The 72,089-nt window shown below is 35.5% G+C and overlaps 2 protein-coding genes and 1 non-coding gene across 3 annotated transcripts; 1 reads left to right on the top strand and 2 right to left on the bottom strand.

Annotated features, from left to right (window-relative positions):
• Positions 1–23,506: 23,506 nt before the first annotated feature.
• LOC112743735 (uncharacterized) lies at positions 23,507–27,308 on the bottom strand. The gene is made up of 2 exons (XM_025793057.2): positions 27,045–27,308; positions 23,507–23,955 (listed from the first exon to the last, which is right to left on the bottom strand). The coding sequence occupies exons 1-2, from the start codon at positions 27,153–27,155 to the stop codon at positions 23,728–23,730; spliced, it is 339 nt and encodes a 112-aa protein (XP_025648842.1). The 5' UTR covers positions 27,156–27,308; the 3' UTR covers positions 23,507–23,727.
• Positions 27,309–34,604: 7,296 nt separating this feature from the next.
• LOC112745483 (small nucleolar RNA R71) lies at positions 34,605–34,712 on the top strand. The gene has a single exon (XR_003173410.1). It is a non-coding gene; the product is annotated as a small nucleolar RNA R71 (small nucleolar RNA).
• A 35,417-nt stretch (positions 34,713–70,129) lies between these two features.
• On the bottom strand, positions 70,130–71,086 carry LOC112740527 (em-like protein GEA6). The gene is made up of 3 exons (XM_025789197.1): positions 70,969–71,086; positions 70,345–70,359; positions 70,130–70,284 (listed from the first exon to the last, which is right to left on the bottom strand). Exons 1-3 carry the CDS (start codon positions 71,084–71,086, stop codon positions 70,130–70,132), a joined length of 288 nt encoding a protein of 95 aa, XP_025644982.1.
• Between the last annotated feature and the right edge of the window lie 1,003 nt (positions 71,087–72,089).

Here is a 72,089-nt window from a genome sequence, read left to right on the forward strand (position 1 = left end):
AGATTTAGAACATTCAGCAGAGGAATCACACAGAAAAAGCTAGGCGTTCAAAACGCCCAGTGAAGAAGGAAAACTGGCGTTTAAACGCCCAAAAAGGTAGCATTTTGGGCGTTAAATGCCAGAATGGATGCCATTCTGGGCGTTTAACGCCAGAAGGACACTAGAGGGAAGATTTTGTTTTTAATTCAAATCTTTTTCAAATTTTCATAATTTTTCAAAATAAAATCTTTTTCAAATCATATCTTTTCAATCATATCTTTTCAAAATCAATTTCTTTCCATTTTTTTTAATTATTATTATTTTCGAAAATCCTTGCTACAATTAATGAGTTACTTCAAAATTTTCAAGTTGTTACTTGCTATTAAGAAAGGATCAAATTTTAAATTCTAGAATCATATCTTCTAATTTCTTGTTAGTCAAGTAATCAACTTTAATTTTTAAAAATTTCTCTTTTTAATTTGATTCTCAATCATATCTTCTCAATCATGTCTTTTCAATCACATCTTTTTCAAAATTAAGTTTCAATCATATCTTTTTGATTTCTAATTTCAAAATCTTTTTCAAAAATCACTTAATTTCTTTCCCAATCTTAGTTTTCAAAAATCATTTACCAAATTTTCAAAATTTCTTTTAATTATTTCAAAATCTTTTACTTTAATTTCGAAAATTCTTCCCCTCTTCCCACATCCTTCTATTTATGGACTAACACTCCTCCTCAATGTACAATTCGAACTATATCCCTCTTGATAAGTTCGAATTCTTTCTTCTCTACCTTCTCCTTCTATTCTTCTTTACCTCTGACACCTCAAGGAATCTCTATACTGTGACATAGAGGATTCCATATTTTCTTCTCCTCTCTTTTCATATGAGCAGGAGCAAGGACAAAGGCATTCTTGTTGAAGCTGATCCAGAACCTGAAAGGACCTTGAAGAGAAAGCTAAGAGAAGCTAAAGTACAACTCTCTGTAGAGGACCTAACAGAACTTTTCAAACAAGATGAAGCCATGGCAGCCGAAAACAACAACAATGCCAACAATGCAAGGAAGGTGCTTGGTGACTTTACTGCACCTACTCCTGACTTCTATGGGAGAAGCATCTCAATCCCTGCCATTGGAGCAAACAACTTTGAGCTTAAGCCTCAATTAGTTTCTCTGATGCAACAGAATTACAAATTTCATGGACTTCCATTGGAAGATCCTCATCAGTTCTTAGCTGAATTCTTGCAAATCTGTGACACTGTCAAGACCAATGGGGTTGATCCCGAGGTCTATGATGAGCGGATAATTTATACGCTTTTTGGCACTGTTTTTAGTATATTTTCAATGTAATTTAGTTAGTTTTTATTATATTTCTATTAGTTTTTAAATAAAAATCACAATTCTGGACTTTACTATGTGTTTGTGTATTTTTCTGTAATTTCAGGTATTTTCTGGCTGAAATTGAGGGAGTTGAGCAAAAATCTGATTCACGCTGAAAAAGGACAGCTGATGCTGTTGGATTCTGACCTCCCTGCACTCAAAATAGATTTTCTAGAGCTACAGAACTCCAAATGGCGCGCTCTCAATTGCGTTGGAAAGTAGACATCCAGGGCTTTCTGGCAATATATAATAGTCCATACTTTGCTCAAAGATAGACGACGTAAACTGGCGTTCAACGCCAGTTCCATGTTGTAGTCTGGCATCAAACGCTAGAAACAGGTTACAACCTGGCGTTCAACTCCAGAAACAGCCTAGGCACGTGAGAAGTTTAAGTCTCAGCCCCAGCACACACCAAGTGGGCCCCAGAAGTAGATTTCTGCACCATCTATCATAGTTTAGTCATTTTCTGTAAACCTAGGTTACTAGTTTAGTATTTAAACAACTTTTAGAGGTCTATTTCAGACCTCATGACATTTTTAGATTTGAACTTTGTACTCTTTGACGGCATGAGTCTCTGAACTCCATTGTTGGGGGTGAGGAGCTCTGCTGTGTTTCAATGAATTAATGCAACTATTTCTGTTTTCTATTCAAACACGCTTGTTTCTATCCAAGATGTTTATTCGCACTTCAATATGATGGATGTGATGATCCGTGACACTCATCATCATCCTCAACCTATGAACGCGTGCTTGACAACCACCTCTGTTCTATCTTCAATTGAATGAATATCTCTTGGATTCCTTAATCAGAATCTTCGTGGTATAAGCTAGAATCCATTGGCAGCATTCTTGAGAATCCGAAAAGTCTAAACCTTGTCTGTGGTATTCCGAGTAGGATTCAGGGATTGAATGACTGTGACGAGCTTCAAACTCACAAGGGATGGGCGTAGTGACAAACACAAAAGGATCAATGGATCCTATTCCAGAATGAGTGGGAACCGACAGATGATTAGTCGTGCGGTGACAGCGCACCTGGACCTTTTTCACTGAGAGGACGGATGGTAGCCATTGACAATGGTGATCCACCAACACACAGCTTGCCATAGGAGGAACTTTGCGTGCGTGAAGAAGAAGACAGGGAGAAAGCAGAGATTCAGAGACAAAGCATCTCCAAAACTCCAACATATTCTCCATTACTGCAGAACAAGTATTTAATCCATGCTCTTTTATTCTTCGCAATTCATACTGATAATTATAATTGATTTCCTGACTAAGATTTACAAGATAACCATAGATTGCTTCAAACCAATAATTTCCGTGGGATCGACCCTTACTCACGTAAGGTATTACTTGGACGACCCAGTGCACTTGCTGGTTAGTGGTACGAGTTGTGAAAAGTGTGATTCACAATTAGTGCACCAAGTTTTTGGCGCCGTTGCCGGGGATTGTTCGAGTTTGAACAACTGACGGTTCATCCTGTTGCTTAGATTAGGAAAATTTTGTCTTTTGGGTCAGAGTCTTTTATTGTTGTTCTTGTTAAAATTTTAGAATCCTTATTTTCTTTTTCAAAAAATTTTTTGAAACTTTATATTTTTTATTTTTATTTATTTTATTTTATTTTATTTTTATTTTTACTAATAATTGAGTTTTTCTGTTTAAATTTAGTTTCATATTTTAAGTTTGGTGTCAATTGCATATTTTATATTTTTCTTTAAATTTTCGAATTTGTGTTCTTTGTTTTTCTTGGATCTTCAAGTTGTTCTTGTTTGATCTTTAGTTTTTCTTGTTCTGTTTCTTTTCTTGTTTTTCTTGTGCTTTTTCAAAACATTAGCTTTCAAAAATTTTTTTTTCTTAATTATAAAAAAAAATTACTTCTTCAAAACAAGTGTTACATTTACAGCTCAATTGGCTAGAGCGTTGGTCTATGTTCTTGGTAATTGGGTATCTTCTTTTTAAAATCTTTTTCAAAAATAATTTTTCTTTGATTAAATTTTGTGCCAAAATTTAAGTTTGGTGTTTTCTTGTTGATCTTTCTATAATTTTCGAAAATTTTATTGTGATTTTCTAAAAATTTTAAGTTTGGTGTTCTTTCTTCATGTTCTTGTTGTTCTTGTGAGTCTTCAAAGTGTTCTTGAGTTTTCCTTGTGTCTTGATCTTAAAATTTTTAAGTTTGGTGTTCCTTGGAGTTTTCCCTCCAAAATTTTCGAAAACAAGGAGCATTAGATCTAAAAATTTTAAGTCTTGTGCTATCTTATTGTTTTTCTCTTTCTTCTTTAAATTCAAAAATATCTTTTCTCTCTATTTTAAAGCAAATTTTTGAAATTTACTTTTAAAATTCAGATTTTATTTCAAAATTTAAAATCTTTTTTAAAAATCATATTCAAAGTTTTTCAAATCTTCTTAATTAAGTAATTACTTTAGTTTTAAATTTTTAATTTTTGAAATTTATATTTAATTTCTAATTATTTTATTTTGTTTTATTTCGTTTTTATTTATCAATTCATTTTTTTTATAAATATATATATTCTATATATATTCTATTTGCAATTCACATCAATTTCCTTTTCTCCATCATGGACCTAAGTGGAAGTGAACAGTCCAGAAGGACTCTGGGGTCATATGCTAACCCCACTACTGCTTCATTTGGGAGCAGTATATGTATACCCTCCATTGGAGTCAGTAGCTTTGAGTTGAATCCTCAGCTCATTATCATGGTGCAGCAAAGTTGCCAGTATTCCGGTCTTCCACAGGAAGAACCTACAGAGTTTCTGGCACAGTTTTTATAACTTGCTGACACAGTCCCATGATAAGGAAGTAGATCAGGATGTCTACAGATTATTGCTGTTTCTATTTGCTGTAAAAGACCAAACTAAGAGGTGGTTAAATAACCAACCTAAGGCTAGCATAAAGACATGGAAACAGCTATCAGAAAAATTCCTGAATCAATACTTCCCTCCCAAACGGATGACACAGCTAAGGCTGGACATCCAAGGCTTTAAACAAGAAGATAATGAATCTCTTTATGATGCCTGGGAGAGATACAGAGAGATGCTAAGAAAATGCCCCTCTGAAATGTTTTCAGAATGAGTGCAGTTAGACATCTTCTATTATGGGCTTACAGAGAAAGCTCAGACTTCTCTAGACCACTCAGCTGGTGGGTCTATACACATGAGAAAGACAATTGAAGAAGCTCAAGAGCTCATTGATACAGTTTCCAGAAATCAGCATCTGTACCTAAGCAGTGAATCTTCCATGAAAGAAGAGGTTAAAACGTAACTGCTGAACTCAGTCCTGCAGAACAACTTACTGAATTCAATCAGCAAGTAGATTTTCTAACAAAATAGCTGGCCGAATTCAAGGAGATATTACAAGATACAAGAATGGCTAATACAAATATGGAAGTGCAGTTGAAGCAAACAGAGCAGCAGTTATCAAAACAAATAACAGAAGAGTGCCAAGCAATTCAATTAAGAAGTGGGAAAACATTAAAAACCTCACTTCAAAGCAGCAGGAAGCCAAGGAATGAACAAACTGCTATTCACAATCCCTCTGAGGACAATAAGAGCCCAGAGAGGAATAACTCTGGCGTTTAAACGCCAGAAACAAGCAAGGATTTGGCGACAAACGCCCAATGGAAGCTCAGTTTTGGCGTTCAAATGCCAGGAACAAGTAAGGAGTTGGCGTCCAACGCCACTCCAGCTTCTGACTCTGGCATTCAAATGCCAGTGAGGGATCAGACACACACAAGTGCTGATAACAACCCCTCTAAAAAGGCTTCTCCAACCACCTCTGTAGGAAGTAAACCTGCAGGAACTAAGGTTGAGGAATACAAAGCCAAGATGCCTTATCCTCAAAAACTCCGCAAAGAGGAGCAGGATAAGCAATTTGCTCACTTTACAGACTATCTCAGGAATTTTGAAATAAAGATTCCGTTTGCAGAGGCACTTGAGCAAATACCTTCTTATGCCAAGTTCATGAAAGAGATCTTGAGTCATAAAAAGGATTGGAGAGAAACTGAAAGAGTTCTCCTCACTGAAGAATGCAGTGCAGTCATTCTGAAAAGCTTTCCAGAAAAGCTTAAAGACCCTGGGAGCTTTCTGATACCATGCATATTAGAGGGTAATTGCACTAAGACAGCTTTATGTGATCTTGGAGCAAGCATCAATCTAATACCTGCATCCACTATCAGAAAGCTTGGTTTAACTGAAGAAGTCAAACCAACCCGGATATGTCTCCATTAAATACCCATCAGGCGTGATTGAAGACATGATTGTCAGGGTTGGGCCATTCGCCTTTCCCACTGACTTTGTGGTGCTGGAAATGGAAGAGCACAAGAGTGCTACTCTCATTCTAGGAAGACCTTTCCTAGCAACTGGACGAACTCTCATTGATGTCCAAAAGGGGGAAGTAACCCTGAGGGTCAATGAGGATGAGTTTAAGTTAAATGCTGTCAAAGCCATGCAGCATCCAGACACACCCAAAGACTGCATGAAAGTTGATCTTATTGACTCTTTGGTAGAGGAGATCAACATGGCTGAAAGTCTTGAATCAGAGCTGGAAGACATCTTTAATGATGTTCAGCCTGATTTGGAGGATTCAGAAGAATTGAAAGAACTTCTGAAACTTCCTCAGGAAGAGGAAACACCTCCTAAACCCGAGCTCAAACCATTACCACCATCCCTGAAATATACATTTCTGGGAGAAGGTGACACTTTTTCGGTGATCATAAGCTCTGCTTTAAATCCACTGGAAGAGGAAGCACTAATTCAGGTGCTAAGGACACACAAGACAGCTCTTGGGTGGTCCATAAGTGACCTTAAGGGCATAAGCCCAGCTAGAAGCATGCACAAGATCCTATTGGAGGATGATGCTAAGCCAGTGGTTCAACCACAAAGGCAGCTTAATCCAGCCATGAAGGAAGTGGTGTAGAAAGAGGTCACCAAGTTACTAGAGGCTGGGATTATTTATCCTATTTCTGATAGCCCCTGGGTGAGCCCTGTTCAAGTTATCCCCAAAAAGGGAGGTATGACAGTGGTTCATAATGAAAAGAATGAACTGGTTCCTACAAGAACAGTTACAAGGTGACGCATGTGTATTGACTACAGAAGGCTCAATACAGCCACCAGAAAGGATCATTTTCCTTTACCATTCATAGACCAGATGCTAGAGAGACTAGCAGGTCATGAATACTACTGCTTTTTGGATGGCTATTCAGGTTATAACCAAATTGCAGTAGATCCTCAGGACCAAGAGAAAACAGCTTTCACATGTCCTTCTGGAGTGTTTGCTTATAGAAGGATGCCTTTTGGTCTGTGTAATGCACCTGCAACCTTTCAGAGGTGCATGCTCTCTATCTTATCTGATATGGTAGAGAAGTTTCTGGAAGACTTCATGGATGACTTTTCAGTATTTGGAGACTCATTCAGCTCCTGCCTTAACCATTTAGCACTTGTTCTGAAAAGATGCCAAGAGACCAACCTAGTTTTAAACTGGGGAAAAATGTCACTTTATGGTGACTGAAGAAATTGTCCTTGGGCATAAAATTTCAAGCAAGGGAATAGAAGTGGATCAAGCTAAAGTAGAAGTAATTGAAAAATTACCACCACCTGCTAATGTTAAGGCAATCAGAAGCTTTCTAGGATATGCAGGATTCTACAGGAGGTTTATAAAGCATTTTTCAAAAATTGCAAAACCCCTGAGTAATCTGCTGGCCGCTGACACGCCATTTGTGTTTGACACAAAGTGCCTGCAAGCATTTGAGACTCTGAAAGCTAAGCTGGTCACAGCACCAGTTATTTCTGCACCAGACTGGACATTACCATTTGAACTAATGTGTGATGCCAGTGACCACGCCATTGGTGCAGTACTGGGGCAGAGGCATGACAAGCTTCTGCATGTCATTTATTATGCTAGCCGTGTTTTAAATGATGCCCAGAAAAATTACACAACCACAGAAAAAGAGTTGCTTGCAGTGGTTTATGCCATTGACAAGTTTAGATCATACTTAGTAGGATCAAAAGTGATTGTGTACACTGACCATGCTGCTCTTAAATATCTACTCACAAAGCAGGATTCAAAACCCAGGCTCATAAGATGGGTGTTGCTTCTGCAAGAGTTTAATATAGAAATAAGAGACAGAAAAGGGACAGAGAACCAAGTGGCTGATCATCTGTCCCGGATAGAGCCAATAGAAGTGGCGTTCCCCCCTTCTTTTGAGATCTCTGAAACCTTTCCGGATGAGCATTTGTTTTCCATTCAGGAAATACCATGGTTTGCAGACATTGCAAACTATAAAGCTGCAAGGTTCATACCCAAGGAGTACAGCAGGCAACAAAAGAAAAAATTAATTACTGATGCAAAGTATTACTTGTGGGATGAACCCTATCTCTTTAAGAGATGTGCAGACGGAATAATCCGTAGGTGTGTGCCTAGAGAAGAAGCATAGAAGATCTTATGGCATTGCCATGGATCACAATATGGAGGCCATTTCGGAGGTGAGCGAACAGCCACCAAGGTCCTCCAATATGGCTTCTACTGGCCTACCCTATATAGAGTTTTCCGAGAGTTTGTACGTAACTGTGACAGCTGCCAAAGAGCTGGTAATCTGCCTCATGGTTACGCCATGCCTCAACAAGGGATCTTGGAGATTGAGTTGTTTGATGTATGGGGAATTGACTTCATTGGACCTTTTCCACCATCATACTCAAACACTTATATTCTGGTGGCAGTCGATTATGTATCAAAATGGGTAGAGGCCATTGCCACACCCACTAATGACACTAAGACAGTGCTGAAGTTCCTCCAAAAACATATCTTCAGCAGGTTTGGTGTCCCTAGAGTACTAATCAGTGATGGGGGCACTCACTTCTGCAACAAACAGCTTTACTCTGCCATGGTCTGGTATGGGATTAGCCACAAGGTGGCCACTCCATATCATCCACAGACAAATGGGCAAGCTGAAGTTTCTAATAGAGAACTAAAAAGAATCCTGGAATGGACTGTAAGTACCTGTAGAAAGGATTGGGCAAGAGGCTTGGATGATGCTCTGTTGGCTTACAGAACAGCATTCAAAACTCCTATAGGGACCTCTCCATACTAGCTTGTATATGGTAAGGCCTGTCATCTGCCCGTGGAACTAGAACATAAGGCCTATTGGGCAACCAGATTCCTGAACTTTGATGCCAAATTAGCCGGAGAAAAAAGATTGCTCCAGCTAAATGAGCTAGAGGAATTTAGACTCACTGCTTTCGAAAATGCCAAGCTTTATAAGGAGAAATAAAAAAGATGGCATGACAGAAAGCTGTCATCAAGAGTCTTTGAACCAGGACAAAAGGTTCTGTTGTTCAACTCTAGGCTCAGGCTATTCCCTGGGAAACTGAAATCCCATTGGAGGGGACCATATGTGATTACAAGTGTATCACCATATGGTTATGTGGAGCTTCAAGACATTGATTCTGATAAGAAGTTCGTTGTTAATGGACAGAGAATCAAACACTATCTTGAAGGCAATGTTGAGCAAGAGTGTTCAAGGCTGAGGCTAGATTAAAAGCTCAGCAAGGTCCAGCTAAAGACAATAAAGAAGCGCTTGCTGAGAGGCAACCCAGCCATTGGGAAAACTTTTTCTGTTATTTTACCCTATTCTTGATTTTATTTGTTTATATAAAGTTCACTATTAATAAGATAAAGAGTCAATTGCATAGGTTCATAGGGTTACAGAAGGATTCAGCACACAAAATAGAGAAAAAAAGCTCATTGGCAAGAAAACACTAGTAAGAGGCACAACTGGGCGTTAAACACCCAAAAGAAGCATCTACTGGGCGTTAAACGCCAAAAAGAAGCAACTTCTGGGCGTTTAATGCCAGATTGACAGCATCCTGGGCGTTCAGAAAAACGCCCAGTGACAAAGGGGTTTCTGGCGTTTAACGCCAGCTAGAAGCAACAGCTGGGCGTTAAACGCCCAGACCAAGCACCAACTGGGCGTTAAACGCCCAAAACATGCAGCAATTGGGCGTTTAATGCCAGGAATGTGGGGAGTAGGCAATTTCATTTTCAATTCAAATTTTTTTCCATTTTTATGTTTCAATTCATAATTTCTTGCACAAACATGTCACAAACCCTAATTTCTAAAAACCCTAATTTCAAAAAAACCAAATGTATCTTAATTCATAAGCCCTTTTTCAAATCCTTTTCAAAACAAAGCTATCTCTTTTCACTCTAAAATCTTTTCAAATATCTTTCATATCTTTTCAATTTTAAATCATATCTTTTTCCTATTATACTTATCTTTTACAAATCATATCTTCTATCATATTTCCTTCTAAATTTTCGAACCCACCCTCCCTTTTTCCCTTTAAATCCTCATTTGGCCTCCTCCTCTCCTCCACAAGTTGTGCTTGGCTCTCCCTCTTTCCCTCTCCTTTTTTTTCTTTTACTTGAGGACAAGCAAACCTCTAAGTTTGGTGTGTTTATCCGTGATCACTAAGCCAATACCCACTAAGATCATGGCTCCCAAGGGAAAACAAATCGACTCAAGAGGCAAGAAGAAGAATATTCCAAAACCACTTTGGAATCAAGGGAAGTTCATAACCAAAGAACATTCAGACCATTTTTACAAAATAATGAGTCTAAGATCGGTGATCCCGGAAGTTAAATTCGATCTGAAAGAAGATGAATATCCGAAGATCCAAGAGCAAATTCGAAACAGGAGCTGGGAAGTCCTAGCTAATCCTGAAACAAAGGTGGGAAGAAACATGGTTCAGGAATTCTATGCTAATCTATGGCAGACGGACAGGCTGAGAATTACTGGAACCGCATTCTATGACTATAGAACTCTGGTCAGAGGGAAGGTTGTTCACGCCCACCCTGACAAAATAAGGGAAATCTTCAAGCTGCCTCAACTGCAAGATGACCCAGATTCCTTCAATAGGAGAATGATGAGATCAAACCTGGGATTGGACAAAATCCTAGAGGACATATGCCTCCCTGGAGCCAAGTGGACAACCAACACAAAGGGTGCCTCGAACCAACTCAAGAGAGGAGATCTCAAACTAGTTGCCAGAGGCTGGCTGGACTTCATTGGGCGCTCTATACTGCCCACCAGCAACCGCTCTGAGGTCACCATCAGAAGAGCAGTGATGATTCATTGCATTATGCTAGAAAAAGAAGTGGAAGTTCATCAGCTGATTGCTTGTGAGCTCTACAAAATTGCAAACAAGAACTCCAAAGATGCCAAATTGGCTTATCCAGGCTTAGTCTCTCTGCTATGTAAAGATGCTGGAATAAAAATAGGAGTAGATAAGTATATCTTAGTTGAACAACCAATCACCAAAAAGTCTATGGAAGGATTACAAGTGCAGGACGACCCCATCAAGAGAAAAGCAGAGGAGCTCCTCCCAGAAATCCCTCAAATTGAATACTGGGAGCGCCTAGAAGCATCTGTCACCAAGTTGCAAGAAGCTGTGGATCAACTGAAGGAAGAACAGCAAAATCAAAACAGCATGCTATGCAAACTGCTTAAAGAACAAGAAGAGCAGGGGCGTGACATAAAGGAACTGAAGTGCCAGAAGCTGTCTCTTGAAGTGCCAAGCACTCCACAGGCTAAAGAGGCATCTACCTCCCAAAATAAAGGTTGTTGAATCCTAACTCTAAGATAACCTTTTATCTATGTTAAGAGTATATGAGTATTAGAGTTAGAGTCATTTATTTTTATGTCTTTAATTTCCTGTCTTTTATTATTAAGTGTCTTCTTTTATGCCTAATTTATATTATTTTTATTAAATAATAAATAAAAATTAGAATCTATGCCTTAAAGTCATGAATATCCTATGAATCCATCACCGTTCTTAAATAAAAAAAAATTATTTTAATTACAAAAGAACAAGAAGTACATGGTTTCAAATTCATCCTTGAAACTAGTTTAATTATTTTGATGTGGTGACAATACTTTTTGTTTTCTGAATGAATGCTTGAACAATGCATATGTCTTTTGAAGTTGTTGTTTAAGAATGTTAAATATGTTGGCTCTTGAAAGAATGATGAACAGGAAGAATGTTATTTGATAATCTGAAAAATCATAAAAATGATTCTTGAAGCAAGAAAAAGCAGTGAATACAGAAAGCTTGCGAAAAAAAGAGAAAAAAAAAAGAGAAAAAGCAAGCAGAAAAAGCCAAAAGCTCTTAAAACCAAGAGGCAAGAGCAAAAAGCCAGTAACCCTTAAAACCAAAAGGCAAGGATAAATAAAAAGGATCCGAGGCTTTGAGCATCAGTGGATAGGAGGGCCTAAAGGAATAAAATCCTAGCCTAAGCGGCTAAACCAAGCTGTCCCTAACCATGTGCTTGTGGCGTGAAGGTGTCAAGTGAAAACTTGAGACTAAGCGGTTAAAGTCAAGGTCCAAAGCAAAAGAAGAGTGTGCTTAAGAACCCTGGACACCTCTAATTGGGGACTTTAGCAAAGCTGAGTCACAATCTGAAAGGGTTCACCCAGTTATGTGTCTGTGACATTTATGTATCCGGTGGTAATACTGGAAAACAAAGTGCTTAGGGCCACGGCCAAGACTCATAAAGTAGCTGTGTTCAAGAATCAACATACTGAACTAGGAGAATCAATAACACTATCTGAATTCTGAGTTCCTATAGATGCCAATCATTATGAACCTCAATGGATAAAGCGAGATGCCAAAACTATTCAAGGGGCAAAAAGCTACAAGTCCCGCTCATCTGATTGGAGCTAAGTTTCATTGATATTTTGGAATTTATAGTATATTCTCTTCTTTTTATCCTATTTGATTTTCAGTTGCTTGGGGACAAGCAACAATTTAAGTTTGGTGTTGTAATGAGCGGATAATTTATACGCTTTTTGGCACTGTTTTTAGTATGTTTTCAATGTAATTTAGTTAGTTTTTATTATATTTCTATTAGTTTTTAAATAAAAATAACAATTCTGGACTTTACTATGTGTTTGTGTGTTTTTCTGTAATTTCAGGTATTTTCTGGCTGAAATTGAAGGAGCTGAGCAAAAATCTGATTCAGGCTGAAAAAGGACTGCTGATGCTGTTGGATTTTGACTTCCCTGCACTCGAAATGGATTTTCTGGAGCTATAGAACTTCAAATTACGCGATCTCAATTGCGTTGGAAAGTAGACATCCAGGGCTTTCCAGCAATATATAATAGTTCATACTTTTCTCAAGGATAGACGACATAAACTGGCATTCAACGCCAGTTCCATGTTGCAGTCTGGCGTCAAACGCCAGAAATAGGTTACAAATGGGAGTTGAACGCCAGAAACAGGTTACAACCTGGCGTTCAACTCCAGAAACAGCCTAGGCACGTGAGAATTTTAAGTCTCAGTCCCAGCACATACCAAGTGGGCCCCAGAAGTGGATTTCTGCACCATCTATCATAGTTTAGTCATTTTCTGTAAACCTAGGTTACTAGTTTAGTATTTAAACAACTTTTAGAGGTCTATTTCGGACCTCATGACATTTTTAGATTTGAACTTTGTACTCTTTGATGGCATGAGTCTCTGAACTCCATTGTTGGGGGTGAGGAGCTCTGCTGTGTTTCGATGAATTAATGCAACTATTTCTGTTTTCTATTCAAACACGTTTGTTTCTATCCAAGATGTTTATTCGCACTTCAATATGATGGATGTGATGACCCGTGACACTCATCATCATCCTCAACCTATGAACGCGTGCTTGACAACCACCTCCGTTCTACCTTCAATTGAATGAATATCTCTTGGATTCCTTAATCAGAATCTTCGTGGTATAAGCTAGAATCCATTGGCATCATTCCTGAGAATCCGAAAAGTCTAAACCTTGTCTGTGGTATTCTGAGTAGGATTCAGGGATTGAATGACTATGACGAGCTTCAAACTCACAAGGGCTGGGCATAGTGGCAGACGCAAAAGGATCAATGGATCCTATTCCAGCATGAGTGGGAACCGACAGATGATTAGCCGTGCAGTGACAGGAACTCATTGAAATGGTTGCAAATAACCAATTCATGTATACTTCTGAAAGGAATCCTGTGAACAATGGGATAAATCAGAAGAAAGGAGTTCTTGAAATTGATACTCTGAATGCCATATTGGCTCAGAACAAAATATTGACTCAACAAGTCAATATGATTTCTCAAAGTCTGTCTGGAATGCAAGCAGCAACAGGCAGTACCAAAGAAGCTTCATCTGAAGAAGGAGCTTATGATCCTGAGAACCCAGCAATGGAAAAGGTGAATTACATGGGAGAACCCTATGGAAACACCTATAATCCTTCATGGAGAAATCATCCAAACCTCCCATGGAAGGATCAACAGAGGCCTCAACAAGGCTTCAACAACAATAATGGTGGAAGAAATAGGTTTAGCAATAGCAAGCCCTTTCCATCATCTTCTCAGCAACAGACAGAGAATTCTAAGCAGAGCCACTCTGACTTAGCAACTGTAGTCTCTGATCTAATTAAAACTACTTGAAGTTTCATGACTGAAACAAGGTCCTCCATTAGAAATTTGGAGGAACAAGTGGGTCAGCTGAGTAAGGAAATTACTGAACTCTCTCCTAGTACTCTCCCAAGTAATATAGAAGAGAATCCAAAAAGAGAGTGCAAGGCCATCAACATGACCCACACGGCCGAACTTGGAGAGGAGGAAGAGGCAGTGATCTCCACTGAGGAAGACCTCAATGGACGTCCACTGGTCTCCAAAGAGTTCCCTAATGAGGAACCATGGGAATCTGAGGCTCACACTGAGACCATAGAGATTCCATTGAATTTACTTTTGCCATTCATGAGCTCTGATGAGTATTCTTCCTCTGAAGGGGATGAAGATGTTACTGAAGAACAAGTTGCTAAGTACCTTGGAGAAATCATGAAGTTAAATGCCAAGCTATTTGGTAATGAGACTTGGGAGGATGAACCCCCTTGCTCACCAAAGAATTGGATAACTTGACTAGGCAGAAATTACCTCTAAAGAGACAAGATTCTGGAAAGTTCTCAATACCTTGTACCATAGGCACCATGACCTTTGAGAAGGCTCTATGTGACCTAGGGTCAAGCATAAATCTCATGCCTCTCTCTGTAATGGAGAAGCTAGGGATTATTGAGGTACAAGCTGCAAGAATCTCACTAGAGATGGCAGACAATTCAAGAAAACAGGCTTATAGACTTGTAGAGGATGTCTTGGTAAAGGTTGAAGACCACTATATCCCTGCTGATTTCATAGTCCTAGGCACTGGGAAGTGTATGGATGAATCCATCATCCTTGGCAGACCCTTCCTAGCCACAACAAAAGCTGTGATTGATGTTGACAGAGGAGAATTGGTCCTTCAAGTGAATGAGGACTCCCTTGTGTTTAAAGCTCAAGGATCTCCCTCTGTAACCATGGAGAAGAAGCATGAAAAGCTTCTCTCAATGCAGAGTCAAACAAAATTCCCACATTCAAACTCTAAGTTTGGTGTTGGGAGGCCACAACCAAACTCTAAGTTTGGTGTTAAGAGGCCATCATCATGCTCTGAGTATCTGTGAGGCTCCATGAGAGCCCACTGTCAAGCTACTGACATTAAAGAAGCGCTTGTTGGGAGGCAACTCAATTTTACTTATCTACGTTAAATTTCTATTTTCCATTGTTATTTCATATTTTCTGTAGGTTGATAATCATGTGAAGTCACAAAAACAATTGAAAAAGCAAAAACAAACTGAAAAACAGAATGAAAAACAGCACACCCTAGAGGAGAAGGCTACTAGCGTTTAAACGCCAATAAGGGCAGCAGAATGGGCATTAAACGCCCAGTCTGGCACCATTCTGGGCATTTAACACTAGAAATGGGCACCAGACTGGCGTTTAACGCTAGAAAAGGGCAAGAAGCTGGTGCTAAATGCCAGAAATAGGCAGCAACCTGGTGTTTAACGCCAGGATTGGTAGTAGAGGGCGTTTTGCATGCCTAATTGGTGCAGGGATGAGAAATTCTTGACACCTCAGGATCTGTGGACCCCACAGGATCCCCACCAACCTCAACTCACTCTCTCTCTTCTTCTCACCTTTTTATAATACTCTTCCCCAAATACCCTTCACCAATCAACTCAATACCTCTTCCCCAAAAACCCCTCACCTATCAAATCTTACCCTCTTCTCCATAAACCCTTCACCAATCTACATCCACTCATCATAAACCCCACCTACCTTACCATTTAAATTCAAAACACTTTCCCTCCCAAACCCACCCATACATGGCCGAACCCAAACCCAAACCCTCCCTCCACTCCAATATAAATCCATCTTCACTCCTTCATTTTCACACATCTTCAACACTAATTCACCCCCTTGGCTAAAACACTACCCGCCTCCATCTCCTCTATTTCTTCTTCCTCTACTCTCTTCTTTCTTTTTTTGCTCGAGGATGAGCAAACCTTCTAAGTTTGGTGCGATAAAAGCGTTGCTTTTTGTTTTTCTATAACCATTTATGGCACCTAAGGCCGGAGAAACCTCTAGAAAGAGGAAAGGGAAGGCAAAAGCTTCCACCTTCGAGTCATGGGAGATGGAGAGATTCATCTCAAAGGTGCATCAAGACCACTTCTATGAAGTCGTGGCCAAGAAGAAAGTGATCCCCGAGGTCCCTTTCAAGCTTAAAAAGGGTGAATATCCAGAGATCCGACATGAGATTCGAAGAAGAGGTTGGGAAATTCTCACCAACCCCATTCAACAAGTCGGAATCTTAATGGTTCAAGAGTTCTATGCCAATGCATGGATCACCAAGAACCATGATCAAAGTGTGAACCCAGACCTTAAAAATTGGCTTACAATGGCTCGGGGAAAATACTTAGATTTCAGTCCGGAAAATGTAAGGTTGGCATTCAACTTGCCAATGATGCAAGGAGATGCACACCCCTACATTAGAAGGGTCAACTTTGATCAAAGGTTGGACCAAGTCCTCATAGACATTTGTGAAGAGGGCGCTCAATGGAAGAGAGATTCAAGAGGGAAGCCGATTTAACTAAGAAGGCATGACCTCAAGCCCGTGGCTAGGGGATGGTTGGAGTTCATCCAACGTTCAATCATTCCCACGAGCAACCGGTCTAAAGTTACTATAGACCGGGCTATCATGATCCATAGCATCATGATTGGATAGGAAGTAGAAGTTCATGAGGTTATATCTCTAGAACTCTACAAGGTGGCAGACAAGTCCTCTACTTTGTCAAGGTTAGCCTTCCCTCATCTCATTTGTCACCTCTGCAATTCAGCTGGAATTGACATAGAGGAAGACAACCTCATTGATGAGGACAAGCCCATCACTAAGAAAAGGATGGAGCAAACAAGAGATCCCACTCATGGACAAGAGCATGAGGAATTTCCTCATCATGAAATCCCTGAGATACCTCAAGGGATGCATTTTCCTCCACAAAACTATTGGGAGCAAATCAACACCTCCCTAGGAGAATTAAGTTCCAACATGGGACAACTAAGGGTGGAGCACCAAGAGCATTCTATCCTCCTACATGAAATTAGAGAAGACCAAAGAGTTATGAGAGAGGAGCAACAAAGGCAAGGAAGAGATATTGAGGAGCTCAAGCACTCCATAAGATCTTCAAGAGGAAGAACAAGCCGCCATCATTAAGGTGGACCCGTTCTTTAATTTCCTTGTTCTTTATTTTCTGTTTTTTGAATTTTTATGCTTTATGTTTATTTATATTTGTGTCTTTATTACATGATCACTAGTGTCTAAGTGTCTATGCCTTAAAGCTATGAAAATGAGTCCATCACCTTTCTTAAATGAAAAATGTTTTTAATTGAAAAAGAAAAAGAAGTGCATGAATTTCGAATTTTAAAACAGTTTAGTTATTTTGATGTGGTGGCAATACTTTTTGTTCTTCTGAATGAATGCTTGAACAGTGCATATTTTTTGAATTTGTTGTTCATGAATGTTAAATTTGTTGGCTCTTGAAAGAATGATGGAAAAGGAAAAATGTTATTTGATAATCTGAAAAATCATAAAATTGATTCTTGAAGCAAGAAAAAGCAGTGAAAAGCTTGCAAAAAAAAAAGAGAGAAAGAAAGAAAAAGAAAAAGCAAGCAGAAAAAGCCAATAGCCCTTTAAACCAAAAGACAAGGGTAAAATAAAAAGGATCCAAGGCTTTGAGCATCAGTGGATAGGAGGGCCCACAGGAATATAATCCTGCCCTAAGCGGCTTAACCAAGCTGTCCCTAACCATGTGCTTGTGGCGTGAAGGTGTCAAGTGAAAACTTGAGACTGAGCGGTTAAAGTCGTAGTCCAAAGCAAAAAGAGTGTGCTTAAGAGCTTTGGACACCTCTAGTTGGGGACTCTAGTAAAGCTAAGTCACAATCTGAAAAGGTTCACCCAGTTATGTGTCTGTGGCATTTATGTATCCGGTGGTAATACTGGAAAACAAAATGCTTAGGGTCACGACCAAGACTCATAAAGTAGCTGTGTTCAAGAATAAACATACTTAACTAGGAGAATCAATAACGCTATCTGAATTCTGAGTTCTTATAGATGCCAATCATTCTGAATTTCAAAAGGATAAAGTGAGATGCCAAAACTGTTCAGAAGCAGAAAGCTAATAGCCCCGCTCATCTAATTAAAACTGATCTTCATAGATGTTTTTGGAATTCATTGTATATTCTATTCTTTTTATCCTATTTGACTTTCAGTTGCTTGGGGGACAAGCAACAATTTAAGTTTAGTGTTGTGATGAGCGGATAATTTATACACTTTTTGGCATTGTTTTTAGTATGTTTTTAGTATATTTTAGTTAGTTTTTATTATATTTTTATTAGTTTTTAAATAAAAATCACATTTCTGGACTTTACTATGAGTTTATGTGTTTTTCTGTGATTTCAGGTATTTTCTGGCTGAAATTGAGGGACCTGAGCAAAAATCTGATACAGAGGCTGAAAAAGGACTGCAGATGGTGTTGGATTCTGACCTCCCTGCACTCAAAGTGGATTTTCTGGAGCTACAGAAGCCCAATTGGCGCGCTCTTAATTGAGTTAGAAAGTAGACATCCTGGGCTTTTCAGAAATATATAATAGTCTATACTTTGCCCAAGATTTAATGGCCCAAACCGGCGTTCAAAGTCAGCATAGAAATTCTGGCGTCAAAACGCCAGAACTGGCATAAAAGCTGGAGTTAAACGCCCAAACTGGCATAAAAGCTGGCATTTAACTCCAAGAAAAGCCTCTACATGTGAAAGCTTCAATACTCAGCCCAAGCACACACCAAGTGGGCCCGGAAGTGGATTTCTGCATCATTTACTCATTTCTGTAAACCCTAGGTTACTAGTTCTCTATAAATAGGACCTTTTTGCTATTGTATTTACAGACTTTTGATCTTTGATTAGTCTTATGCTATCTTAGACCTTTATGAGGGCTGGCCATTCGGCCATGCCTAGACCTTGTTCTTATGTATTTTCAACGGTGGAGTTTCTACACACCATAGATTAAGGTGTGGAGCTTTGCTGTTCTTCATGAATTAATGCAAAGTACTACTGTTTTTCTATTCAATTCATGCCTACTTCTTCTCTAAGATATACACTCGTTCTTCAACTTGATGAATGTGATGATCCGTGACACTCATCATCATTCTCATCTATGAACGCGTGCTTGACAACCACTTCCATTCTACATGCAATCAAGCTTGAATGTGTATCTCTTGGGTTTCTAATCTAAGATTAAAACCTTTGTGGTATAGGCTAGAATTATTGGCAGCCATTCCTGAGGTCCGGAAAGTCTAAACCTTGTCTGTGGTATTCCGAGTAGGATCTGGGAAGGGATGACTGTGACGAGCTTCAAACTCGCGAGTGTTGGGCGTGTGACAGACGCAAAAGGATCAATGGATCCTATTCCAACATGATCGAGAACCGACAGATGATTAGCCGTGCGGTGACAGCGCATTTGGAACATTTTCACTGAGAGGACGGGAAGTAGCCATTGACAACGGTGATGCCCAACATAAAGCTTGCCATGGAAAGGAGTATGAATGATTGGAAGAATGCAATAGGAAAGTAGAGGTTCAGAAGGAACAAAGCATCTTCATACGCTTATCTGAAATTCTCACCAATGAATTACATAAGTATCTCTATCTTTATTTTATGTTTTATTCATCTTTTAACTATCAATCCTCCATAACCATTTGAATCTGCCTGACTGAGATTTATAAGATGACCATAGCTTGCTTCAAGCTGACAGTCTCCGTGGGATCGACCCTTACTTACGTAAGGTTTATTACTTGGACGACCCAGTGCACTTGCTGGTTAATTGTGCGGAGTTGTGACAAAGAGTTGAGATTACAATTGTGCGTACCAAGTTTTTGGCGCCATTGATGATCACAATTTTGTGCACCAATCTCTTTGAGACCAAGCTCTGATACCAATTGATGGTTTTCAGTGGCTAAGAGAATGGGGGTTGAATCTTTGCCCATTTTTCGCTTATTAAAACTTGTTGGTCTTTGAAACAACTTCTGGATACCTTTTTATTTTTTATTTTTTTTATTTTTTTTGTCTCGTATCCAGCCGCGAGACTTTTTCTTTTTATCTCGTAACCCGGCACGAGATATTTTTCAGTTTTATCTCCTATGCAGCAGAAACAGAAATGGAGTAGAAGAAAGAGAGATAATCACACCACGAAATATCCTGGTTCAGCTGCCAAGTGCAATGCAGCCTACATCCAGTCTCCATCACAACAATGATGGAATTTCACTATAATCTTCATGATTACATACACCAATTCTCCCTAGGAACTACCCTTCCTATCTGGGACAAGTCCAGAATCTAAACCCCAATCTTGAACTTGACTTGGTCACAACCAAGCTTTCAACTGCTAAGTGCTAACCCAACTTGCAAGGAGATTCCCACAGAATCATGAAACACAACACGGATGTATAAAGGACCTCTAAGGACATCTATGGCTTTTTCTTTTAATTTTGCACTCTCTGCCTTTTTTCGCTCTATGGATTTTTCTTACAAACCTTATTGTTTGCCTTTTTCCATGAAACTCAAGACAGACAAAATTAAACAGAAAATTACAAAATAGAAAACATTGAAGGAGAAAAACTTCTGTTAGCTTGGGTAGCTATAGGAACTCTGTGCTCACTCTTTTCCTTACTTCAAGTCTTGGCTGTTCTCCCTTATTTATAGAATGGGAAGCCTCCAAGATTGAAGTTCTTGAACCGAGTCAACTTCTTCTTCTTCATGCAAACCGGTTCAGCCAGAGAGAGAGGAGAGGAAACTGAATGTAAAACCCAACATGCAATTACCTCTGTGTCTTCCCTTTATACCAAGCTTCACCAATCTGAGCCATCCATCTTGACTTGCACTCCAAGAAGGATCCTTAGCCCTTGATGAGTTCTTGATGATGACAGCTTCTTCTGCTCAAACTTCTGCATCCTCCATCACGTAGCTACTGTAACTATCTCCTGTGGTGGTTGATCAAAAGCTGAGACAAGCCATCTCTTAAGGATCTTCTTTCTCTGACCAAGATCATCTTCTTCCATTTTTGGTATGGAGAGCATGAGATCTCTTCACCAAATCTTACCATTTGTGATGAAAATCTCAGTCACAACATACTTTTTGTTTTCTTTTTCTTTTTCTTGCCATCATTACAATGGTCTTTAGCTTGCTTCTAGCTTCTTCTTCATTACTCTGATAGCTTGCAAAAGCTTATATGCTTTTTCTGTGAAGTGACCGAATGAAGAAGAGGGATGAGAGAGAAGAGAGAGTAAAAGGAAAGCATTCAATGAATTTGATAAATTATAATGAATTAATTTACTTCCCTTTACTTTAGGTAGCGTGTATCATTAAGGCAGCAATCAAATCAATTGTCATTTCTCTCTCATGATTCCAATGCATTTAATGTTAATTGAATTAAATTTGGAATCCATCAAATGAGAAGAAGTGAGTGACCGAACTAAGCATGCAAAGTTTTCTTCCATCTCTAATTTCTTTGGTTTCGGATCAAGCAAGTTAGTTTCAAACCAAAAAATTGTTTTGGACTAATGATAATAGTTGAAATTTGGCTCAACTAGTAAAATAACAATTGAGCCACATCTTTTAATATTTTAATAATCAATGCTAAATTTTTTATTTTTATTGGACTTGTAATTCGGCCTAACATCAAATTCTGCATAACAAAATTATTAATTAATAAATATAATATGAAGATCAAATTAATAATTTTATAATTAATTGTATTAATAATGTTTGATCATCGTAAATTTAAATTAAAATTTTTTAAATTCATCAGAATCATCTCTCCCCCAAATTTCGATGAAGCCAATGATATCCTAGGTTTCCGATCCAATCAACCCAAGGATAATAATGTTTTTAGAATTTTTTTATTTATTATAATTTTAGTAATGATACGAAACGAAAAATAAAAATATATCATTTCGGATCATTAATTTAAATCGCAGGGTACATCGGTTGATGTGTCTACAACAAAAGGATGTTGTGGCACCGCAGGGCAGTTATGATAAGGCCACAATATAACAATTATATTAGGCTATGCATTACATCTCAGTAAACAAAAGATTAATTATTCACTTTTTTTTCCTTCAAATTTCATGCTCAACGATTACAATATGCATCACAACGATCACTTTATTTGCATTTGCAATGATTGCAACCATGCGTGCTCATTCGCATCTGCAATTTAAAACCGTAACTACTCCCGTTAAGAGAAAATAGAGAGAAGGCGGCAATAATAATCTCTTGAAATGATTTTTGTGAAAATTGTTTATATTTTTACATAAAAAAAATTAACTATGCATGCTATATATATTAAAAAAATTAATCACTAAATTAATTATTTTATATTGTTTAATTTATTTTTAATATATAATTAATTTAATAATTGAATTTTTTTATATTCATAGTATCTTTTGAAAATGTTGTTTCACGAGTCATCGTCGTTTTTTAAGCTGTGGTCATAAATTTAGACTAGACCAAATTAGATTTAGCGAAAAGATATAGAATAAAAATCTAACAAGGAAGTTGTCCGACACAAACATTTTGAGACAATTGAAAAATGTGCACATCACAATAAGAAGTCGCTAACAGTTATAAGAAAAAGAAGATGCAATCTTCAAGACACTAATGAGGACCGATGACTCACATTGAAAAGAGATAGTAGACTGCATTCGTTGACCTTCTGTATATTGGGAATACAATGCATTACCTTATGACCTCAATGTGATACATATGAGAAAAATATTTGTGATAATATAATATTCACCGAAAACTTAAAAGACAAATTTAAAATTTAAAAAGACTTGCAGTCCATGGGCATATAGGTTCTAAGTTGTGGCGATGCAAAGGTGGGAATATCCTTATGACATCTTTACCATATCAAAATTATATAAGGATGTATTTCTTAAAACTTTACAAATCGTGATATTTTCAAATAGTTAATTTTTTTTATGGTTTTTTTAATCCGATAAAGTTAAGGACTAATTAAATAGTTAATTTTTTATTTTGTTCATGGTATCTCCCAATTTAATAAAATTAAAGATTAATCTGTCGCGGATTGAAATTTTATTTAAGGGTCTGTCGCTACCTAATAAATTACTACATATACAAGATAAAATTTAAACTTCCAATGAGTGAGTTGACCATTCGACCAATCTAAATTGAGTTGTGAAATGGATGGTTTTATTCCATCAATACTGTACGTTGTTTGACTTATGATATATGTGGCTAAAAAAGTCACAATTGTCACAACATAATAGAATATTTGCTACCAACTTTATTATAGAATGCATTGCCTCTGGGACTTTATTGGTTTTAGAAGCAAATATTTTAATTTTATAACCTCTCTTATTAATAAAGATTCAAAAAATTAATATAATTCTAGAATAATAATGTAGTGTATTTTATAGTGGTTATAAAAACTTTGACGATACTTAAAAATTGTAATTAAAATTACACTTATATTTTTTTGTTTTACTATTTGATAATATTTTAAAATTTAAAAAGTATAAAAAATAAAAAGTGATCAAATTAAAAAATACTATCAAATAGCATAGCTAAAATATATATATAACCTTTAATTTTAACTATACTTTTAAATGTTATCAAAATTTCATAATCACCTCAAAATTTCATCTAATAATATATATGTAAGTTTTTCATCTCAAGAACTTGATTTCTTAGAGCATAACTTGCAAATAGAACAATTGTATTTAATTTATTTACAGCAGTACAAACACTCATTAAAATTAAAGTAGCCCATAATGATTTATTATTAGAGCTCAATGACTCATCAATAATATCTCATATATAGCATGTGAGATAATCAGAATAAATATATATATGATGATGAAACAGAAAGCTAAGCATGCATGATTAGTATTATTATTATTATTATTAGATTTTGGAGTTTGTACGAAATGCAGTTGTATCAAAGACTTTGAGGAAAAATCTTGTTGTTGGGATAGAGAGGTGGGTCTCCAAAATGGTGCCAATGGTGGCAATAAGCTTCCTCTTCACTTCTGAATTGATGCCACCCATTGATACTATCTCAGCATATGCAGCTGCTTTCTTGTTTCCCTCAAATGATATTGGCACTGACGACTTCAAAATTACCATCACAAACTGCAATAATGTTAACTTTTTCAATTAATATACTACTTACTTGGGTTCATGATGAGATTTGTGTGTGTGTGTGTGCATGTTTACACGTGGATATGGATTTATTTTATTGTTTCTATTGGATAAGGCAAAATGTAAATATTTTACTCTATAATATTTTTTAGACGAATTTTATGGTATTTTTTATTTTAGTGTCTAAATTACTTAAATTATTTTTTAAAATAAAAAATTAGACACCATTTGTAAAACACCAAAGCAATTACTTCTTTTTTATCTTGATTAGATTTCATTTAGAATATAAATTTTAGAAAAAATTTTAAATATATTACAGACTTAAATGTTCTAGTGATTTTAATAATTAATATCAATTATATATATTATAATTGAAATTAATTATTAAAATAAACTATTAAATACCTGATTTTATGGTGCATTTAAAATGTTTCCTAAATGTTATGTCGACGAGTTAAAAATATATATATAAAAAGGTCTTTTCTTTTAATCTCTATGTCATCAATTCAACAAAATTATATGTTTACTAAAAGTTGAAGGGACATATGAATAACTAAATATATTACTAAAAGTTGAAGGAACAAAATTATATGTCAATTTTACATACATAATATTCTAAACACCCAAAAATAATGAGCCACAAATATTACTATGATCAAATAACACTACCATATATAAAAGAAAAAAGATTCAGAAAAAAAAAAAAAAAACACTAATTACAAGTGGTGTTGGGGTAGTGGTACTACACAAAGGATGGTGGAAGATAGCTAGCTATTCAAGATGAGACTATTCCTATTCCAACTACTTGAAGTGCAATTTGCAGTGCATGTAGTGTAACAGTATTTTCCACTATCCACCCCTTTTTCACATGTGAGCTATAAGGAATAGGTTTCAGAATGTTCCATTGCATTATTATATATTAACACACAAATTATTACCCGGAGCAAAATTCATTGAACCTTTAATATGATTATCAAATATAATATTTTAGTATTATAATATTTTGTCCTCTCTTCAAGAGATAAGCCATGACTGTTTTACTTTTATACGAAGAAAGAACTCAACATCGTCGCTCCGTACATTAATAATCAATATGATGATGACGACTTAGCTTGAAGTGCATATCTTTATAATTAAGGAAGAGTATAAGGTATCGACATATTATCTATCAACTTATTGTTAATAAAATTAATTATTATATTTTAAATACATTTATAAAAAAATACATCTAAAAAATATATTTATAAAGACATTTTTGTTAAACGTAACTATAAAAAAAATATTTTTGTTAAACATATCCATAAAAACGCTTTTATTAAATACAGTTATAAATAAGAATTGGCAGAAATTGATAAAAATGCTATTAGCAGGATTGATTAATTAATGAAAAAGTATAGGATATCAATATATTAGCTGTCAACTTATTACCAACAATAATTAATTATTATATTTTAAACACATGTATAAAGAGAATATGTCTATAAAGACATTTTTATTAGATATAGCCATAAAAAAATATTTTTATTAGATACATCCACAAAGACATTTCAATTAAATACTCTTATAAATCAGAATTGACAGAAATGCTGTTGATAACGTAACGAGATTGTTAATTAATTAGCCCTAGTGGTATTTTCTTAATTAATTACTATTTATTGGGACCTGATTTGCATACAAAGGGCAAATTAAACTTTTCTAATCTGCGACTGCGAGGATGGTGCAAAGAATTTTATCTATTATTTGGATCGAGAAAAATGTGATAATGATAATTTGACATATATTTGTAAAAAAATAATTAATAAAAAATATAAACATGTGAATAAGGATTAATGAGGCTTTTATGGTGATTGGTGAATATAAAAGTGTATGAAATATCTTTTATAAAAAGTAATATTTCACTATTTGGGGTGAAAAAGTCTAATATAACTTATAAGTCGATCTAAATTAGTTATTTAAAAAATATATTAAGATATAATTTTCACCCTTACCAGATTAAAATTTTTACAATATTTTTGTGATCTCCTGCTATATATGGCTATTGACTAAATTCTTATTTTTACAACAAATCTAACTCATATTTTTTAAGGAAAAATACAATGAATTATGTCATACATATATTGTACCAATTCTTGTTATTTCTGTTTTTCAACACATGATGATTTCTTTATTTTTATATAAATTTATTTCTTTATAAATAATAACTAAACCAATATAAGGAAAACCATCAACTCCTTAATTGGATCCTCATCAGAAATAATATGTATATCGGTATACGTAATTTTAAACTCTAAACATACACTATCTCGTAAATCTTTATTTTCCTGTCTAAACTTGGGCCTAGTTCTATTTAAGTAATCATATCTTATAATTTTCTTATATAAAGGGCATTGTTGAGTATATACTATATTAATTACCATGGCCTGGTACCTTATCTTTCTGGAAATAGCTAAATGATTGAACCACTAACTTGGCTGCTTCAATTTCAAATTTACAATAACACTCTTAAAGATATATTCATTTATATATTTTTAATTTTTATTATTTTAAATTTTTTTTTAAAAAGTAATTTTATGATATAATTTTAAAATCTATCCAATTTAAAATCGTTAGATCACTTACTTACAAATGTTCATATTTTAGATAATTATTTTTATATGTAAAAAAAAAATATGTTATAAGTCTCACATTTTTTAAGAATAAATTTTTTAAAAATACTATAAATATATAAGACATTTCTTACTCAAACAACTAATTTTTAGAGTTAAATTAGACTTTCGTAATCTTAATTCTACATACCTAAATATATTGGTCTACAACTTTACTAAACTTTATAAGCTAAAAAAAAAGAAAAGAAAAAAAAAAGTAATACGAATCGCTTCTATATTGTTGAGAAGTAGTATCATGCAATGAAGTGAAAAAATAAGAATCCTTAAACCCTAATAAAAAACACTCCATGATCCATGATTGTTTTAATCCACACACAAATTAAATCTCACATCAATCACAATAAGCTTTAGTTGAAAAACACTGAAAAAGAAAGAGAGAAAGAATAAAGGGAAAATAAAGAGCAGAGATGATACCTTTTCAGGTTTGCCGATTATTGTGGAGACAGCAGTGGTTGCTTCAGAAAAGATGGGATTAGTGTCAATTCCATCCAAGTTAAGGTTGGTGGTTATGTAAAGGCAAGGCATCTTCTTCAATTCTATGCTTTTCTAATTTTTCTATTCTATGGTTTTCCAACTTAATTAATTGGATATATATAGATACAAAATATGGAAGCATGTATTTAAAGACAGAGAGAGAGAGATATACAGAGATTGTTTCACTTTTATGACCAACTCACAGTGGAGACACTCCCTTACCTTTATTTTCGTTTCCATTGCAACCGCACCATTATTTATATTTATATTATTTTATTAAAAAAAAATTATTTCAACAACTACAAGTAATTTGACCATTAATAGCAGGAAGTAAATTATCTAAATTGTCCTTTTAAGACTTATTGTTAGTATTTAATAGCTAAAGACAATTCGATAATTCGTCTCTCAATTATTAGTTGTCAAATTGTTTTTAGTTGGTAAAATAATATTTTCCTATTTTATATGTACTTCCACATATAGCTCGTTTTAAATGCTTCCCGGCAACCATGAGGTATTAATCCACCAATATTGGAATGATGGAGGGATAGACAAATTCAAATTCTTTGTTAATAGTTGCCTCAAGTTGAATTCTGAGAACTGAATTTTTTATTTTTTTTAAATTTAGTTTTGAAAGAGGGAGTTGCAATTTATGCAATCGAATTGTAATAATAAAATTTATAGTATTGTATATACACGGGTAGAATTTAAATATGTTATGTGCTACAAAATATCAGTATTAAGTATTTGTATATAAAAATATGTATTATTTAATTTATTTTTAATGTGTATTTTATATACGTAGATGGTGACCAATTTTTTATATACACTTGATATAGATGGATAGATTTACTTTGGCTCAATTTGCTCTTTCAACCAATCTCTCGTACATTATGCAAACTTTAATTTGTACATTCTTCGGAGTTTATTTTTTGGAATAAAATTGACGAGATCTGTAAGGAGTTCATCTGGCATGGAGTGCACAATAATTAGAAAATTCACTTTGTATGCTGGGAGAAGTTTTTATCTGAATGTCAAAAAGAGAGGGAGGTTCTAGCTTTCGATCTTGCTGTGATATGAATACAATGGATTAAGATTTTTTTTTAAAGTAAGAGAGTTAGTAAAATGATCAAATGGAGAATTAAACATTCTTAAATTAAGATAGTTAAACTCATATATAATGAGAGCTACAAAATTAATGATAATAAAATTATTTAATTCATTTTTCACTTTAAAAAATGTAAATCCAAATACAATTATCTTATGAATTTAGCTTGGAATCTTAATTATTAGTCACGATAGAGACAACAGACAAGTTGTGGGTTAAAATATGTTGACATCATAACTCATAATTACAAGTGCAATGAAGAATATTCAGAGAAGACAAGCCTCCTCCGATGCGTGGCAAGATATTTGTCAGGGGTGTCAAGGACATATAACCCAAAACTAGTGAGAAAAGTTAGTTAGATATAGCTGTTAAGTTTCTGTTTTGGGTATGTAATATGTTTAGTGAGTCACAAGTTTAGTTATGCAGAGTCTTGGTTTTCTTGAGTGCCTCATACTTGTTTATAAAGCTTGGTCAGTGTGTAATCGGATGATAATATATTTTTTTTCATTGTTCAGGTCTTAATACATCAAAAGAATAAGTATTGGTCTTATAATTTGGAGTCAAAATTAAAATTGTCTTTTATCTTATTTTTAATTTAAAATTATCCTCAACATTTCATTTGGTATTAAAATCATCTTTTTGACAATTTTATCTTTATCTCACTAATTCTATCTCACTAACTAATCCTAACTTCATCTCCATCACTAACTGTCGCACACACAATTTTATCCTTAATCTCTTTTTATGTAATTTGATGCCGTGATAAAATTTCTTTAAGTGTTTTAGACTTAAGGTGCATCAACTACCTCAAAGGATTGAAAAGAAATGAGCGAAGAAGCGAATTCGGAAATCAATTTAGAAAGGTAGCTGGTGCACGAAATTTTGGTGCACGAAATTGTGATGTCACATTCATAATTTGTCACAACTTCGATACAACTAACCAGCAAGTGCACTGGGTCGTCCAAGTAATACCTTACGTGAGTAAGGGTCGAATCCCACGGAGATTGTTGGCATGAAGCAAGCTATGGTCACCTTGTAAATCTCAGTCAGGCAGATATAAAGTGATAATGGTGTTTTCGAATATTATATAATAAAATAGAGATAGAGATACTTATGTAAATCATTGGTAGGAATTTCAGATAAGTGAATGGAGATGCTTTTCGTTCCTCTGAACCTCTGCTTTCCTGCTATCTTCATCCAATCAGTCTCACTCCTTTCCATGGCTGGCTTTATGCAAGGGCATCACCGTTGTCAGTGGCTACATCCCCTCCTCTCAGTGAAAGATATGCTCACATGCTCTGTCACAGCACGGCCAATCATCTGTCGGTTCTCGATCATGCTGGAATAGGATTCACCCTCCTTTTGCGTCTGTCACTAACGCCCAGCACTCGCGAGTTTGAAGCGCGTCACAGTCATTCAGTCATTGAATCCTACTCGGAATACCACAGACAAGGTTTAGACTTTCCGGATTCTCTCGAATGCCGCCATCATTCTAGCTTACGCCACGAAGATTCTGGTTAGGAGATCTAAGAGATATTCATTCTAGCTTATTTCATGTAGAACGGAAGTGTTTGTCAGTCACGCGTTCATAGGGGAGAAGGATGATGAGCGTCACACATAATCATCACCTTCATCATGTTCTTGAGTGCGAATGGATATCTTAGAAGCGAAATAAGAAGAATTGAATAGAAAACAGTAGTACTTGCATTAATCTTTGAGGAACAGCAGAGCTCCACACCTTAATCTATGGAGTGTAGAAACTCTACCGTATGAAAATACATAAGTGAAGGTCCAGGCATGGCCGTGTGGCCAGCCCCCTAAAACGTGATCAAAGGATCATAAGGTAATCCAAAGATGCCTAATACAATAGTAAGAGGTTCTATTTATAATAAACTAGCTACTAGGGTTTACATGAGTAAGTATTTGATGTATAAATCCACTTCCGGGGCCCACTTGGTGTGTGTTTGGGCTGAGCTTAAGTGTTGCACGTGCAGAGGCCATTTGTGGAGTTGAACGCCAGTTTTTGTGCCAGTTTGGGCATTCAACTCTGGTTTTGGATCCTTTTCTGGCGCTGGACGCCAGATTTGGGTAGAAAGCTGGCGTTGAATGCCAGTTTACGTTGTCTATTCTTGGCCAAAGTATGGACTATTATATATTTCTGGAAAGCCCTGGATGTCTACTTTCCAACACAATTGGAAGGGCGCCATTTCGAGTTCTGTAGCTCCAGAAAATCCACTTTGAGTGCAGGGAGGTCAGAATCCAACAGCATCAGCAGTCCTTTTTCAACCTCTGAATCTGATTTCTGCTCAAGTCCCTCAATTTCAGCCAGAAAATACCTGAAATCACAGAAAAACACACAAACTCATAGTAAAGTCCAGAAATGTGAATTTAACACAAAATCTATTAAAAACATCCCTAAAAGTAACTAGATCCTACTAAAAACATACTAAAAACAATGTCAAAAAGCGTATAAATTATCCGCTCATCACAACACCAAACTTAAATTGTTGCTTGTCCCCAAGCAACTGAAAATCAAAATAGGATAAAAAGAATAGAATATACTATAAATTCCAAACTATCAATGAAACAGAGCTTCAATCATATGAGCGGGACTCATAGCTTTTTGCCTCTTGAATAGTTTTGGCATCTCACTTTATCCATTGAGGTTCAGAATGATTGGCATCTATAGGAACTTCAGATTTCGAATAGTGTTATTGACTCTCTTAGTTCAGTATGATGATTCTTGAACACAGCTTCTTTATGAGTCTTGGCCGTGGCCCTAAGAATTTTGTTTTCCAGTATTACCACCGGATACATAAATGCCACAGACGCATAATTGGGTGAACCTTTTCAGATTATGACTCAGCTTTGCTAAAGTCCCCAATTAGAGGTGTCCAAGGTTCTTAAGCACACTCTTTTTTTTTTGCTTTGGACCTTGACTTTAACCGCTCAGTCTCAAGTTTTCACTTGACACCTACACGCCACAAGCACATGGTTAGGGACAGCTTGGTTTAGCCGCTTAGACCAGGATTTTATTCCTTTAGGCCCTCCTATCCACTGATGCTCAAAGCCTTGGGATCCTTTTTAATTGCCCTTGCCTTTTGGTTTTAAGGGTTATTGGCTTTTTGCTCTTGCCTCTTGGTTTTAAGAGCTTTGGCTTTTTCTGCTTGCTTTTTCTTTTTCTTTCTATTTTTTTTTTTGCCTAATTTTTTTTTTTCTGCAAGCTTTGTTCTTTGCTGCTTTTTCTTGCTTCAAGAATCATTTTTATGATTTTTCAGATTATCAAATAACATGTCTCCTAGTCATCATTCTTTCAAGAGCCAACATATTTAACATTCTTAAACAACAACTTCAAAAGACATATGCACTGTTCAAGCATACATTCAGAAAACAAGAAGCATTGTCACCACATCAATATAATTAAACTAAGTTCAAGGATAAATTCGAAACTCATGTACTTCTTGTTCTTTTGAATTAAAACATTTTTCATTTAAGAGAGGTGATGGATTCATAGGACATTTATAACTTTAAGACAAAGTTACTAACTACTAATGATCATGTAATGAAGACACAAACATAGATAAGCACATAACATAGAAAACGAAAAGCAGAAGAATTAAGAACAAGGAATGAATCCACCTTAGTGATGGTGGCATTTCCTTCTTGAGGAATCAATGATGTCCTTGAGCTCTTCTATGTCTCTTCCTTGCCTTTGTTGCTCCTCCTTCAGTGCTTTTAGATCTTCTCTGATTTCATGAAGGATGATGGAGTGCTCTTGATGTTCCACCCTTAGTTGCTTCCAATAATTGTGTGGAAGAAAATGTATCCCTTGAGGTATCTCAGGGATCTCTTGATTTGCAGTCAAATGTTCTACCACTGAGCTATAGACCCTTGATGGAAGCTTTTGTCTTCCCTTTCCTCTTTCTAGAGGTTTCTCTGGCCTTAGGTGCCATCAATGGTTATGGAAAAAACAAAAAAGCTATGCTTTTACCACACCAAACTTAGAATGTTGCTCGCCCTCGAGCAAAAGAAGAAAGAATAGAAGAATAAGAAGAAGATATGGAGGAGATGGATGGGAGTGTGTATTCGGCCATATGGGTGGGATTGGGTGGGGAAGAGATGTTGAATTTTTGAAGGTAAGTGGGTGTATGGGTGTGAGTGGTAAATGGAAGACAGAAGGGATGAGTGTTTATTGGGAATAGAGGATGATTGAGAAGAGAGAAGAGAGTGAGTGAAGGTAGGTGGGGGTCCTGTGGGGTCCACAGATCTTGGGGTGTCAAGGCATTTACATCCCTGCACCAATTTAGGCATGCAAAATGCCCTTGCACACAACTCTGGGCGTTCAGCGCCAGGTTGGTGCCCATTTTGGGCGTTCAACGCCCCTTTGCTGCCATTTCTGGCGTTGAACGCCAGAACCATGCTTGTTCTGGGCGTTCAGCGCCAGGATGCTCCCATTCTGGGCGTTCAGCGCCAGAACTATGCTCTGTTCTGGCGTTTGAACGCCAAACAGATGCTCCTCCAGGGTGTGATTTTTCTTCTGCTGTTTTTGATTCCGTTTTTGAATTTTTTGTTTATTTTGTGACTCCACATGATCATGAACCTAAGAAAACATGAAAAACAATAAAAATAAGAATTAGATAAACATTGGGTTGCCTCCCAACAAGCGCTTCTTTAATGTCAATAGCTTGATAGTGGGCTCTCATGGAGCCTCACAGATGTGCAGAGCTTTGTTGAGACTCTCCAACACCAAACTTAGAGTTTAGATATGGGAGTTCAACACCAAACTTAGAGTTTGGTTGTGGCCTCCCAACACCAAACTTAGAGTTTGACTGTGGGGGCTCTGGTTGACTCTGCTTGGAGAGAAGCTTTTTCTGCTTCCTCCCCATGGTTGCAGAGGGAGATCCTTGAGTTTTAAACACAAGGGAGTTCTCATTCCATTGAAGGAATATTTCACCTCTGTCAACATCAATCACAGCTCTTGCTGTGGCCAGGAAAGGTCTTCCTAGGATGATGGATTCATCCTCTTCCTTTCCAGTATCCAGGACTATGAAATCAGCAGGGATGTAAAGGCCTTCAACCTTTACTAACACGTCCTCTACTTGTCCATAAGCCTGTTTTCTAGAGCTGTCTGCCATCTCTAATGAGATTTTAGCAGCTTGCACCCCATAGATTCCCAGTTTCTCTATTACAGAGAGGGGTATGAGGTTTATTTCTGAACCAAGGTCACACAGAGCCTTAAAGATCATGGTGCCTATGGTACAGGGTATTATGAACTTTCCAGGATCCTGTCTCTTCTGAGGCAATGTCAGTTGATCCAGATCACTTAGTTCATTGATGAACAAGGGAGGTTCAGCTTCCCAAGTATCAATGCCAAATAGTTTGGCATTCAGCTTCATGATTGCACCAAGAAACTTGGCAGTTTGCTCTTCAGTAACATCCTCATTCTCTTCAGAAGAGGAATACTCATCAGAGCTCATGAAGGGCATAAGGAGGTTCAATGGGATCTCTATGGTCTCTAGATGAGCCCCAGAGTCCTTTGGTTCCTCAGAGGGAAGCTCCTTATTGACCACTGGACGTCCCAAGAGGTCTTCCTCCTTGGGATTCACGTCCTCTCCTCTCCTCATAGGTTCGGCCATGGCGTTTATGTCAATGGCCTTGCACTCTCCTTTTGGATTCTCTTCTGTATTGCTTGGGAGAGTACTAGGAGGGATTTCAGTGATCCTTTTACTCAGCTGGCCCACTTGTGCTTCCAGATTTCTAATGGAAGATCTTGTTTCATTCATGAAACTTACAGTGGCCTTAGATAGATCAGAGACTAAGTTTGCTAAATTAGAAGTGTTTTGTTCAGAGTTCTCTGTCTGTTGCTGAGTTGATGATGGAAAAGGCTTGCTATTGCTAAACCTGTTTCTTCCACCATTATTAAAGCCTTGTTGAGGCTTTTGATCCTTCCATGAGAAATTTGGATGATTTCTCCATGATGAGTTATAGGTGTTTCCATAAGGTTCACCTAAGTAATTCACCTCTGCTATTGCAGGGTTCTCAGGATCATAGGCTTCTTCTTCAGAAGATGCCTCTTGAGTACTGTTGGATGCAGCTTGCATTCCATGCAGACTCTGAGAGATCATATTGACTTGCTGAGTCAATATTTTATTCTGAGCCAATATGGCATTCAGAGTATCAACCTCAAGAACTCCCTTCTTCATAGGCGTCCCATTACTCACAGGATTCCTTTCAGAAGTGTACATGAACTGGTTATTAGCAACCATGTCAATGAGTTCTTGAGCTTCTGCAGGCGTTTTCTTTAGGTGAATGGATCCATCTGCAGAAGTGTCCAATGACATCTTTGATAGCTCAGATAAACCATCATATAATATATCCAGGATGGTCCATTCTGAAAGCATGTCAGAAGGACACTTTTTGGTCAACTGTTTGTATCTTTCCCAAGCTTCATAGAGGGATTCACCTTCTTTCTGTCTGAAGGTTTGAACATCAGCTCTAAGCTTGCTCAGCTTTTGAGGAGGAAAGTACTTGGCTAAGAAAGCCGTGACCAGCTTATCCCAAGAGTTCAGGCTGTCTTTGGGTTGAGAATCCAACCATAATCTAGCTCTGTCTCTTACAGCAAAAGGGAAAAGCATGAGCCTGTAGACTTCAGGATTTACTCCATTAGTCTTAACAGTATCACATATCTGCAAGAATTCAGTTAAGAACTGAAAGGGATCTTCAGATGGAAGTCCATGAAACTTGCAGTTTTGCTGCATCAGAGAAACTAATTGAGGTTTCAGCTCAAAGTTGTTTGCTCCAATGGCAGGAATGGAGATGCTTCTTCCATGTAAATTGGAATTAGGTGCAGTGAAGTCACCAAGCATCTTCCTTATATTATTATTATTTTCGGCTGCCATCTCCTTTTCCTGTTCGAAAATTTCTGAAAGGTTATCTCTGGATTGTTGTATTTTAGCTTCTCTTAATTTTTTTCTTCAGAGTCCTTTCAGGTTCTGGATCTGCTTTAACAAGAATGTTCTTGTCCTTGCTCCTGCTCATATGACAAAGAAGATGGCACAGAAAAAATAGTAATAATAATATGGATCCTTTATACCACAGTATAGGGATCCTTGTGTTAGTAGAAGAAAAGAAGGGAAGAAAATCTGAACTCAGAGAGAGAGGGGGTTCGGATTTTTGGAGAGTTGAAGGAAAGATGTTAGTATATCAATAAACAAATAGAAGAAGATGAGAGGGGGAAGTGAATTTTCGAAAACAATTTTTGAAAAAGAGTTAGTGATTTTTGAAAATAGTTTTTGAAAAAGTTTAGTATTTTTTTCGAAATTTTTTTTTTAAATAAAAAAATAAAAATAATTAGTTAATAAAAAAGAAATTTTTGAAAAAGAGGGAAGATATTTTCGAAAATTAGAGAGAGAGAGTTAGTTAGGTAGTTTTGAAAAAGTTAAGAAACAAACAAAAGGTTAGTTAGTTAGTTGAAACAAATTTGAAAAGATAAGAAGTTGGAAAGTTAGAGAAGATATTTTGAAATCAAATTTTGAAAAAGATAAGATAAGAAGATATTTTTTTGAAAAGATATGATAGAAATTAGTTTTTGAAAAAGATTTGATTTTTAAAATCACAATTAATGACTTGATTCATAAGAAATCACAAGATATGATTCTAGAACTTAAAGTTTGAATCTTTCTTAATAAGCAAGTAACAAACTTCAAATTTTTGAATCAAAACTTTAATTGATTATGTTATTTTCGAAAATTATGATATAAAATAAGAAAAAGGTTTTTGAAAATTATTTTTTTGAAATTTTCGAAAATAATCATGAATTTTGAAAAAGATTTTGAATTTTGAAAAAGATTTTGAAAAAGATAAGATTTTCAAATTGAAAATTTGATTTGACTCATAAGAAACAACTTGATTTTAAAAATTTTTGAAAAAGTCAACTCAAATTTTCGAATTTGATGAGAGTAAAAGGGGAAGATATTTTTTTGATTTTTTTTTTTTGAATTTTTATGAAAACGTGAAAATTATGCAATGCATGAAATTTTTAGATCAAAACATGTGATGCATGCAAGAATGTTATGAATGTCAAGATGAACACCAAGAACACTTTGAATGTCAAGATGAACATCATAGACACAATTTTGAAAAATTTTTAATGCAAAGAAAACATGCAAGACACCAAACTTAGAATTCTTTAATGCTTACGCACTAAGGATTCAAGAATGCATATGATAAACATGAAAAGACACAAAACAAAAAATCATCAAGATCAAACAAGAAGACTTACCAAGAACAACTTGAAGATCATGAAGAACACTATGAATGCATGATATTTTCGAAAAAATGCAAGATGCATATGCAATTGACACCAAACTTATAACATGACTCAAGACTCAAACAAGAAATACAAAAATATTTTTGATTTTTATGATTTTCTAATTTTTTTTGTATTTTTATTTATTTTTTTTTTCGAAAATTATTGTGAAAAATAAAAATAAGGATTTCAAAATTTTTAATATGAATTCCAGGAATCTTGCCATGTTAGTCTTAAAGCTCCAATCAAAGGGTCAGGCATGGCTTAATAGCCAGCCAAGCTTTAATAAAAATATGAGTGTAATTCAGACATGACAAGCCTGACATACCCTATCCAGAAGGATTGGGCATGACTCCACTGAAGTGATTAGCCAATCCCAAAGCAGTTTGGGTATGGCTTTACAGCCAGATAGGCTTCAACATGCTTCATGAAACACTAGAATTCATTCTTAAAAATTTTGAAGCCATAGAATAATTTATTTTTGAAAACATTATTTTTAGTAAATTTTTTTTTTTCAAAAACAAAGAAGAAAATTTTGAAATATTTTTGAAAGATTTTTGAAAATAAAACAAAAAGAAAATTACCTAATCTGAGCAACAGGATGAACCGTCAGTTGTCCAAACTCGAACAATCCCCGGCAACGGCGCCAAAAACTTGGTGCACGAAATTGTGATGTCACATTCATAATTTGTCACAACTTCGATACAACTAACCAGCAAGTGCACTGGGTCGTCCAAGTAATACCTTACGTGAGTAAGGGTCGAATCCCACGGAGATTGTTGGCATGAAGCAAGCTATGGTCACCTTGTAAATCTCAGTCAGGCAGATATAAAGTGATAATGGTGTTTTCGAATATTATATAATAAAATAGGGATAGAGATACTTATGTAAATCATTGGTAGGAATTTCAGATAAGTGAATGGAGATGCTTTTCGTTCCTCTGAACCTCTGCTTTCCTGCTATCTTCATCCAATCAGTCTCACTCCTTTCCATGGCTGGCTTTATGCAAGGGCATCACCGTTGTCAGTGGCTACATCCCCTCCTCTCAGTGAAAGATATGCTCACATGCTCTGTCACAGCACGGCCAATCATCTGTCGGTTCTCGATCATGCTGGAATAGGATTCACCCTCCTTTTGCGTCTGTCACTAACGCCCAGCACTCGCGAGTTTGAAGCGCGTCACAGTCATTCAGTCATTGAATCCTACTCAGAATACCACAGACAAGGTTTAGACTTTCCGGATTCTCTCGAATGACGCCATCATTCTAGCTTACGCCACGAAGACTCTGGTTAGGAGATCTAAGAGATATTCATTCTAGCTTATTTCATGTAGAACGGAAGTGTTTGTCAGGCACGCGTTCATAGGGGAGAAGGATGATGAGCGTCACACATAATCATCACCTTCATCATGTTCTTGGGTGCGAATGGATATCTTAGAAGCGAAATAAGAAGAATTGAATAGAAAACAGTAGTACTTGCATTAATCTTTGAGGAACAGCAGAGCTCCACACTTAATCTATGGAGTGTAGAAACTCTACCGTATGAAAATACATAAGTGAAGGTCCAGGCATGGCCGTGTGGCCAGCCCCCTAAAACGTGATCAAAGGATCATAAGGTAATCCAAAGATGCCTAATACAATAGTAAGAGGTTCTATTTATAATAAACTAGCTACTAGGGTTTACATGAGTAAGTATTTGATGTATAAATCCACTTCCGGGGCCCACTTGGTGTGTGTTTGGGCTGAGCTTAAGTGTTGCACGTGCAGAGGCCATTTGTGGAGTTGAACGTCAGTTTTTGTGCCAGTTTGGGCGTTCAACTCTGGTTTTGGATCCTTTTCTGGCGTTGGACGCCAGATTTGGGTAGAAAGCTGGCGTTGAACGCCAGTTTACGTCGTCTATTCTTGGCCAAAGTATGGACTATTATATATTGCTGGAAAGCCCTGGATGTCTACTTTCCAACGCAATTGGAAGGGCGCCATTTCGAGTTCTGTAGCTCCAGAAAATCCACTTTGAGTGCAGGGAGGTCAGAATCCAACAGCATCAGCAGTCCTTTTTCAACCTCTGAATCTGATTTCTGCTCAAGTCCCTCAATTTCAGCCAGAAAATACCTGAAATCACAGAAAAACACACAAACTCATAGTAAAGTCCAGAAATGTGAATTTAACACAAAATCTATTAAAAACATCCCTAAAAGTAACTAGATCCTACTAAAAACATACTAAAAACAATGTCAAAAAGCGTATAAATTATCCGCTCATCAGTAGCTATTTGGAAACTCGCTCGAACAACATTTTCTTACTTAAGCGAGATTCTTGCCTGAACTCCACTTTCTCGCCTAAGTAAGATTCTCGCACAAGCACTATTACCAAGCTTAAGCGAGATTCTCGCGTGTGCGAGGTCAGTTCACGTGCCTTGATTAATGAAGCACGTGCATTCATGTTTTGGGTCCTCCAAAGACCCCTGGCAGCTATATGAGATGATATTTTGAAGCCAAGATTTAGGGAGGAGGAGATATTACATTCATACTCACTCATTTTTACATTTCTTAGGTTTTTGGTCTCATTTTCTAGTGAGAGAAACTCTAACTTCTCTATAGGTTTTCTAGAGTTTTACTTCATTTTGCTTCTACTTTTGGATTTTGATATTGTTTAATTGTAGTTTTTCTCTTATTTTCTTATTCTTCTACACTACTTTGCTTAGAATTTTTTGTTCGTTTACTTTGTTTTATTTTGGTATTTTATATGAACTATGTGAATTCTTGGTTTCTTATGAATGTATTTGATATTTGATATTTTATTTATGCTTATTTGAGTTGTTAGTGTTAATTCTACTCATAGCGGGAGTACGTACTCCTCATCTAGCGCCCCATGAGTTCGTTCACGCTCTGCTAGGGTTTCATTGTGCCGCCTCCATGGTTACACCTTTCTTTATCTTTTCTTCGGCAAAGTCTTTTCCATCTTCTTCTACTTTCTTCTCTTAATTTCTTTTCCGCTTAGTTTTCTAATTTTCGTTTTCTCTCCCAATTCATTCCTCTTTTAATTCATTCTGTTTTCTAATTCACTCAATCCATATATCTTATTTCTCTCTGAAATCATTAAATACCAATTCTGTTTTTCTCTACACCATGAGCAACAAATCAGAGACTCAGAACCCTCATATAATTGATAGTGATCAAGAGAATGACTTGATCATTTTAGCTTATAAAGAAAGGTATTAAAGGAATTCAAGCCTGTACACGGAGCCTGTCCGGAAAAATTTTCTCAGATCGGATCTTTTCCGTAGGTACCATGGAAGGAGCTCTCTATGCAATATGGAATAAACCAGAAGGATTTATAGTAGTCAAAAAATCTAGGAACCAGTTTCAATTTTTCTTTGAGAATGACTCTAATATGACTCGAATTGAAAAGGGTTAACCATGGTTATTCAAGAGTTTTGTTATTCATGTTCGCAGATGGAAGCAGTCAATAAATATGAAGAATAATCACATCTCTTCTTTTCCTGTATGGGCACAATTTTGGGGATTGCCTGAACAATACAAAACACTTGAGGTTGGCCGAAAATTGGGTGGGAGACTTGGTCAAATTAAAGAGGTTGCTCTATTTGAAGTTAGAGGCAAAGATACACGCATAGTGAATGCTAAAGTGGAACTAAACGGTGATAAAAGAGTGAGGAATACACTGAAATTGCTTGATCCTAATCAAAAAATGTTAGAAATGGGAGTACGCTATGAACATATAGGTGTGTTCTGTACTTATTGTACAAAATTGGAACATGAATCTAAGAACTGCCAATGTTTTATTGATGATTCTACCCAAAACAATATCAAGGAAGATAGAGTTGGTGAATGGCTTAAGGCAGATCAAGTCGGTAGGCGTTTAACTGAAAAGAGAGCTTCCTTCAATCCTCACCAACCTCGGGATGGTTCTATTCCAACTCAACCGAAGAAAAAATCTCCACCTGCTTGGCTTTTTGATAGTTTCTCAAAAATGAGTGTGCAAGATGATCAGAAAAAATAGAATAATGAAAAAATTGCTGCCAATTCAGGTTCTAGAGCAGAAAATGAGAGTGAATCAGAAAACACAGGTACAACTACTGATACTAATTCTTCTTCTAATGCTTTATTGGAGATATCCTATCCCATGAATAATATCAAACACAATAATAATGTCATATCCAAGCTTAAAAAGGAGAACAAAAAGCCAAACCTGAAACAACTTGTCAGAAAGTCTGTGATAGGTTTCAAACGGAGGAGTGGAGGTAATGGTACTGAAGATATTTCAAAGAAAATTTGTCTCAATGATATTGTCTCTGATGCTATGACGGTGTAGGGTGCCAGCCTTCAAGTGGCACCCAAAGAAATATAAAACTGCTCTCGTGGAATTGTCGGGGTTTGGGGAGACCCCTGACAATCCACAATCTTAAAGGAATTTGCAAATCCTACTCCCCCGAGGTTGGTTTTATCTGTGAAACAAAAAATCAATCTCGACAAGTTGAAGAAAAACTAAGATCTTGTGGTTTCAAAGAATGGTTTATTATGGATCCGGATGGATTATCAGGGGGTTTGGCAATGGCATGGAGGGATGGTTGCACTGTTCAGATTTTACAGCATGGTAGATTCTTCATTGCGGCATCAGTTCTGACAGCTGGTTCTAATGATCCCTATGGTGTTCTAGGTGTTTATCTCAGCTCAAATGATCAACATAGAATGGCTCAATTTGCTGAATTAACTTCAGTCACCCAACAGTTTGATGGTAAGGTTGTGTTAATGGGTGATTTTAATGTCATTTCTAATCAATTGGAGAAAGCAGGTGGGGGTGCTAAATCTCCTTCTTCTATCGAAACCTTTAACAATTTTATTGATGACAATTCTCTTATTGATATTGGTATGGTCGGAAGACCATTCACTTGGTCGAATAGACGGAGGGGTGATGAGTTGATACAGGAAAGATTGGACCGATTCCTGGTAGGAGTGGATTAGCAGTAACTCTATCCCAATGCAACGGTTCTTAGACTGTCAGAATCAGGCTCGGATCACTCCCCTCTTCTCTTAGACTCTAATCCGAGAACTAAGAAATCTAAATGCCGATTCAAATTTCAAGAAAGATGGTGTTCCAATGATGAAATAAGGTAGATTGTTAGAGAGGTTTGGCACGAACAGATTGATGGTTCAGCCATGTATATCCTAGCTCAAAAAATAAAGTGTTGTCGGCATAAGATTGTCAGATGGCAGCAAGAACACAGATCTAATTTGAAGGTGGAGATTGATTTACTACAGTCTGAATTAGAGGAACTTCGTTTAGCAGGAATTCATGGAGGCGACATCATTTCAGAAATAGAGGACAAACTTGAAAAAGCATTGCAAAATGAGGGATCTTATTGGAAAGATAAGTCTAGAGTCAAATGGCTCAAATTCGGTGATTAGAATATAGCTTTCTTCCATCAGAAATTTAGAAACCGAACCCGAAGGAATAGAATTTGGCAACTAACTGGAAGTGATGGTGAAGTGGCTACTTCAAATGCTTGTATTGCTTCTGTGGCTGAATCTTATTTCAAGAACATCTTTTCCTCCACTTGTCATGAGAACCCTGAACCTCTGCTTACTGATTTTGAACCTAAGGTTACAGCTCACATGAACTGTAGGCTTCAAAGACCAGTGACTATAGAGGAAGTGAAACGTGCAACATTTAGCATTCATCCTCAAAGTGCTCCAGGAGATGATGGTATGACAACAAAATTTTTTCAAAGCTTCTGGAATATACTTAGTGGTGATGTGTTTCGAGCAGTTAAGAGCTTCTTTTTAGAGGGCAGAATTTTGAAGGGTCTTAACCACACTCAGATCTGTCTTATTTCCAAGATTTCTGATGCTAAAGATATGACTCAGGTAAGACCAATAAGCCTATTTTTAGTCTTTTACAATATTATCTCCAAAGTATTTGTACATAGACTTTAGGGTATGGTGAATAGACTAATTAGCCCTACGCAGAGTGCTTTTATTAAAGGCAGATTAATCTCTGATAATATCCTAATTGCTCACGAGTGTATGCTTTACTTGAAGAACAAAAAAAGGGGACTCGAAAATGAAATGGCGCTAAAATTAGATATAAGTAAGGCATATGATAGGGTGGAATGGCACTTTCTTTGGTTTATATTGGAGAAGTTTGGTTTTGACTCCCGGTGGATCATGTGGATTCAAGAATTAGTGACAACTGTTTCTTATTCTGTTATTGTGGAAGGACAACCTTATGATTTCTTCAAACCAAATAGAGGTATTCGACAAGGAGATCCTCTATCTCCCTATCTTTTTCTTTTCTGTGCAGAAGGTCTCTCCTTCTTGCTACACAAGGCAGAACAAAACAGACCAATTCAGGGTCTTCAGATACATAGGCGATGTCCCAAGGTCAACCACCTCCTCTTTGCTGATGATTCCATCTTATTCTGTAAGGCTAATCCTGAAGAATGTTCAAATATCCTGCATTTATTGAATTCTTATGAAAGCATCAGTGGCTAGAGGGTAAATCTTAATAATTCTGCTGTATTCTTTAGCTACAACACTCCCTCCACTACTCGTACACTACTGGCTAACTCTATGAATATTAATCATATTGGAGCTCGGGATAAATACCTTGGTTTGCCTTCTACAGTCTCTAAATCGAAAAAGGCTTCTTTTAGTATGATCAAAGAAAAGGTTCGGAAAAGAATCCAAGGGTGGAAATGCAATCTTCTATCGTCAGGTGGTAGACAGGTATTGCTTAAGGCAGTGGGAGAAGCTATTCCTATTTATACATTGTCTTGCTTCAAGTTGCCTGATGGTTTAATTTTGGAAATTCACTCTTTACTTTCTCAGTTCTGGTGGGGACAAAAAGGTTCTGAAAGGCGGATGGCTTGGATTAGCTGGGACACTATGACTCTCCCACGAAAAGAAGGAGGCCTTGGATTTAAAGATCTCAGAATCCAAAATCTGGCGCTTTTAGGCAAACAGTTTTGGCGACTCGTAACACAGCCTACTTCCTTATTATCCAAAATCCTAAGAGGTAAATACTTTAGTAATGGTAGAAATTGGAGTCTTACCTTCTTGGGGATGGAGGAGTATACTGGAAGGCAGAAAGATTGTTGAAAAAAGTCTTAATTGGACTGTGGGTACTGGAGAGAATATTCGAACCTTTGAGGATCCTTGGCTGCCTCCTCCGTATCCTTTAATGATTTCTGACATGCCAAATAGATAGGCTATTTCTGAGTTAGTTCCAAGAGTTAAAGATCTAATTACTGAAGATAGGAATTGGAATCAGAATCTCATTCAAGAATTATTTTCCCAAGACGTTGCAAACAGGATTTTGTCAGTTAAAATTGAGCAGAGTAGGGACAAATTGTAATGGGATTTGAACAAATCCAAGCAATATGATACAGCTTCAGGTTGCAGAATTGGCTATTTATTTTACCATCCGCCTCTGGAGCTTTTCCCTAATTATATGCAGCAGAAAAAGTCGTGGATTGATCTATGGAAGTTGAACTTGCCTCATAAAATTAAGCTATTTATCTGGAAAGCTCTCCATGGCCGGCTTCCGGTGCTTGCTCAGATTCATCATCGTATCCTATCTATATCACCAATATGCCCCTGCTGTCACGAAGCAACCGAAACAGTCACTCATTTTTTGATCGATTGCTCTAGAATTAAAGATGTATGATCTCAGAGTTATCTTCGTGACTGTCTTTCCCCTCAAAGTCCTAACAACTTTTGGACATGGTGGACTGCATCAACAGAGATGCTTAACCCGTTGAAGATTGCTGACCGTAATCCTCAATTGCTTGCCATCATTTGCTGGAACTGCTGGAAAGCTCACAACCAGTTGATTTTTGATGGTTCTACTTCAATGGCGTCTGCCATTCTAGCAAACTCTATCAAGTTGCTCCGTGAAATCCAAAGAACTCCCAGTTTAGGTCGTCATCCCCATGAGGCAAGCTCTTAGTTGCATTCAATTTGATTTATCATTCTTTCTTCTATAAGATTTTTCTTCGTTTTTCGACCATACACCCTTGGATGAATACCTTCAGTGTAGTGTTTTTGGGAAATCTCCATCTTTCATTATGCTGTCCTGCTTTTGGACATCTTTGTATTTCATTTTTCAATAATTAATGAAATATAACCTACTATCTTTGGAAAAAAAAAGAGTTGTTAGTGTTAAATTCTGGAAGTAGGTAGTTGTAGTTTTTTTTTTTTAATTCTTGTAATTTATGATGCTTTATTTTTGTATACACCAAGTGTTTGATAAAATGTTTACATTAGTTATAGAGTATATTTACCCTTTCTTGGCTTGAGGTTAAAAAATTAGATGACCTTGAGTAATTAATGTCCAATTTTGATTGGTAATTAGTAAGTTAGTTAGGATTTATGAATTAAGACTAATTATGTCTATTTAACTTTCCTCAATAATACGTAGAGGTTGACAAAGTGAAATTAACTCTTAATAATTACCATGTTTGTGGTTAAGGACAATGATAGTGATCCTTGATTCTCAATCCTAGCCAAGACCTTTTAGTACTTAAATTTTTTTCTTTTGTTAATTAATTGCCTTAATCATTTCTTGTTTAATTTAGTTGCTTTCTAGTATAGTTATCATTTTACTTGTTGCTCTTTTATCCCATACTTAGTTAGTCATACTTGCTCATTGGTTTTATTTTCTTACAGTTTAGTTATTCAGTGCTCTTTTAATTTCTAGTCAATTTATATTTCCGTAATTACGCTCCAACCCCCTGATTTCCATAGCTAATGATTGTCCACCCTATTGTAAGTCCAAGGAAGAATGACCCAGACTTAAACTCCCGATTATTATTTTGAATATTTTTCTCATATCTTTTAAACAAAACTTTGATAGTGTTAATTATTGGGTTAGAGCTACAACAAATTTGAACTTTATAACTTGTGAATTTTCAAACCGGTACATAGTACTCATCAACTATCATAAAGGAAAAATATATCGTTTCTTCAATGTTGTTGTTCCAAGATTGTTGAAACGTACTGTTAATAATCATGTTGTTTCTAATTTTAGCTCCAATAATATGTTGAGGCATAAGCGATTAGGCCATGTTGCCTTTAGGATTGTCGAGTTAGTTTTTACTCAATATAATTTGAAAAAATTCAATAAACAAGAACTTCCTAATTCTGTTGTTTGCGCTCATTGTGAAAAAGTTAAAATACATAAACAACCTTTTTAGATTCTCAAACTATTTATACTGGAACTTTAAAAGTAGTTTATTCTGATGTTTGGGGACCTTTGCCTATGTTTTCATATTTGGAGTTTAGATATTATGTTAGTTTTATTGATGCTTATTTAAGATATATTTGTGTCTTCCATCTTGTGAACAAATCCCAAGTTTTTATTGCTTTCAAACAATTTAAATCTCTGTTTGAAAATATGACCAATCATAAAATAAAGAATTTCAAGATTATATGAAGGTAAATACACCTCAAAATTTTCATTTCTTTCTTCCAGAACAAGAAATTCACCATAGGTTCTCTTGCCATTCATAAACAAAATAAAAAGACTGAGAGAAAACATAAATATATTATTGAAACTTCCTTAATTATGGTCTCTAATATTGAAATGCTTTTAACACATTAGGATGAAGCTATTTTGACTACAACATATATTATCAACAGATTACTAACACTAACATTATTCAATAAATTACCTTTTGAACTATTGTTTACCAATAAACCTAATTATAGTCAATTTAGAGTGTTTGGCAGTACATGTTTTTCTTTGTTGAGACCTTATAATTCAAACAAATTTGATTATAAATCAAATATGTATATATTTTGTTGAGTTTAAAAAACTAAACTATGATTAAGATGATGACTAAATATTATTGAGTCATTATCCAGTTATTTCTGCGATTAATTTTGTTTTGTGTGCAAGAATTAAGTTAATTGAAACTGGCCCAAGAAGCATGAAAATAAGCCCAAACTGAATCTGGCCGACTTACACAACTTCATGGAAATAATTGTTAATCACAAAACTTCCATCAGAGATGAAAAGAATGCCTCAGGATTCAAAGAAAAAAAGTGAGCCCATATCCATAGCCAAGCCCAACAATGGTGGTTCGTATCCAAATCCATCTTTTTAACTTAGTTTCTAACTAAGTGGTTCAATTTTCATTTCATTTAAATACACCACACCACACCACCGAAAGCCAAATCCTCTCTTTTCTCTCTTCTCTTTTCTTTCACATCACATCACTTTGAAAGAAGAAGAAAGAATGGAAATTTTCTGAAGCTAGGGCAAAGTGAAGCTTAGAAAGCAAGTTTCCGATTTCAAGCAAGAAGAGAAGATCAAAGGGAATATAGCAAAAAGACGAGATCACATCCAAGGGCAAATCACAAAAAGGAGTTTTCACATTTGTGCTTCATTGAAGCTCGGAGAAGAAATCTTCTCCAAGTATGCATAGAAGTGGAAAGTTGAAAATGTTAAAGATGATAAAGCTCTGTTGTAAGTCAACGATCAAAAGTCAAACTTAGAGCCAAAGCAAGAATACATGGTTCAGATTCATGAGGCAAGATGAAAAAGATTGAAAGAGAAGATTGAAGGTATGGTTGCATGTTTGATTGAGTCACTGCTTCTACCCTCTCTCTCTCCTCTGTCACACCACTGCTTGGTGCGGTAATTTATATAACCACACTTACTAACCGGCAAGTGCACCGGGTCGTACCAAGTAATACCTTACGTGAGTAAGGGTCGATCCCACGAGGATTGATGGATTAAGCAACAATAGCGTTTGATAGGATTAGTTAGACAGACAGAAAATAGTGTTGAGATGCAATATAAAAGACATTAAACAATATCAAAAATATTGAAGAAAGGTAAGTAATAAGATGGGAATAATATATGGAGAAGATAGTTAAGGTTTCAGAGTTATCTATTTTTCCGGATTAACTTTTCTTACTAACTAATTTAATTATGCAGGATTTAATTTATGGCAAACTGTATGTGACTAGACCCTAATTCCTTAGACCTTCTTAGTCTCCCCTAAAATTCATTAACTGCAAATTCCTTGGTCAATTAATTCCAATTAGAGGGTGATAATTAATTTCTAGTTTATATGCCACAAAAACTCTAATTATCCAAGAGGTAAAAGGATTATATGTCACGTATCCTATTAAATTCAGATAATTAAAATTTAGGAGAAATAGTTTTCAAGCTGTTGTTCAGGTAAATAGCTTTTCCAAGTTTTACAAGAACTCAAATAGAAAGAGGGTCATACTTCCGTTCCACCCAAATTCATAAAATAAAGAGCGAAAACAATTCGTAAATTATAAATCCACATATAAATTAAAATAGTAAAAGTAATAAAATTAATCCATAGAAATAGACAGAGCTCCTAACCTTAACAGTGGAGGTTTAGTTGCTCATGGAAAAGAGAAAATAAGGATTTAGGTAAAAATGTACCGCCTTCTAATCTGATGGCATCAGATCCCTTTTTATAACTAATCCTAATAAATTTAAAATCTAATATTTAAAATTAAACTTAAAATAATATATTTTTCTAATTTAAGATTTCAATTTAAATTTGAATTAATTAACAAATCTTCAGTTGATGGGTGGGGACCACTTGTTCTGTCCATTCTGCAGCTTCTAATCTGTGTTTTCGGGGCTGAAAATTGAGTTAAAACAGCCCAGAATTCGCCTCCAGCATTTTTCTGCATTTTCTGCACGTGGCGCATTTGACGCGTCCGCGTCGTCCACGCGTTCGCGTCATTTGTGCAGATTCCAGTTCACGCGTTTGCGTTAGGCACGCGATCGCGTCATTGCGATTTCCTCCAATCCGCGCGGTCGCGTGAGCCATGCGTCTGCGTCGGTATTCGCTAGTCATCTCTTTGACTTCTTCTCTTTCTCTGCAGAAACTCCATCAAATTCCGCCAAATACTACCTGAAATAAACAGTATTGTACAAAACTCAAAATAGCATCCATAGTGGCTAAAATATAATTAATTCTTAATTAAATTCAACAATTTAGATGCAAATTCACTAGGAAAAGATAGACAAGATGCTCATGCATCACAACACCAAACTTAAACTGTTGCTTGTCCTCAAGCAACCAAAACTAATATAAGCTTAGGATGTGAATTTGCATGAGAATGAGAGTTCGATTAAGCCCATGTCTTCTCTTATAGTGGGGTTTACAACTGCAATCCTGAACAGTTTTGGCATCTCACTTTATCTTTTGAAGTTCAGAATGATTGGCATCCATAGGAACTCAGAATTCAGATAGTGTTATTGACTCTCCTAGTTCAGTATGTTGATTCTTGAACACAGCTACTTTATGAGTCTTGGCTGTGACCCTAAGCATTTTGTTTTCCAGTATTACCACCGGATACATAAATGCCACAGACACATAACTGGATGAACCTTTTCAGATTGTGACTCAGCTTTGCTAAAGTCCCCAGTTAGAAGTGCCCAGAGTTCTTAAGCACACTCTTTTTGTTTTGGATCACAACTTTAACCGTTCAGTCTCAAGCTTTTCACTTGACACCTTCACGCCACAAGCACATGGTTAGGGACAGCTTGATTTAGCCGCTTAGGCCAGGATTTTATTCCTTAGGGCCCTCCTATCCATTAATGCTCAAAGTCTTGGATCCTTTTTACCCTTTGCCTTTTAGTTTAAAGGGTTATTGGCTTTTTCTGCTTGCTTTTTCTTTTTCTTGTTTTTTTTATATATTTTTTTTCGCAAGCCTCGTGTTTTTCACTGCTTTTTCTTGCTTCAAGAATCAATTTTGTGATTTTTCAGATTATCAATAACATTTCTCTTTTTCATCATTCTTTCAAGAGCCAATGATTTTTAACATTCATAAATTTCACTATAAAAAATATGCACTGTTCAAGCATTCATTCAGAATCACAGAAAATACTACCACATTTAAGTAAATAAGACTATTATTCAATATAGACCCACTCTCTCATGCAATATATCACTCCTATATTTTTTTTATTTTTGATTTAAGCTCAGTGAGTAATACATGAGACATCTTTTCAGAATTAAAGCAATAGGAAAACTAGGAAAACTAAACTAGTCCTAGGATTCTAACTAATAAAGGATCATGCAACAAACAAAGTAAAATAACAGGAAACCGGAACATAACATAGAAAAATAGGGGAGGAATAAAAAATGAAAGGAACTCAACCACCTTAATTATCCTAGCGGTCGCTTTATTCTTCAGGTTGTGCTCCTTCGCGAACATGATTCACCTCCCTTTTGTACTAGAAAACCTATAAGCGTAGCGTCAACACCAAACTTAAAGGTTTGCTTGTCCTCAAGAAAATAAGAACTGAAAATAGAAAAGTCAAATATTAAAATGAAAGAAAAAAAATAAGAGGATAAGAAAATAAGAGAGAATTAGGATTGGGAGAGAGAGAGAAAGAAAACTGGGCGGCGCAAGCGACGCGTTCGCGTGCAGTACGCAATCGCGTACGTCGCGCATTCTTCATAATGACGCGATAGCGTCAAGCACGCGTTCGCGTGGATGGCCATATATGCAACTGACGCGAACGTGTCAGTCACGCGTCCGCGTGACCAAATTTGTGCTTTTAGCACACTTCTTGCCCCAAGCTGGCACAACTCTCTACCCAAACGCTCTTTTACGTCGAATTTGCAGGTCACGCGATCGCGTCGGTGACGCGATCGCGTGGGATCGTTTGTGCGAAAGGCTCCATTCTGGCGCCACTCCCGCGCAACTCTCTGTAACTTTTTATTTTTTCTCGCACCCCTAGATGACGCGTTCGCGTCAGCAACGCTGGCGCGTCGGGTGCTTTTTTTTTTTTGAAATATAGCTTGAGGTGTTCAGTTCCTGGAAGAACATAGCTGCATGATCAGAAAATTAGTAAGAACTCAAACAAAATAAAATAAAATAACTAAGAAAACTACTACTACGAAAAATAGCTAAGGATACAAATTTATCGGGTTGCCTCCCGACAAGCGCTTCTTTATTGTCACTAGCTTGACGGTCAGCTCCTCTAAGGAGGAGGATCATAGGGGCTCAGCTCTTCACCCCTTACTTTGAACTTCTTTCCTGTGTCTCCATAACGTAGCTCAATATGCTCCAGGGAGAGGATTTTGATTACTGTATAAACCCATGCTGGATTGCTGGTCAACACCACCTTCATTCCTGGGGAGAAACCTTCAGTGGGGATCTTTTTGTTTCTCCATCCTCTGGGTATTTTTTTCTTTTTGGGGACCTCCTCCTTGGGTGATGATGCAGTTTCAACACCAAACTTAGGTTTGATGTCAGGCGGAATTTTATCGATTGTCACCACAGGAGGTTTGAGTTGCAAATTCTGCTGTGCATCATCAGGGGGTTCTTGAAGGTTTGGATCAATAAGCTCAACCTGCATGCACCTCTCTTCTTCACCTGTTGAATGTACATCTTTGAAGACATGAAAGACCAGTTGCTCATTATGCACTCTAAGCACTAATTCACCCACTTCTACATCAATAAGAGCTCTTCCAGTGGCTAGAAATGGTCTTCCTAGAATTATAGAGGCATTCTCATCCTCCCCTGTGTCAAGAATCACAAAGTCTGCTGGGAGGAAGAACTTACCCACTTTAACCAAGATGTTTTCCACTAATCCATATGCAGGCTTCATAGATTTGTCTGCCATCTGTAATGCTATCTTTGTGGATTGTGCCTCTTGGATTTGTAGCTTCTTCATCACAGATAAGGGCATTAGATTTATGCTTGCCCCTAGATCACATAGGGCTTTCTCAAAGGTTGTGCTCCCAATGGTGCATGGAATTTGAAAGCTCCCTGGATCTGGCATCTTCTTTGGCAAGTTATTCTGAATGACAGCACTACATTCCTTAGTCAGGACTATTGTCTCATCTCCCTTTAAACGCTTTTTCTTTGACAACAGCTCCTTCATGAACTTGACATAGATAGGCATTTGCTCCAAAACCTCAGCAAAAGGAATATTGATTTGTAACTTTCTGAAGATTTCCAAGAACTTTGAAAATTGCTTGTCCTTGGTCTCCTTTTGAAGTCTCTGAGGATACGGCATCTTAGGCTTGTACTCAGGAGCCTTTGGCAGTGTAGGATAAGTGTCAAGAGAGTCTGGGAATGGGTTTTCTGCACGCTTTGGAGGGGCGTGCTCTACTTCTTCCTTCTTCTCATCTGGAGCTTCTTTTTCAACTACATCTTCATTGACCTTGGTCTCAGAGCCAGCTACTTTACCACTTCTTAATTGAATACCCTTGCAATCTTCTCCTGGGTTCACCACTGTATCACCTTGAACTATACTTGCAGACCTCTCAAGTATTTGCTTGCTCAGTTGGCCCACTAGCACCTCTAAGTTTCTAATGGAGGCCTTGGTTTCCTGCATAAATTGTGCTTCCGCACTTGCCACTTGTTCACTTATTATGGTGATAGCCTTGCATTCCTCTCTTGGATTTGGAATTGTGTTACTAGGAAGGCTATTAGTGGTCCTCTGATCAATTTCATTAACCTTTGTGGCTAATTGATCCATTTGAATCTCCAGGTTCTTGATGGATGCTTTGGTTTCCTGTCTAAAACCTGTCAATATTGCTTCCAAATCATTGTTTTGCTGGAAACCGCCCTGAGAACTATTGTTGAAGTTTTGAGGTCTCTGAGGTTGGTCCCTCCACCCAAAGTTTGGGTGATTCCTCCATCCCTGGTTGTATGTCTTAGAATATGGATCATTGTTGGGATTTCTAGGACCACTCCCCATGTAATTCACCTGTTCAGAAGAAGGTTGAGCATAATCATAATTATCATTTTGCATAAAGTTACCTGCCATGTCATAGGAGACTTCCTGTGGTGGATTTTGGGTGTTGATAGCTGAGACTTGCATGCCACCTATCTGTTGAGTAAGTAGATTTATTTGCTGAGACATCAGCTTGTTCTGAGCAAGAAGAGCATTAACAGCTTCTACTTTCAATACACCTCTCTTCTGAGAGGTCTCAGAGTTCACAGGATTCCTGTTAGATGTGTATAAATATTGGTTGCTTGCAACCAATTCAATCAGCTCAATAGTCTCCTCTGGTGTCTTCTTCTTGTGCAATGAACCGCCTGCAGAAGTATCTAAGCTCATCTTGGATATCTCACCCAAGCCTTCATAAAAGATATCCAGTTGGGTCCATTTGGAGAACATGTCTGGAGGGCATTGCCTAGTCAGCAGCTTGTATCTCTCCCAAGCTTCATAAAGAGTTTCACCCTCCTTCTGCTTGAAGGTCTGAACCTCCAACCTAAGCTTAGTCAGCTTCTTTGGTGGGAAAAATTTAGTGAGAAACTCTGTAACAACCTTTTCCCAAGTATTCAAACTCTCTTTTGGTTGGAAATCTAGCCATAGCTTTGCTTTATCCCTCAGAGCAAATGGGAAAAGTATGAGTTTGTACACCTCTGGGTTTACTCCATTTGTCTTCATAGTATCACATATCTGTAGAAAATCAGAAATAAATTGATTTGGATCTTCATGAGGAAGTCCATGATACTGGCAGTTTTGTTGCACCAGGGTGACTAATTGTGGCTTCAACTCAAAGTTGTTTGCAGTTATAGGAGGCACCACAATACTTTTTCCATAAAGATCCGCAGTAGGGGCAGAATAAGAGCCAAGCACTCTCCTCTGTTGATCATCCCCATTCGGATTTACCACATTGGCATTAGGATTATTATTTGCCATATTGGATTCTGCAGCCTTGCAAAGTCTTGCTTGTTGTAAACGCCGCCTGAAAGTTCTTTCAGGTTCAGGATCAAAGTCTAAGAAATGTTCTTTGTCTCTATTCCTGCGCATACACAAGCAGAAAACAAGAAAAAATGGGACTCTCTACGTCAGAGTGCAGAGAAGTCCCTGTGAGGTAACCTGTGTAAAATAATAAAATAAAAATACTAAATAAATAAAAAAATTCGAAAATTTTAAAAAAATAAAAAAATAAAAATAAACAGAAAAAATAAAAATAAAAATAAATAGAGGACACCAAACTTAAATTTAAAAATTAAAAAAAATATTAGTGCTACTTTTTGTTTATTTAAATTTTTTTTTTAAAGACAAACATAAAACAAACTAATATAAAAAAAATAATGAAAGGAAACTAAAATGAAAATAAAAGAAAAAATAAAAGAAAAAATAAAAATTAAAAACGGACGAAAGAAGGAAAAGAAAAAATTAAAAAAAAATCGAAAGCGAAAAGGAAATAAAAAGAAAACAGGGGAGGGGGTAAACGAAAAAGAAAAAATAATGTAAACAAAAAAAAGAAAAAAATAACGTAAAAAAATGCAAAATAAAAATTAATAAAAAAAAATTATCTAATCTAAGCAATCAAACAAACGAATAGTTATTAATCACTATCAATCCCCAGCAACGGCGCCAAAAACTTGGTGCGGTAATTTATATAACCACACTTACTAATTGGAAAGTGCACCGGGTTGTACCAAGTAATACCTTACGTGAGTAAGGGTCGATCCCACGAGAATTGATGGATTAAGCAACAATAGCGTTTGATAGGATTAGTTAGACAGACAGAAAATAGTGTTGAGATGCAATATAAAAGACATTAAACAATATCAAAAATATTGAAGAAAGGTAAGTAATTAAGATGGGAATAATATATGGAGAAGATAGTTAAGGTTTCAGAGTTATCTATTTTTCCGGATTAACTTTTCTTACTAACTAATTTAATTATGCAGGATTTAATTTATGGCAAACTGTCTAGACCCTAATTCCTTAGACCTTTCTAATCTCCCCTAAAATTCATTAACTGCAAATTCCTTAGTCAATTAATTCCAATTAGAGGGTGATAATCAATTTCTAGTTTATATGCCACAAAAACTCTAATTATCCAAGAGGTAAAAGGATTATATGTCACGTATCTTATTAAATTCAGATAATTAAAATTTAGGAGAAATAGTTTTCAAGCTGTTGTTCAGATAAAGAGCTTTTCCAAGTTTTACAAGAACTCAAATAGAAAGAGGGTCATACTTCCGTTCCACCCAAATTCATAAAATAAAGAGCGAAAACAATTCGTAAATTATAAATCCACATATAAATTTAAATAGTAAAAGCAATAAAATTAATCCATAGAAATAGACAGAGCTCCTAACCTTAACAGTGGAGGTTTAGTTGCTCATGGAAAAGAGAAAATAAGGATTCAGGTAAAAATGTACCGCCTTCTAATCTGATGGCATCAGATCCCTTTTTATAACTAATCCTAATAAATTTAAAATCTAATATTTAAAATTAAACTTAAAATAATATCTTTTCCTAATTTAAGATTTGAATTTAAATTTGAATTAATTAACAAATCTTCAATTGATGGGTGGGGACCACTTGTTCTGTCCATTCTGCAGCTTCTAATCTGTGTTTTCGGGGCTGAAAATTGAGTTAAAACAGCCCAGAATTCGCCCCAGTGTTTTTCTGCATTTTCTGCACGTGGCGCATTTGACGCGTCCGCGTCGTCCACGCGTTCGCGTCATTTGTGCAGATTCCAGTTCACGCGTTCGCGTCAGGCACGCGATCGCGTCATTGCGATTTCCTCCATTCCGCGCGGTCGCGTGAGCCATGCGTCTGCGTCGGTATTCGCTAGTCATCTCTTTGACTTCTTCTCTTTCTCTGCAGAAACTCCATCAAATTCCACCAAATGCTACCTGAAATAAACAGTATTGTACAAAACTCAAAATAGCATCCATAGTGGCTAAAATATAATTAATTCTTAATTAAATTCAACAATTTAGATGCAAATTCACTAGGAAAAGATAGACAAGATGCTCACGCATCACTGCTGTATCTAATTTTTGGGAGAAGAAGACCAACAAGTGCTGTAGCAAGTTTCAAGCTAGGTAGCTTCACTCTTCTATTAAAGAGGTGACGGCCAAGGATTGGAGTAAGGAGTGAGAGCACAAAGTTTGGGTTCCCATAGCTCACTGAGCTGTTTATTCTTCTCCTTCATGGATTTTATTGAGTATCCTTTTTTTATTTTAGTCTTTCTGTGTTTCAATGGTAAAAGGCAAATTAGTGAGGTTTGTCTGTAAAATCCATTGAGTGAAAAAAGACAGAGAGTTAGACTTGGAGAAAAAGCCATAGTTATCTCAAAAATTCTTTGTAAGTATTTCGATTTTGTTGTCATAATCCTGAGGGAATTTCTTTCAAGTTTGGTTAGCACTTTGCTGTTGAAAAGTTGGGGTGAGTTCCTAGTCAAGTCTAGTTTGGGTTAGAAACTGAATTTGTCCTATATAGGATTGATTAGAATCCTAGGGAGATTACTGATTGTAATCTGTTGAAAGATAGTAAAATTTTGTCACTGTTGTGATGGAGACTGGATGTAGGCTATATTGCATTGAGTAGCTGAACTAGTATATATCTGTGTGTTATTATCCTTTCTCTTCTTTGTTTCTGGTTTTGCATTAAAGGAGACAAAACAGAAGTATCTCCTGATTCTACTATCCTGCAAATTTTCTTTATTACTCTCCATACACGTTGCTCAGTTTTGGCTCCTACTGCGTCAAGAGACAAAATGACAGTCTCTCTAGTTTTCAGCTCATTGTATCTCAACTAAATTCAAGGTTGAAAGCAAAATTAAAAAGAGGCCAAGATTCAATCCCCCTTTCTCTTAGCTACTGATAACCATCAATTGGTATCAGAGCTTGGTCTCAAAGAGATCAAGCTTTACAACTTGGAGGAAAGATCCGACACAGTGGCTTACACACTGACAGAAGGACAATCCAACAACAGACCTCCATTCTTCAATGGAAAAAATTACAACTACCGAAAAGAAAGAATGAAGATCTTTGTTCAATCAGTGGATTACAACCTCTGAAAAATAATCATAAATGGTCCTCAAATTCCTACCAAAACTGGTGCTGATGGTGTTGTCACTCCCAAAACCGAAGCAGAATTGAATGAATATGACAAGAAAAAAGGTGGAACTTAATGCCAAGGTTGTCAACATGCTAAAATGTGCAATCAGCTTTGAGGAATACTGGAAGGTTTCAAGATGCAAAACAGCAAAGAAAATATTGGATAAGCTCCAAGTCACACATGAGGGCACCACATAAGTAAAGAAAATGAGGATTGACATGTTGAGCAAAGAATATGAGATGTTTTCTATGAAGGAAGGAGAATCAATTGATGACATGTTTGAGAGATTCTCTATCATCATTAATAGCTTAGATGCTATAGGGATAACTCATTCTGAATAAGTGTTGATGAGAAAAGTCTTGAGAAACCTAACAAAAGAGTTGAAAACTAAGGCTACTGTTATTTTTGAAAGCAATAACCCAAGTCAAATGACATATGATGAACTGAGAGAAAAGTTACTAGCATATGAAATCACTCACATAAAGAATGATACAAAAAAGAAAGGAGTGCCTCTTAAATCTTATACTGAATTAGTGGATGATAAATCCGGTGATTGTTTATCAGATGACGAGCTTGTGTTTTTTGTTAGGAAACTTAAAAGAATGATGAGACTCAAAGGAAGAAACAGAGGAGGCAGCTCAAAGGTACCAAAGAAAGACTTAAGCAAGGTCATTTGCCACAACTACAGAGAAGCTGAACACTACAAATATGACTGTCTGGAGCTAAAAAAAGAAGATAAGTCTCGGAAGGACAAGAAGAAGGGACTTATGGCTTCTTGGAAAAATCTGGAAAATGATACTGAAGGTGATGAAGATTTCAGACCACAATTCTCAAGCCTGCTTAATGACCGATCACAGTCACAAAAATGAGGTAATCTTTCTTGAACCTTCTAATGAAAAACTTCATCTCATGATTGATGATCTTACTAAGGAAATAAGAAACTTTATGAATCAATGTCATGATCTTGAATCTGAAAATGACATCTTAAAGGCTGAAAATACTTTTCTCAAAGAAAAATTAAGAGAAGCCGAAACTACTGTTGATCTTGTTGAAGAAAACAAGCGGCTTAAATCTGAAATCAAAAGCCTTGATGGAAAGCATTCTGTTGTTGCCTATTTGAATTGCTTTTGAAGAGAATGAAAAGTTGCATAAAGAGGTTAAGAGTCTAACTCAAGACTTAGCTAAGTTTGCTCAAAGTTTTAAAAATTTAGACAAACTATTAGCTAGTCAAAGACCTCTTTTTGAAAAGGCTGGGTTGGGGTATTGTGAAAAATCTGAATATGTTTTAAAAAATTCACACTTTGAAAATGAAGCCTCAACCTCCAAAGACAAAATATTTCAAAACTCAGATCACCTTAAAAAAATCATCAAGTAAAAAATTATATCATATATGCAATCCGGATGGTCATTTTCCTATTTAATATTTTATTTTTGAAAGAAAAATTGGTGATAAACAAAATAATTGGCAAATACAATTCACTTGGACAACTAAAAAGGTTTAATATTAAAGGATCCAAAATGATTTGGATACCTAAGGTCACTTAAGAGTTTTGTGCAGTTTTGCCTAGCATCCAAGAGGAAGAATGACATGTGGTACTTGGATAGTGGATGCTCTAGGCACATGACCGGAAAGTCCACACTCTTCATCAAGCTGGATAAATATGATGGAGGCTTTGTGACTTTTGGTGACAATGGAAAAGGAAAAATAATGGTCGTAGGTAAGGTGGGTATGAGTTTCTCTACTTTCATTAATGATGTATTTTTAGTTGATGGATTGAAACACAATCTTTTAAGCATTAGTCAATTATGTGATTTAGGTAATTTAGTTATTTTCAAGAAATTAGAATACTTAGTTGTGTGTGAAAAATCTGGTGAAATCTTATTTGTAGCTAAAAGATGCAATAATGTGTATGGACTTACCTTGGAGGAACTAAAAGAACAAAATGTAGCTTGTTTCACTTCCATTGAATCTGAAAAATAGTTATGGAATAAGAAATTAGGACATGCAAGCATGTTTCAAATTTCTAAACTTGTGAAAATGAATTTGGTTGGAAGTCTTCCAAAAATAAAATTTGACAAAGATATCACTTGTGATGCTTGTCAATTGGGTAAGCAAACTAAAAATCTTTTAAACCCAAGGATGACATCTCAACTAAAAGGCCATTGAAAATGCTATATATTGATCTTTTTGGTCCTACTAGAACTCAAAGCCTAGGTGGTAAATATTATGGTTTAGTAGTAGTTGATGATTATACTAGGTTTGGATGGGTTCTTTTCTTGGATCATAAAAATGATGCTTTTCTTGCTTTTTCAACTCTATGCAAAAAGATTCAAAATGAAAAAGAATTGAAAACAGATTCCATAAGAAGTGATCATGGAAAAGAGTTTAAAAATCAAGACTTTGAATCATTTTATGAATTTGGCATTTCACATAATTTTTCATGTCCTAGAACACCTCAACAAAATGGGATTGTTGAAAGGAGAAATAGAAGCCTTCAAAAAATGGCTAGGGCAATGCTTTGTGAAAATTAAATTTCAAAATTCCTTTGGGCTGAGGCTGTAAACACAACTTGTTACATTTTGAACCGAACCATCATTCGAAAAGTTTTAAAGAAAACCCCATATGAGCTTTGGAAAGGAGTACCACCCAATCTTAAGTACTTTCATGTTTTGGATGCAAATGCTTTGTCTTAAATACTAAAGATAATTTTGGAAAATTTGATCCAAAATCTTATGAAGATGTCTTTGTCGGTTATTCAACCACTAGTAAAGCATAAGAGTTTACCTTAAGGAACATAGAATAATAGAGGAGTCCATACATGTCACCTTTTGTGATTCTAACACCATTTCAAGTGTTATTGAGAAAAATGATGCAGGAATTGAAACTAAACCTAGCTCTGAAAGGATTCATGACCAAGACAAATAAGAACTTTCTTTGGAAAAAGTTATCCCTGTTTCTGCAGAATAAAATGCAGGAGATAATCTGTTTTTTGTCTCCTACCGAAACAGAAAACTTTGGAAATCAGAACACCACAGAACTAAATCATACTCAACTTGAAATCACTTCACCAAAGCCCAGAGAATGGAAGTTCTTGAAGAACTATCCATATGAATTTATCATTGGAGATCCATCACAAGGAGTTACCACAAGATCTTCAAATAGAAAGAGGGCTAAACATAATAATTTTGCTCTCATATCTCAAGTGGAACCTAAAAATGTGAATGAAGCCCTCGACAATCTTTCTTGGATAAAGGCAATGGAGGAAGAATTGGGCAAATTTGAGAAGAATGAGGTTTGGTCACTAGTGTCTTATCCGAATGGTAAGAAGGTAAGGGTACTAAATGGATCTTTAGAAATAAATTGGGTAAAGATGGTAGTATTGTTAGAAACAAAGCTAGATTAGTAGCTTAAGGGTATGATTAAGAGGAGGGCATTAACTTTGATGAGTCTTTTACTCCTGTTGCAAGAATGGAAGCAATAAGATTATTGGTTGCATATACAGCCCACAAAGGATTCAAGCTTTTTCAAATGAATGTTAAATGTGCCTTTTTTGAATGGTTTTATTGACAAAGAGGTATACGTAGCTCAACCCCCAGTTTTGAAAATAAATATTTTTCAAACCATGTTTTTAAACTCTTTAAAGCACTTTATGGTTTGAGACAAGCTCCTAGAGCTTGGTATGAAAGAGTTAGCTCTTTCTTGTTGAAAAATGGCTTTCAAAGGAGAACTACGGATACAACTCTTTTCATTAAAGAATCTAATTATCATTTCATACTTGTTCAAGTTTACGTGGATGACATTGTGTTTGGATCGACAAATGAAGTCTTGTGTGATGAATTTAAAAAATTAATGACTAGTGAGTTTGATATGAGTATAATGGGAGAACTCACATTCTTCCTAGAACTCCAAATCAAACAAATACCTAGTGAAATTTTTGTGTACCAAGGTAAATATGCCAAGGAGTTAGTAAAGAAATTTAGTTTAGACAACTCCAAACCAATGAGTACACCAATGCATCCTAATTCCAAACTTGAAAAGGATGAAAATGAAAAAGATGTTGGTGAAACAAAGTATAGAGGTATGATAGGATCTCTCATGTATCTAACTTTCTCTAGACCTGACATTGTTCATAGTGTGCGTGTGTGTTCTAGATTTCAATCTCATCCAAAAGAATCACATCTTTTTTATGTGAAAAGGATCATTAGATACATCAAAGGCATGACTGATTTTCGTCTTTGGTATCCTAAAACTGATGAGTTTTGTGTAGTTGGGTATTGTGATGAAAATTTTGCCGGAGACCGTGTAGATAGAAGAAGCACTTCACGGATTTGTTGCTTTCTTTGACAGTCCTTGAATGTGTGGTCAAGTAAGAAACAAGCTACTGTTGCTCTATCCACTGCTGAGGCAGAATATATATCAGCTTCCTCTTACTATTCTCAATTAATTTGGCTTAAAACACAACTTGCAAATTATAAATTGCAAGTCAATAATATCCCTTTGTTTTGTGACAACTTGAGTGCAATCAATATTTTTAAAATTCTATTTTACACTCAAGAACTAAACACATTGAAATAAGGTTTCATTCCATCAGAGAACATGTGCAAAAGGGTATAATTGACATTCAATTTGTGAAATCTGAGGATCAATTGGCTGATATTTTCACAAAATTTCTCTGTGAAGATAGATTTTGTAAATTGAGAACTGCTCTGGGGATTGTTAATGCTGAATTTTTGAACTAAATATGCTTAAATAGATTTCTGGTTATTTTTTGTCTCTCAGGTCGACAGGAGATAAACTGGACAGATGATGACTCCCTCTAGGTTCCATGAAGTTTAGACAATGCGTTAATGATATTAATTAATCTGGAACTGAACCAAAACCATGGTGGTCCATTGTGTTTTCTTAAAACCACCACTACGCTCAAGAGAAAGATATTATGTTCTATGAAGTGGACCATATTGCTTGTTTTGATCATCAACATCAAAAGAGCATTAGCTTTTAATTTATTAATTTTATTATTTTCTCTCAAGTCAAATCAGTTTTAATTTCTTTTCAAATTCTTATTTGACTTGTCACTTCAAAACTGCATGCATTATTTTTAAAATTCAAAATTCTTTTAATCATGTTCCCCTTTATTTTCTTTTATGTTTTCAAAGAATTTCTGAGCATTTAAAGTAGTTATTAGTTGATAACCTCTCTCTTCTCCCATTACTCCACCACTTTCATATTCTCTTTCTTTTTCACACTATTTATTTCTTTCATCATGAGAAAGAAGGTTGCCATACAAAGGGAAACGGGCACTATCAGACCCCTACAAAATCCACCATCTAAATCACAAGCCCACACTCACATTCATATACATTCACACTCCTCTTCCTCTCACTCCTCTCAACCACCCGAACCCATGGCCAGAACCAAAACCACAATTCTAAGGCCATCATCAGCTCCTCAAGAGGAAGGCACTTCTAAAGCTAAAGTGGTGAAAGAGAAGAGACCAATGACAGATGAGGAATCTCCATCTTCTCCTCCTCCTCGTTCAACTTCTCATCCTACAGGACGCTCGGCCCCCTCTTCTCGTCCATTAAAAGGTAACAAAAGACCTTTTCTTCACTCCGTTAAGGAACCCATTTACCCTGATCCATTTGCCTTCAAATCCTATTTTGGTAAACGTTCTCACTCTCATTATGATACTCAATGGTTTAGTTCTTGCATGGATTTTGAGTTTCATAGAGACATTGTCTTAAAAAGACTCATGTGCTCCACTTATGTTGCTGATTTAAAATCTTTGGCTAAAAAAGGAATTGACTTTGTTGAAAATTTTAGAGCCTTAGATTGGGAAATATTGTTTGATATTCGAAAACCTGTATACCCTGATTTGGTCAGAGAATTTTATGCTAACATGCACTATAGTGAGAGTTGTGTTCACTCATATGTTAAAGGCTGCCAAATTTATTTGAACCAAGAAAATATCAGTGAATCCTGTGCTTATACTGATGTAGGAGTTAATGCCTACATTTTTGAAAAATGGGATAATAATCTTGGGGTTTCACACCAAGATGTTATGGCCAACATATATGGGAACATATCCCTTATGGATGGTGTCACACCAAATCATAGAGTTTTAGGTCCTTCCAAAGCACAGCTTCATCATCGTATCACTCACATTTTGCTGCCATAAAGTGGTTCATATCAAAGTGCCACCCTCTGTGATACCTTGGTCCTATATGCTATACTCAACAAAATAGAGATTTCTTTTGCTTACTTAATGATGCGCCATATGTTTGACTGCATTAAGTGATAAGAATGTCACTCTTCCATAGGGAATGTTTTTAACTTGCATCTTTGAGTACTTTGGTGTTGATCTGAGCAATGAGACCATGGAAGACAAATTTTCATTTCTCAAGGGTGGTGGTGTAGTAAAACGGACAAATAAAAAAAGGACAAAGACTACCAAAGACACGGTTCTTGAAGAAGATGAGGAAGAAAGTCTTCCTTCTCCATCCACTGCAGGAAGATCCTCATCCCATAAGTACCTTGTGAATGGCATTGTTAGTGATGTTTTGCAGGAGTTCATCAACCTCACTAAACAAATGATTAACTCGAGCAAACAAGCTAAGCAACTAGCTCTTCAAAATGAGAACTCATTTAGGAAATCTCAAAACCGAGTTAAAGTATTACTTAAATATATAGACTTCTTGGATAATGACCAAGCAATGTCCAATCAAGATGAGAATCTGGCTGAAACCGAGGAAGAGGGATCTGATGTCTAGTCTTGTCTACTACTGTTGCTGATGTTTAAAGTTTTTTTTTTTTTAATTCTGATTTTTGGGTTTTATCATGTTGAGACACCATTTTATTGTTTTTCTAGTTCTTTAGTATGAATGACTGTAATAGTCCTTGGGACTTAAACTTTGACACTGATACTCTTCTATGCTTTGCACTTGTATTTTGCATATTGAATTTTTTGTACAAGTTTATCCCTCCTTGATAATAAAAGGGGGAGTAAGTGGATTAAAAATGAATTAAAACTTGTTTAAATCTATCAGTTACAGCTCTGTTTTTGCATATTACTCTGATTAGGCATATTGTTCTGCTATTAAATAATTGTTTACCATAGCTCCTAATTGGTATCTAAATTCTTGACTGGTTAATATTTGATCTAGCTCTAATTTATGATTATCTCAAGGCTGGTTGTTGGTTGTTTGGATAAAAAGCCTTGAAATATTTTAATTGTGATCAAATAGGTTTTCTGAAATATTAAAATTGTTTGTAAATTCTTAGATGTTTGGAATTGCATCTATTTTGATTAATATCAGGTTGATAAAAGCAAACATTCAAGGGGAGCTTAGTGATTAAAAAAAAGAGAGAACCTCAAATCAAAAGGAAAACAATAAAGGGAAGCTCCTAAAACTCCTCTTATTTCTTTTTCAATTCATTTCATTATCTTTGTCATCAAGGGAGAGTTCGTTGAGTTTAAAGAACTAAACTATGATTAAGATGATGACTAAACATTATTGGGTCATTATCCAATTGTTTGTGTGATTGGTTTTGTTTAGTGTGTAGGAATTAAGTTAATTGAAATTGGCCCAAGAACCATGAAAATAATCCCAGATTGACTCTGTCCCACTTATACAAGTTCATGGAAATAATTGTTAATCACAAAATTTCTATCAGAGATGAAAAGAATGCCTCAGGGTTCAAAGAAAGAAAGTAAGCTCATATCCATACCCAAGCCCAACAATGCTGGTCCATATCGAAATCTATCTTTCCAACTTAGTTTCTAACTAAGTGATTTAATTTCTATTTCATTTTAACACACTACACTACACTACCGAAAGCCAAATCCTCTTTTCTCTCTTCTCTTTCCTTTCACATCACATCACTCTTCTGAAACAAGAAGAAAGAATGAAAAAATTCTGAAGCTAGGGCAAAGTGAAGTTCAGAAATCAAGTTTTCAATTTCAAGCAAGAAGAGAAGGTCAAAGGGGCTATAGCAAAAAGGCAAGATCATATCCAAGAGAAATCACAAAAAGAAATTTTCACATTTGTTCTTCATTGAAGCTCGGAGAAGAAATCTTCTCCTTGCATGCATAGAAGTGGAAGTTGAAAATGATAAAGCTTTGTTGTAAATCAACGATCAAAAATCAAACTTGGAGCCAAAGCAAGAATACACGGTTCAAATTCAAGAGGCAAGATGAAAAAGGTTGAAAGAGAAGATTGAAGGTATGGTTGCATGTTTGATTGAGTCACTGCTTCTACCCTCTCTCTCTCTCTCTCTCTCTCTCTCTCTCTCTCTCTCTCTCTCTCTCTCTCTCTCTCTCTCTCTCTCTCTCTCTCTCTCTCCCTCCTCTGTCACGCCACTGCCATATCTAATTTTTGGGAGAAAAAGACCAACAAGTGCTGTAACAAGTTTCAAGCCTAGGAAGCTTCACTCCTCTATTAAAGGGGTTATGGCCAAGGATTAGAGTAAGGAGTGAGAGCACAAAGTTTGTGTTTCCATAGTTCATTGAGTTGATTATTCTTCTCCTTCATAGTTTTCATTGAGTATGCTTTTTCTTTGTTTAGTCTTTCTGTGTTTCAATAATGGTAAAAGGCAAATTGGTGAAGTTTGTATGTAAAAGCTATTGAGTGAAAAAAGGCAGAGTTAGACTTGGAGAAAAAGCCATAATTATCTCAGAAATTCTTTGTAAGTATTTTTGTTTTGTTGTCATGATCTTGAGGGAATTTCCTTACAAGTTGGGTTAGCACTTTACTGTTGAAAAGTTAGGGTGAGTTCTTAGTCAAGTTTAGTTTGGGTTAGAAACTGGATTTGTCCCAGATAAGATCGATTAGAATCCTAGGGAGATTGCTAATTGTAATCTGTTGAAAGATAGTAAAATTTCGTCACTATTGTGATGGAGACTGGATATAGGATGCACTGAGTAGCTGAATCAGTATACATCTGTGTGTTATTATCCTTTCTCTTCTTTGTTTCTGGTTCTGCATTAAAGGAGACAAAATAGAAGTATCTCCTGATTCTACTATCTTGCAACTTTCTTTATTACTCTTCTTGCATGTTACTCATTTTTGGCTCCTATCGCATCAAGAGACAAAACCACAATCTCTCTAGTTTTCAGCTTATTGTATTCCAACTAAATTCAAAGTTGAAAGCAAAATTAAAAAGAGTCCAAGATTCAACCCCCTTTCTCTTAACCACTGATAATCATCATATTTCTTAGTTATCATCACCATCACAAAGGATACAAGTGCCTATCATCTACTAGTAAAATTTATTTTTCTAAGAATGTGCTGTTTGATGAGCACGAATATTCTTTTACAAAACTATTTTTTAAAACTAATAAATCATCTATCACACCTACATACTACTTTTCAGTTTTTATTCCTTGGATGCTAATGTTATATTTTCTACTAAGTCTATACCTAGAGTTACTTATAATGCTGCTCACACAATATCTCTAACCTTACCTTAAGACCAAATTTAGGAGCAGTAGTCTCCAACTCAGTCTACCAATGTCAACACTAATAGTAATGCAAATTCTCATTCTTTTCAAACTTCGACAGACAATAGCATCATCTATACTACTCAAGTAACATCTAATTCCATTCCCATCTCTGGAGTTGAGAAACACTTATCTCATATTGATGCACAAATTAATAATACTTTCTCCACATCTACTAAACCTACTCCTACAAGAAATGAGCATGCTATGCTCACAAGATCTAAAATTGGACACTCTAAGCCTAAAGTCTTAAAAATTCAGGTTAATAATATAGAATAACTACCAAAAACTACTAATGTTGCCTTAAACATTTCTTACTGGCAGAGAGCTATTCAAGATGAGTATGAGGTCTTGATAAGAACCAAAATTTGGGATCTTGTGCCTTCTCAACCCAATTTCAAAATTATTGAATGCAAATAGGTGTTTACTATCAAAAGGCACTCAGATGGTAGTGTGTAAAAATGTAAAGCACATTTAGTTGCTCAAAGATTTCATCAATCTGAACATTTTTATTTTGAACAAGTATTTAATCCTATAATTAGATCTATAATAGTGAGATTAGTGTTGAGCTAAGTCATATCAAAAGATTGGACAATAAGACAATTCGATTTTAATAATATTTTTTTAATGGAGATATTTATCAAACCATCTACACGTCTCGGCCAAAAGATTTTGAAATTAATTCTAAAAATCTTATTTGCAAACTAGATAAATCTTTGTATGGTCTTAAACGAGTTTTTAGAGAATGATTTGTTAATTTCTAAAAACAATTCTTTAGAAATTGATTCTATAATTTGTAAGCTAGATATTGTCTTTTCATTAAAATATTTAGGACAACTTAATTATTTCTTGGGTATTAAAGTAAAATGGTTAAAAGTTGGACATTTGCATCTTTCATAGACGATGTATTGTCAAAACTTGGTGTGGTAGAGGCTATTTTAATGCCAACACCAAGGATTTCATCACTACAATTGTTGATCTTCTGGTTCAAAAAAATTTGAAAACCTTAAACTCTATAGGCCAGTGGTTGGTACCCTTCAATATCTAACTATTATAAGATCGAATCTATCTTTTGCTATAAGTAAGGTTAGTCAATTCATGCACTGTCATTTATTATCATATTGGAAGGCTCTCAAGAGAATCCTAAAATACTTGCAAGGGACAAACGAAGATGGTTTAGCTCTTTACAAGTGTACTAATTATAGGCTATATGGGTTTGCTAGTTCTAATTGGACCTCAAATTTGGAGGACCGAAAATCAGTTTCGGGTTTTTGCATATTCCTTGGCACTTACTTGATTTCTTGGTCATGTAGGAAACCATTAATTATCACAGGTCTTTCACTGAAGTTGAATTTAGAAGTTTTGCATCGTGTAAATCTGAGATGATATGGATCGACAATTTGTTTGGAGAATTGAATGTCAATTTAATCACTGCTCCTATTATATTTTGCGATAACATTAACACGGTTTTTCTCATTGCTAATTCAGTACTTCATGACAAGACAAAATATTTTTAATTGAATATCCAATTTGTGAGAGACAAAATAAAAAATCAAACACTCCATGTAGACTGTAGTTCATATTCTAAGATATGAGCATATTACTGACATATTAACCAAATCCCTTTCAGCTGCTACATTTGACAGGTTAAGGAATAAACTCATAGTAGTTTTAAGAAAGGATTAAATAGGATTTTAGTTCTTTATGAATTTGGATAAAAATTAAAATGGTTCTAAAAAATTTTGCATTTAAAATCGTCCTTCAGTTATTTTTCGGACAAAAATACCTCAACGTTTGTTGTACTCTTTCATCTTCCTTTTCCTTTGTTTCTTTAAAGTTCAAATACATCAAAAACAATCTCACTCAATGATTGTCAATTGTGTGCAACATAAAGCCATGAACCTGAAGCTGCATAAACTTGCTAGCTGGATTATTCGACCCTTTTAGGATTAGGTCTTCAAATTCAACCATCCCCAATCATTAATCCCCACTCCATTTCCACCTTTCTTGCTTCGGTTAGTCATCATTGACCCAATATCCTCTCAGTTATTGCTTCATCAACGCTCCATCTTCCATATCCCGAAATTCAAAATTGAATATAAAACCTCCATTCTTATCTCTCTTCATTCTCCTCTCTTACATCAATCATCTTTTGGTATTTTTCTATTTTCAGGTAAGAGGAAAGAAAGGAATTTGGGACTTGTGTGTGAGAAAAATTTAATTTTCTTCCTTATATCTTTTGCTTTTCTTGGGTTCTAAGTGTGATGGAGGAAGGTGATGGAGGAGGGGGTGGTTGTGGTTCCAAGGCTATGACGTTATCGGTGGATGTTGATGCTGCTATAACAACGCCGGTGGAGGCTCCTACGGGGATGAAGCTCGCCTGACAGCTCGATTTTATGGTCTTGTTGGAGAAAAACGCAATAGCAATTGCAACAGTGATTGCATTTTCAGGTTCAGGTGCTACAGCAGTACACAAGTTCTTCTCAGGTTCGAAGAAGATGACAATGATATGTTCTTGTGGCAGCAATGTAAGGGTATTTTTGTTCGAAAAATAATTTTAAAATCAAATTTAATGTTAGGAATGAATTTGAATGCAAAAAATTCTTGGAAACGATTTTGGATTTCAAGCTACGACCTAGGTTTTTTTTTGTGACTAATAATTTTTTTTTTTTACCAAAGATAGGAGACTCGAACCCGCAACCTCTTAATTGAATATGGAGAGACTATGCCATTTAAGCTATAACTCATTGGCGAATAATGCTTATTATTTGAGACTAAATAACTACTAACTAATACAATAGCTTAAAATTATATATATACTTATGAGTAAGAATGTTTTGAATTATGTTATGAATTTATGATAAGATAAATAAATGCTAAAGGTTAAAATTAAAATTCAGGATGTAAAAACAAATCCATTCTTAAAATTAAAATGTTATAAAGTATGTTTATAAACATAATTATTTAAATTTATTATAATTAATTTTTTTATTTATCTTCAAAAATAAAAAAATTTGGTTTTTTCATTTATTTCTGGTCACAATTAATTGACAAATTAATTATTAAAAAATACTAAAATATATAATTTTTTGTTTAATATTGTATAATTTTATAATTATTATTTTTGTATATTATCTTTATTATTGTTATTTTTTTATAATATGAATTATTGATTGTTTAGACGGAGCAAATTACACAAAAAAATGAACTTTAATTGTAAAAAAATATAACGCATTAAAATAGAATACTAAGAGTACTAAAAAAAATTAAACATACTTTAAAAAATAACATTTGATAAAATATATATATATATATAAAACAGAAATAATAATATCCTTATATACTAATTTTGTATAGAGCTTATATAATTTATTATAATTTTATAATTTAATTTAATATTCATTTAGGTTAATATGCTAAATTATTAGTGTATTTTATATTATTTTTTATTTTTGATATACAATCTATTTTATTTTTTTATATATTTTTATAAAAATATTAGTGTTTAATTTTTCTTAAAAGTAACATATTTTTAATATTAAATAATAAATAACTAGCTCATTGAAACAAAGAATTTATTCTAAAAACTGATGTCACTAATCATACAAACTAAAATAGATCAAATAAAAAATTAAAAAATTATTGTACATAAACTGTTGTACATATTTATGATTTTTGTATTAACTTTTTTACGTTATATCCTCTATTTAAATTTTAAATATTTTTTATTTATAAATGGTAAGTCTTTATCAATTTATGTTGGCAATTTAAATAGATTAAATTTAACACTAAAATATAATATTTTACAAATATTATAAATACATAATTTTAAATTTTATTTTATTTAAATATATAAATTGCCTTCATCTTAAATTATCTCTTTAATATTAAGATAAAAATTAAAATATTGCTAAGTTATAATAAAAAACGAAGACAAGAGGTATAGTAATGTAGCGCTTGAATATGATAAACTTAGATAAATCGAAAATAACAATCAAAGCAACAACTTTATAGCATCTGTCTTTTTATAGATAAAGAGACACAAACAGTACACACACAAAACAATAATATATAAATTTTAACAAATTCCATTATTAGCAACTAAGTAGAAGGACAACTGAAAATAAATCAATACAAACAGTAGACACAAAACAACATATAAATCCTAACAACGATAGTACGAGGAACTAAGTATGAGAACAATGACATTATTAGCAACTAAGTATGGGAACATGCATCAAGACAACAACTTCATAACATCTATTTTTCTTCTTCGTTGATAAACTTGGATTCATTAATATCGATGCCTTCCTCAGCAACATGCTCTCCGCCAGACTTATCCATGGTAGAGAGACCTCCTTTACGTCCCATTTCTTGGTAGCCCGCAGTCCTTATCTGTTCCTTCCTAGTCTGCCCTCCTTTTGTACCCATCTCATAATATCCTTCTGATCCCAGCTGCTCCTTCCTAGTCTGACCTCCTCTGCTCCTTCCTATACTTTTTAGTTATATCCATAAGTGATACTAATATGATCGAAAAGATCATCTTAGAAGTATAAAGAACATTTTTTTATTTTCAAAAAGTAATAAGTAATAGAATTCATGTTTTTTATCGGTTTTAAAGTTTTCTTAAACAAATAGTATCATATATTAAAACGAGCTTCTAAGTCTAGAATTCAGATTTGTTCATCCCAAAAAAAAAAATTTCCACACAAAAATTGATTAAAAAAAGAAGAAGAACGTAAAAAATTTGTCTCTTCTTCTTACTCATTTAAATTTCTTAAAAAATAATAGTATGATATATTAAAAAATTTTTAAATAAAACAACATACACTTAAAAAGGATTATACAAATAATGTAAATTATTATTTAAATTATTAAATTATTTTTTATTAGTAATAATTTAATTAGACTCAATTGTGATGATAAAAATACATAAAAAATATATAAATTTTTTTAAAATATTTATTAAAATTTATATCTTATGTATTATGTACTCTCGTTAAAAAAAATTAAAATTAAATTTATATTATTATTAATAGAATTGAATTTATATTATTATTAATAAAAAATAATTTAAATAACACAAATCAATTGCATACCTTCAACAAGGTGCTCTTGAGCTTCTAGATTCTTGCTACCAGTACCACCAGGAACCACGGTTTCACCTTGCTTTGCCCTCTCGTCAAGCTCTTCACGCTTTTTTTGTCGAGTTGTCATGTTGCTTACGCGCTCAGATATTTTTTTCCACCTTATATCGTTCTTCTAAAGATGTTTATAGTGATAATTAAAGACGTAATTTGGATGAGAAATAAGCCAAGAGCAGCATGATTTATATTAAACCACTCTTCCACCTTAGCCCATGACAACAATAAAGACGTCTCACGGCCCACAAATTTAGCCCAACAAAATACACAAATTAAATTATAATTTAGTCTTTATCTTATCTTATAGTTATCTTTATCTTTATCTCTATCTTATCTTTATCTACTTTTATCCTTCATAGGCCAATACTCTATATATACTTAGTTTTACCTTCATAGTTCACAATTCATTCAATCAACAATCAATAAAATTTTCCTATTCTTTCACAATTTTATTATGGTATCAGAGCTCCTCTTGAGCTCTGTTGACATCCATGGATCAAGGAGAAAGGGCACACCAGCAACTTCATCCGGAGCCTCTTTTGGACCTTTCGTCAGCCCAACACTTTTCTTTTATGGCACTTCCTTTCAACGAAGAAGCTCGTCCTTCAAACCAACTTGAGCTTTTGCCAAGTCCAACTACTCATTATCTTTGTTCTTTCAATACATTTTCTACTATTAACAATTCTTCAGATCGAGATTCATTCTTGAATACTTGGATCATTGATTCTGGTGGCACAGATCACATTGCATCAAATTTGTCTTGGTTTATTTCTTACACACAAATTTCTCCTATTATTGTTCATTTACCAAATGGTTCTCAAACTACTGTTTCTTATAAAGGCATCGTTCAATTTTCACCATCCTTGATTCTTCATGATGTTCTTTATTTACCTCATTTCAACTTTAATATTATCTCCGTTTCAAAATTACTTCAGCACTCATATGTGAACTCACTTTTTCATCTTCTTCTTGCACTCTACATAGCAACAATTTGGGGACAATTGATTTGGCCAGAATGAGAGAGGGATTATATGTCTTTGAACCCAATTTCAGTAAAAATTCATCCACTACACACT

The sequence above is a fragment of the Arachis hypogaea genome, chromosome 14 (assembly GCF_003086295.3).
Source record: "Arachis hypogaea cultivar Tifrunner chromosome 14, arahy.Tifrunner.gnm2.J5K5, whole genome shotgun sequence".
Classification (NCBI taxonomy): Eukaryota; Viridiplantae; Streptophyta; class Magnoliopsida; order Fabales; family Fabaceae; genus Arachis; species Arachis hypogaea.

Excerpts from the sequence above, each read along its gene's own strand:
- LOC112743735 (XM_025793057.2), bottom strand. The coding sequence starts at position 27,155 with ATGCCTTGCCTTTACATAACCACCAACCTTAACTTGGATGGAATTGAC. Across the intron at positions 23,956-27,044 it reads TAATCGGCAAACCTGAAAAG|TTTGTGATGGTAATTTTGAA; the intron begins GTATCATCTCTG and ends ACATTATTGCAG.
- LOC112740527 (XM_025789197.1), bottom strand. The coding sequence starts at position 71,086 with ATGACAACTCGACAAAAAAAGCGTGAAGAGCTTGACGAGAGGGCAAAG.